Genomic DNA, 58632 nt, shown 5'->3' with positions numbered 1-58632 from the left:
TAATTTTCAGTCCAAGCCCAACTTAATCAAATTGACATAAGTTTTATCCAAATAGGTTATTCTTCCGTAGTGCCAATTCTACCATTCTAGGGAAATCGAATTGAAACTCGACAGCTCCTTTCTTAATTATTGTAAGCTCGCTAGCATTATTTTATTGTGATTTTAACAATCAAATCTATAAAGAACTCAGCAAAGAGAGACGTAAAAAACATATAAAATTAGACTACGTTATTTTGTAAGAGTTAAGATTGAATGTGTCATTAGTTGAATTAATGTAGTTTTGTAAATATTAAAAAAATAATTATAATACAGAATCTGGGAACTGAACCCGAACGGTTTCATAATTAAATTTGGACCCGACAATTTCACGTATTAAATACCCAAAAATTTCGGGTTTGATTCGTTTCTAATCGAACCATGCCCACCCCTAATTTCTTGGGACAACATTTTTCAATACAGTTGAGCTGTCATATCATCCATGAATTACTTATAAATTTGTCCTTTCTGAACCCCATTTTACAAAAATTCATTTTTTTCTTGAATTTATATTCAGTTACATTCTTTTAGTAAAATAGTTTTATATGTAAATTCAAAACTTTTTCTACTTTTAATCACATATTCTCCAAAAAATAACTATTACAAAATTTATTTTTTCAAATAATCTCAAAGCCTTTATTTTAAGGTAAATAACTGTTATGGACCAAAATAGAAAGTAATTCATTTATATTGATGATAGTTAAGAATTATTACTTTTAAAATAAGTAAAAAAATTTAAGATAGAATAAGTACATGTATCCAACAGCATGCATGGGGTATGTGGCAAGACACATTTAGAATGATGATGAAATAAGATAAAATAGTAATGTTATTTAGCACAAATTATATTTGATACCAGTCTAAGTGACAAAGAATGTAGCACTAATTAAATGACATTTTCTTAAATATAAGAATATAAGGTCATCTTAGTTGAACCTATTAGTCAATAACTTCTAAATTCATGTATAGTGTGTAAATTAAATAATATATTTATCAGAGTAGTGCTATTTAGTTTCATTAGACTTGCAACCCCAGATCATCTAACGTCACTAAGACTGAGTTTGCAATCCCAGCGAAGCTGCATAGTATTACTCTTTTCATCATTGCTAAAGTTGTGATGTGGCATTTTGGATAACTTTAATTAATTTGTCATCTTATTTATTATCCTAATATATGATTTAAGATAGACATCAATTAATATCACGTAGGTGCTGATCGGTAAACGCCGAATTACAATGCTTATGTCAACTATAGCGGCAATTATGTTCATCTAATGTATATTGATATAAATAAGTAGCGTATAATTAATAGAGACTTGTTAAATGAAGATAACAAGTGACATATATTATGACATTTATTTTTTATTTTCAAATAATCTCTTTACTCTTACTAAATAAGTAGCGTGTAAATAATAAAGACTTGTTAAATGGACAAAAAAGTGACATATATACATGACAAGTCACATTACAAACCAATATCTTAAGACTTTCACATATTTTTGACGTCAACGAGAGAATAATCCAAAAGTTTGTTAATAAAATCAACCATTTATTCTAAGATTCCCATTGGCTATAAGACAATTACTACTACCAAAAAACCAGACAAAAGATAGAAACAAATATATACTACATCTACATGGTGCCACGTCTGCAGGATCACACGCACGAGAAGAGAATATCTCGAACTAAATTTGTTCCATTAGCAAACTATAGATAAATCAATTAATTTATTAAAGACTCTTAATTAAATTAACTAAGGATTGAGCAGTTGATTCAATCAAACAATTGCATGATATTTGGATATCCACAGTTAATCTCCAAACTATTGTTGTAATTAATGAAAAGTTTGTCTTTCTAGATGGGGATTTAGATATGATCTATATTAAATATATGCTTGTCCAACCACTTTTATTGTAACAACACAAAATTCAAATATATAAAATTTTAAATATTAATTAAAGATTATAAACGAAATAATTTAACATAATATAGACAAGTGTATTTCACTATTACGTATTCATAAACACTATTTGTTGGTCACTAAAATAATTGTTTTCATCAAAGCACTATTTACATCTTCTTTGGTAAATTTGACATTTGATGAGATGGCATTACAAAGCTAAAAATGCCACTCCCTTATGATATTACAGCTCTCGTTGGAACTCTCATTTTCACATATTAGTTTATTTACTCAAAGTAGATTTCAATGCCGATTTAAATACTAGTTTGGTAGATCTTTCACCATTTTGCCATGGATAAATTTCACTCTAGGTCCCCAACCTTTTCATTTTGTAACAATTTTGCTCCCATTTCAATTTTTCCCCTTCTCTCGTCCCTAACATATCATTAATTCTTGCAGATGATCCCTCCTGATGATTTCCGACCATTTTTGTCGTTGATGTTCAATGAAAGGCAATCTACCCTTGAACTTTAACTAAACTTGAGTAAAAAGAAAAAATAGAAAATGCAATAAAAATAAACAAATAAATCATAAAAGACCAAAAAATGGAAAATAAAGAAAAATAAAATAACATTCCTCTTCTTCTTGATCCTAGCCCACTGCACCCACCCTAAACCCCCACTTCCAACGGCCGCCTAAACCTCAACCTCCAAAACATTTTATTAATGAGAAAAAATTCATGATTTCATCCATCACGAATCAATCGAGCTTGGATCGGATATATTGATGAAGTGATTTATGTCCAAAACCTAAGGATTTGGAGGAGAAGGGACATGAGAACCTAGAAGACGTTTCACTGAAGAAAAGCTCCACCACCACCTCCATTACCATATCTCAGTCACAACTTGTCAAAGCCACTATGTTTGTTAGGTCACAATTTTTTATTGTTATTTAAGGGAATGCCGGAATCCCACTTACTACTGAAGTCCACGCATGACATAGTTATACATGAATTTGAGGCACTATTGATACGCCTCGCCACACGTGGCTCTACATCGTCAAGGTCCTCTTGTCCATGTGGCCAATACATTGAGACTTTCTGGTCAATTATTGGATTAGTTGACGCACTCAAGTATTGGAATCACCTATAGCGAAGCTTCCCACACAAGTGACAAGGCCTTAGTCTGAGACTCATTCACGCCTCTTCTGTCAAAGCAGAGAATATCCTTCGATCGTTATCTCCTCATCTTCCTATTTATAAGCCACAACTCACTTCGACGTTTCCAATTTACCATATATCGTCTTTTTTTTTTTTTTTTTTATCTTATTTGTCTGAAAATAGGTTTGATTTGCTTGACCAATGAAAATGTCTGCACAAAGTCCGAAGCCCATTATAGGAAGTGACAATCCACACAAAGAAGATCCTGAACTTATGTAGGAAATCTTTTTGAAATGATTGATGGAACCTTGTAATAAGAATAAATGGCAAGTCTTGTCAATAGGATGACTGCTATGTGTAAGCATTACATGCACCACAGGCTAAACAGATCAAACTGATGCCGAGGATAAGATGCTTCGGTTAAAGAGATGAAGCCACACGGCTCTTCATCCAATGAATACCATTTCATATGTAACACTGTAAATACCCCATCTATGTATGGCAAGTCTTGTCAATAGGATGACTGCTATGTGTAAGCATTACATGCACCACAGGCTAAACAGATCAAACTGATGCCGAGGATAAGATGCTTCGGTTAAAGAGATGAAGCCACACGGCTCCTCATCCAATGAATACCATTTCATATGTAATACTGTAAATACCCCATCTATGTATCGTTTGAAGGCTACTGCAATTCTTAGTACTTAATGTTACTCTTTGTCTTCTCTTCAGTTGTTTGTACACTTGCTTAGCTTGAATTTGGAGTACTTTGATCTCTTAGAGTTGTTTGCCGATTGTTAATTATTGTACAATAGTTCTCGAAATATATTACCGAAGTCCGAATATATTTGTCTTGTATCATAAAGCTTCTTCCACATCTAAACTCGAAGTATTATTGACTAGCAACCCATCTATACATGTTAAAATTTGCTTACGTAAACACAAGCAGCCCCGGTATCTATTGTCCACATCGTCCTTACAAAAAATGGAGTCAACAATGTTGGCTCAGTGACTAAGCTCAATTCAAGAGCATTATCATTCACTTATCAGCTAAAAGGTTCCATAAAAGATACAGGTTACACTGTTTGAAGTGTTCAATGACTACGGTCTTGGACCTTTCGAGAACCGACAGTTCTGGTTCTGATGGTTGAGGTGGCGCTGATGGTGGTGTTTGGTTGGGTTGGGTAGGGATCGTTGGGTGAAAGAAGAATTAAAAGAAAGTCAGTTGGAGGGACCATCTGTGTGAACTAATGAAAGGCTGGGGACAGTAAGGGGATAAATATTAGATGAGGAACAAAGTGCTACAAAATGGAAAGATTGGAAACCCAGAGTGGAATAAACTCCACCGTCATTTCTGTTTACCACATAATTCTTAGCATTGGATACATCACTATATACATTAAATACCATTTAGTAGAATTTTTTTTTTAAATTCATTTTCAATCGTACATATTTCATACATGGATTCATAGCTTCTTCCTTTTTTTTTTTCTTTTTAACAAATAATTCTTCGAAAATATTATTTTCCACCAAATTTATTTTGAAAAATCTACGTCAAATAGGCTCCTAATCAACTAACATATATGTGGTCATTTGGTTGAAATGTTTTGCACATTAAGTCCTATTAGGGTCCACAATATTTTAATTACACGTTTCATTAACTTTTATCAAAATCTACTAAAATTTTAATTTTAATCTCCACCAAACAAAGGTTTAGGAGCAATCTATATGCTAGAGTAAGGGTTTGACGTAAAGTGACATGTTTTGGAAGTTAATAAAATATGTTGGGAACGATAATTCGAAATTTTTCAATGCACTTTATTATTTGTTTATTAACATCGTGCACTCGTAATTATAAAATGTGGATTCTACAAAATATGTGGATTTCTTTACTAATTATGAGTCCTACAAAATGTGTGAAAAATATTTGACAAACTTAAATTATAAAATTCGCCAAACATGTACTTAATGGATCATTAGTTGTACCTTAATGGGTAATTAGTAAAAACAATAGTAAAACATCCCTATTGTTTTTACTTACTGTGAAAATGGTCCCCATAATTTAAAACTTGGCATTTACCCCCTCATTTCAAACCTTTTTTTTTTTTTTTTTTTGCGGGATTGGTTCTTTCCGTCACGTTCAGTTAGATCCTTATATGAAATATAGGTAATTGACACAAAACGACCACTGTTGTTTACTTTCACTTCACAAATCGTCCCTATCGTTTTAAGTTTGATATTTGGGAACTGAAATAGACCTTTTTTTGTGCAAAAGTTACTTATTGTCTATTTTTTCTGTTAAAATATTGTAAAATGATTAGTTTACACTTATCTTTAGATAAATAAATAGAAAAGAAAGAAAGAATATAAAAAAAAAATTTGTATTTACAGTTCCAAATTTTTTAAAATGTACCAACGAGTCTCAAGTAAAATAATTTAAAATATTTGAACAAAAGAAAAGTATTTTATTTCCGCAATTAACACATCCATGCCTATCCCCATCCCCTATGCCCCTCCATTCCACAACCACCACCAAAATAATTAAAATATTCCTCATCCAAATTTCTTTTGCCTCATATATAGGAATTTACCTATTATTGAATAAGATAGAACAAAATTCAAAAGCTGATGCAGTGGAATGTATGAATATATGTGTGTGTAATCAACAAGAAGAATATCTAAACAAAAATTTGCTGAAAATAGCCGAATAGCTTAAAAAACTTATGTATTTAATTTCGCTGAAAATAATATATATATATATATATATATTGGAATACGAAACTTGATTATAGGAAAATGGTGGCACGGTGGGATGGGAAGAATTGGTGGTGGTGGTAGAGGTAAATGACAAGGTCCGATATTAAATGAGGAAGAAGCATCATTTTTTCTCTTACTTTTCTTAATCTTTTTAATTATTGTGGTGGTCGTGGTGGAGGGTAGGGGAAGGGTAGGCCGTAGGGATAGGGGTAGGGGTATGGGTAGGGGTAGGGGTAGGGGTAGGGGTAGAAAATAAAATATATTTCTTTTGTTAGAATTTTTTAAATTATTTTATGTGAGATTCATTTGTACATTTAGAAAAAAATGGAACTCTAGATATAATTTTTTATATTCTTTCTTCATTTTCTACTGTTTTATTTAAAAATGATGATAAATTAACCATTTTATAATATTTTGATGGAGAAAAATAGATAATAAAGAACTTATGCACAAAGAAAAGTTAATCTGAGTGTCCAAATGTCAAAATTAAAATAATATGGACGATTTGCGCAATAAAGGCAAACGATAGAGAGCCGATTTAACATAACATGACGGAAAGGACCAACTCCGCAATAAAGGTTTGAAATGGAGGTGTAAATATCAAGTTTGAAAAGATAGAAACTATTTTCGCAATTAGTGTAAACAATAATGATCTTTTTGCTAATTACCCTTAGTTCCATTTTTTCTAGTTGCAAAAATATTAACCCCCCCCCCCCCCCCCCCCCAAAAAAAAAAAATAGTAAGCACCTTGGCATCTTCATTATACAGTATACTAAAAAATTCCATTATATTATCATACTTTAAAATTCATATGTATCTATACGTGTTTTGTATTCATAGTTTTTTTCTTGAGACATTTGCCCGAGGCACTGAAGAGTGGTTTACATAATCTAGTTCATGCCCAAGTGCCTAGGGACAAAGGCACTAAGAGTAGGGCTGAATGTGATCCGATTCGGTTCGATTATAACGAGAATCGAATAAAATTCAAAATTTTTAAGTATTTAGTAAGTGAAACCGTCGAATCCAAATTTAATTACGGAACTGATCGAATTCAATTATATTCGATTCGGTTCGATTCCCATGTTCCTTATGTACTATAATTAATTTTTTTAATACTTACAAAGTTACATTAATTCAATTAATGATATGTTCAATTTAACTCTTAAAAATAACGTAATCAAATCTTATGTGTTTTTTGCGTCTCTCTTTACTGAATTCTTCATAGATTTGATTGTTAAAATCACAGGAAGAGAAAGATAGCTAGCTCACAATAATTAAGAAAGGCTCTGTGGAACTTTAATTCGATTTCTTCAAAACAGTAAAAAGGACATTACGGTAGAATAATAGATTTGGGTAAAACTTAGGTCAATTTGATTAAGTTGGGTTTGGACTGAAAATTAGAAATAGAAAAATCATATTTTTGGATTTGAACTAAATTATCAAGTTAGCAAATTTATTTAAAAAATAAAATAATTTAGTTTATTTAAAATAAATAAATTTAAAAAATTGAGGAGATTCGGTTATTATTGGGTTCGTCGGTTCTTAATCTAGAATAAAGGATTGAACTGAACTCGTTAGTTCTCGATTCAGATATTTTGTCCGAATATTGAACTTAAGAAGAATCGCTCAATTCAGTTCGGATCCGGTTCGAATTGTTTCAATTTTGAAATTTTGTCCGACCTTAACTAATAGCATCTCCAAAAGTACTCTCTATTTTAAAGAGTGTAGAAGCGCTCTATTTTAAAGAGTCAATCATTACAATCATGTTACAAGATACATTTTAAATTAACAATTTAGCTCCTGTTTGGCCTCCATTAAATTACATTTCATTACATTTTATTTTTATCTTTCATATTTTCAATCACACAATCTTCCATAAAATAATATTATACGTAAATCGAAAATTTTTCCTTCTTTTTCAACAACTCATTAAAAAAAAAAATATTCCATCCATTTTCATTTCTAGAAAATGGGGGTCAAACAAGGGCTTAATTTAGAGAGAGTGTTTGGCTTTTCAAATTTAAAGAGACAGGCTCACATTCTATAATTAAATGAATTCAAAGTATTTTAATTTTCAATATAAAAACATAATAAAATAATCTAAAGAAAAATAAAAAACAGAGAAAAATTATAAATATTTTTTGGAAGTAGTAAAATTAAGTATTAAATATAAAAGGTTTGTTGGAGTATTTCAAAATTTTAACTTTCTAAATTTATAAATGCTCTCCAAATAATAGAATACGCTCTTTAAAAATAGATAGTCTCTTGAAAATACCCTAACTTCTAATTTACATTGAGCTATTTTAATTTTCACCTGTAGTCCTGAAAATTATTAACTAAATGAGTAGAAGTTGCTTGTTCATGTCCTTGCAGATATTTCACAATGAGATGCAATACATCCAAGAAAGAAAAATATTTTCAATTAGTTGACTGTCCATGTAATTTTGCAGTTGTTCGGACCATTAAAATTAGATGTTTGAGAGTACTTTATTGTTTTGGTACTTAATTTTGGTTGTATGTGCAGGGGCGGACCTAAGAGGGTCCCATAGGGTCACTTAACCCTCCAATTTTTAAAATTTTTTTTCGGACTTACTATGGAATATCAAATGAAATTGAAATATTACATTCTTAATATCATTTTAAAATACTCACGGCCTAACATTTCACGTCTTTAATGGTGTGCGAAATAGTCAATCGTAGAAACGTTACAACGTGTCAAAGTAGGCCATTCCAAATTAATATTTCGAGAATTTCGATAACAAGTTAACTTTAACAATCCTTTGATGATTATACGCTAGCCGTATCCATAAATCTTCTATATCCTCTCGAAACTCATTTCGAGATCTATATCATAAACATATCGAATGATCTAAATGAATATAAAAAATAGTTAAACGTACGTCATACATGTATGTCAAAAGAGACTTATAACTCTTTTTTTTTTTTAAATCAATTATTTTATTAATATTTATTATTTTTGCTCAACAAATTTATCAATATAATTGACATCATTTATTAGAAAATTTTATATGTGGTATGAAGTCAATTTTTATTTTTATTTTTTGAAGTAAAAATTCTTGATGAAATTTTTATTACTTTATAGGGGTTATAAATTGTTATACTACTTTTTCATCTTAATTATTTTTATATTCGAAAAAAATTTATATATAAAAAAAATTCAATCATTTTTAGGATTTTTTTTATTATTGTTACATTTTCCTCTCGATCAATTAATTATTTTTTCAATTGAGGTCAAAAATTTTATTAGGAAATTTATTAGATTATTTTTAAAAAAATCAATTGATTGAGAAGAAAAAGTAACAATAATAAAAAAAAATCATAAAAATGATTGAATTTTTTTTTATATATATAAAAAAAATTTAGATGTAAAAATAATCTATATGAAAAAGTAATATAACAGTTTATAACCCATATAAAGTATTAAAAAAATTTCGTCACATTTTTTAAAAGTTTGATTGTGACCTCCTAAGTTAAAATGTTTGCGTCAACCCCTGTGTATATGTATTGTTTTAGGAAAAACATGATGTTGGATCATATATTAGGAGACAGAGGAAATCGAATGATTAGGGCCAAAAATAAACAAATTATGGAAGATGGAGCTAGAGTGTAAAGAATTGAAAGATGAAGGCCCATGTTGCAAATAAGACGGGACTTGAGCTGAACCAAATGGGAAATTCAGGGACCAACTAGAACGAAAAGCAAAAGGATATACATTGCGATCATAAGACTTTACCCATATGATCACAATGGTAGCATATTTTGATCAGCATATTTAGAGTGATAACCATTTGATCGCAATGTTGTCTGGTATGAAATTTTATTTCATTTTATTTTTAAAACTTAAGTCAATTCCTACGTGAAATATGCGTGGTGCATGAATTTAACCTAATTTTAGAGCCTACAAAGAGATTATTATTCATACTAGCGAGGAGGAGAGCTTGTGGAGGAAAAATACATTATATACATAATTTGAAGGCAAAACACGGTTTTCATTAGAGATTCTCCATCCGAATCAAAAGGATTGGGATTTCAAACCCCAGAGAGAGAGAGAGGGGGGGGGGGGGATTTCTAGAACACTCCACAGAAACATCAGGGGAACAAAAATTAATATTCAAATTTTTTCTTGTAATACATATTTTAGGGGATGAATTCTCAACTTAGTACATCTTTTTGTACTCAAAACATGATATGCTAAAATTTGTGTCGTTAGTTGTAGTTATAATTTAAGGATTCTTCTTCTAGTTCTTAATTATGTTGGATTGATTTGTATTAATTTTTTAATTGCCGTTTGATTGAATGATCAACTTTTATATGTGTTTGTGACTTACTTTATTTTCGAAAGGTCAACGTAGGTGTAGCTTATGATTTACAATCAGCTTAAAATTCTATAGACATTATGTTTTGTGCATTTTAATTGAATAATCTTGGTGGTGAATGAAGTTTTATATATTCGAATTCAGGATAGTAATCTTTAGGATTGTTGTGAAAATAGGTTCAATTTACTCGGGAGATATTGTTAGACAGCTTAGGATTATTGATTGTCAATTTAAGCGTAAATTGAATTTAAAGTGATAATTTGAGGATTTAAATGGATACTAATGGTGAAGTCGGATTCCTATTACAACTTTCTTACTTAATTTTTCTCCAAAACATTACATTGGCACTTATTTATACTTGCACTTAGTTAAAAGGTGTAGTTATAACTTAGATAGAATCATTGTTACTTAAGTTCAATCATCTATTGTGTGTATTCTATAATTTTGGATAGATCGAAGTTAAGCTAAATTCTAATCTTCATGCGAACGATATTCATTTATTTATCATTATTATTTCTTGTCAATGACCCCGTATGCTTAAAATTTCACTAAATGCAACATGCAAGAGGATATATTTAGTTAAAAAATTAATTATTGACTTTGATTTAAATATTTAACAAAAATATAAGCTACGTCAAACATGGCTATAATTCAATAGTGGGGAGGGAGAGAAAACTCAAATTAATATACCATTCCTCATCTTTAAATGCATGGGTATATTTATCCATAAATGATAAATCATAGATCGAATCGTCAAATAAAAAGAATTCAATGCTATCATACAACTTTATATCAACTAAGTTCATGAAATGGAGATAAGTTGATATCACAAGGACGAAGTTTGGAAGAATACTTAGCCAAATTTTCGCCTATGATGGCACTGAGGTTCTCGCTCAGTCAGCCCACGAGTTTGCACAATGCACACAAGAAAACAATAAAGACGGCAATGTAAAGGAACGAACACAAATTTTTGGAGGAAAATGGAGTCAACCTGAATGAAGTCGAGGTATGTCACCTCCATTTTCTGTTCCACAGACTATCACATACGAGATCCTTGACCATGGATCTTTCCCTCGTTCAGAAACTGATTTGATAAGTAGCAATGGAGAAGCAAAAGCGTTGAATTTATTTTCAGAGCATTTAGGCTGTTGCTCTTTTTTTGTTTTTTTTCTTCTGTTCATGTAATTGTGGTTCTGCGTTATTGTTAGAGATATGACGAAAAGTGAAAATTACCCCCACTGATTTGCAAATTCTGGCACGTCTCTGATTGAGCTTCATGAAAGGACAATGGATAAACCACAGGAACTAAGCATTGCTCCTGAAAATATGGTTTTTGTTAAATAAGCAAGCGATCTTGCTGTCACCAAGAGGAGGATAGTTTTGATATACTTAAATAGGTTTGCCGTTCTCATGTTGGTTCACACTTTGAGTTTCCTTTCTGATGTTAATTCTTTCTTTTTAACTTCTGATTTTTAGTAATTAAGCTGAGGGTGATGTCCTATGTCTTAATCTATCAGATATGAAAGGCAAATGATGACTACGAGAGTTATGAAAGCGGAAAACCTGCTAAAGATTGGTCTACAACTGAAGTTTCGTCAGTCTCAGATTCCATCCAACCTGATCTTCCCTTTGAAAACGAAAAAGACCCTTCTTCAGAAGCAACCGAAGCTTCTCAAGCTGAAACTAAAGTCGCGTACAAGAGGATGCTCTCTGGTGGTCTTCAGAGCCCTAAAGCAGATGTCCCGAAGAGGGAAATATTACAAAGGATTAATTCCAAGAAGGCCGCTAGTTCATATCAATTGGGTCAACAACTCTCCCTCAAATGGTCAACTGGTGCTGGCCCCAGAATCGGATGTATTGCTGACTACCCTGTTGAATTGAGATTACAGGCATTGGAACTTACTAACCTCTCGCCACGAACTTGTCAAGAATCGTCGACCCCAGGGAGGATTGCTGTTATTTCTTCACCTACAGTTTGCAGGCAAAACTTAGTAATGGAAATATAACAAGCTCGACTTTCACTCCCCTGTTTTTAGCTTCTCTCCTACCATTTCTCCTACAGTGTATTGTGTTGTGTATTCGCACATTCTGCTGACATTTATTTTACAATCTCAGCACTGTAGTCTGATCTGTCCCTGCCTGCATTTCTTCATAGTTAAGTAGCATTTGCTGTCAATAAATGAAGACGGGTTTTTCAAGCTCCACTTTGATCTTTATATGCACCATCCCTACCTAATAATAGTGTAAACTTTGAGCTCTAAGTCACGGATAGAACTAATTATCTGGTTCATTTTGCTCTTTCATACAGAATCTGTTGATTTTCAACGACGATAAAAGCTGAGTTATGATGGTTCTGTCCCGTTCTAGTGAAACCAAACTGTGCTACACCATGTCCAACCCCCGTGTCTATACTCGTGCATGATACTAGTGTCCCCAACTCATCTATTAGACGAAATTCATTTATTTTTGCCAAAATTTGATTTGCATATTATTTTCTGTATATCCATTTTCTAGGTGACGTGACTGACCTCACCAGCGGTGGAGGACAATCAACTTCTATCAACTTTTAAATGAAGAAAATCAGTATTCGACCTTTCATTAAAGTTGGACAATTATTCCATGTTGGAATTGTTGAAATCTTCATTAATTATCATGATAATGTCTTCTAAATTTTAGACGCCAACCTAGGTAAAGATTGAGAAGTAAATTCTAGTTTCATAAAGCTAAATAAGATGACTTATTTAATGGAAATTTGGTCAATTTTCACCATTGGGATTGGACAATTATTCCATGTTGAAATTGTCGAAATCATCATTAATTATCATGATAATGTCTTACTTTCAAATTTTTAGATGCCAACCTAGGTAAAGATTGAGAAGTAAATTCGAGTTTCATAAAGCTAAATAAGATGACTTATTTAATGGAAATTTGGTCAACTTTCGTCATTGGGGTTGATTGTGCAATTCAAACGAAAAATTGACAACTAATTTGTTCTTTTTTAGGAAGGGCGATAACTCACTTGGTACTTCAGTGATAGGGTTGAGACTAATTGTAATATTTTCCATACTATTTCAAGATACTTGGCCTTTTGGATGCGCAAATTAGGACTATGCTCTTTAGCTTTAGATTTGTTCAACAATCAATAGTCAAATATTATTTATTCGGGTTCTTGATATCATACTTGGAAAATTATTGAAAACTCTAGAAAGCAATGCTCTGTATAGTGAGAGATCGAGATAGTTTTGAATGATTTAAGTCAACGACAGGGCATGACCAAATTTATAGCTTGTGTAAACGTTGAAAATCTGTTCGATGGAAACAGATTTTTAATTGACATCAGGATTCAAGATTTCCTTTGCAATAAGAAAGCTTTAAAATGCTCGGCCATCAAAAAGAGTAAAGGGTGATGATATTTGCCGTTGTAGGAAAGAAAAAAGAATAAATTCATTTGCATCAAGTGTTGGCGTGGTGGTCCATATTTAATCACCATAATGAGTTACATCCTTTAAAATTCTTTTCAACTAGTTACTCTATAGGAATAGTTAAGACTACGCTCTACTGGGTGTGTATGGTCTAATGATTAGACTTTGAGTGGTTGATCTTCGCAACTTTGTTTACTGTCTTTACTAGTAATACATAGTCATTCTTGTTGAAAATTTTCTTAATCATACACAACAAAAAATAAAACAGATTTCAATTTCCTACCAAGAATCTGCTTTGTTTTTCTATATTGTATCAGAGCCTCTTTCTTGAAAATTTTCTCTCGTTTTCGTAATTGTTTTTTTTACTCAAACGTTCCTCCCATCCAGTCATTTCCTTCCACGTGTTGTTTGAACGGATTCTCCGTTTGTCGTCTTCCAATAAATAAAGTCTTCCTACCACAAATTCTGTTATTTTCCTAGGAACTTCAAAATCGTTAATTGTGCAGTATATATATACACCTATTCCTCAATAAGGTTACGCACATGGTTTGCATAAACAGAGCAAGTCAAATATGATCGACCGAGAGATTGAAAATGGTAAGACAGAAATTTTTTCGGTGCTTTCTCATGGGATTGAAAATTTGGTTTGGTGTTTGCCCAGTTCATGGGATCGAAAATTTGATTTGGTATGTGCCCAGTTCATGGGATTGAGAATTTGGTTTTGTATATGTCCAGTTCATCTGGAATTTGATTTGGTGTTGGTTCGATGTATCTTGTATTTGAAATTTGCATCCATTTGCATTTGGCTTGTAGATTGAATTGCAATTTAGATTTCTCACGATTGTGTATTTCATGAGCATACAAATCATATTGATATTGATTGCCCTTTAGTTTTACATCATTTCCCTACCATTCATTGTTCATCGTTGCAACTTGTTGACTTCACGAAGTCACACTCAATTCATCGTTTTTGTTTCTTGGTTGACAAACTCCCGTTGCTTCTTGCTATAGCATCGTGAGTTTGAGGGGAGATATTAATGTAATCAATATATTAGGTTAAGGGTAGTTTAGTATTTTATATTTCCTTTGTTTTGTAGTATTTAAAGTCATTGTAATCTCATATATTTGCCCTAAGTTTGGATGATGCAACAAGAGTTTCTCCATTCTTCACATCTGTTTGTTCTTCTCCTTTGTTTGATTATCAATTCGGTTTGTTATTTTCTACACATTTGTCCAACCTCAAATAAAAATCCACATAGAAAACATGATTGAGAGAACTAGGTATAATTTTTCTTGTGCTAACAAGAATATATCATATAATTGTATTGTATTATTGATTTCTCAAACCCTAGCAATCTATTAATAGAATTCCCTTGGTCCATCTCTTAAACTTACTCATTCCAATATTTAATTAATTCAATTAATTAAATTTGGCCCATGAATTAATTAATCCAAGTAAAAATTACATCCCACCGAAGTTTTAAACTATCAAATTCAAAACTAAGATTTAATTTTATTTTTTTTTTCAAAAATCAGATGATAATTTAAATTTTAAAGATTAATAATATTATTAAAAAAATTATTCTACATTGCCCAATTTAATTTCCATACTCTAATTACTTCTCTCTCCCTCTCTCTCTCTCTCTCTCTCTCTCTCTCTCTCTCTCCCCTTTGTATTTTCTCTTTCCCACCCTCTCTCTATTCTCTATATTGGAGCCGAAGCCTCTGCACAAAGCGGTACACATGGGGGTGCTTTAAAGTAGTAGCATAATGTCGAATCAAAGAGAGAACGCTCTGCCCAACCGTTGTTTCACTGAGATGTGCACAACAGCTTCAGAGCGATATCGATCGACACTGCATGCAGATTGACAGATTTGATGGTGTGGCATCGTGGCTTTAGAGCATTGCAATTACCAGACGGTAATAGGGTGATGGTCTGTGTGATTTTTTGTTGAGGTACGGCTGCGAGATGAGGTATTCTATCTCGTCTATTTTCTTATGTTGATTGCTGCAGTGGCGGTGATTCTGATAGTTCTAATGAATTTGGGAATATTTTTGGTGGGATTTGTGTCTGTGGTGTGGTACAAATGGGGACTATATATTGGTAGTGTGGTGGCGGAGATGGTAGTGGTGGGGTTGAATCGATGATTTTTTGTTCAGGTGATGGTGGTGTGGTGGTCGCGGCTGTGATGGAGATGTTAATGGTGGGATGGTGGTGACGATGGCGACAACAGCTATAGTTGTGGTTGTGGATTGGTTGCGATATTGGTAGGGGTCGTGGTGGTGGCAATGACGACGGTGATAGTATATTTGGGAATTTTTTGGTTGGTCGTGGTGGTGTTGTGTAGTGGAGATGGTGGTTCTGGTGGTGGTAATGGGGCTATGTTTGGTTGGAGTTATATAAAAATGTATTGGGACCAATTATTTAGTTATTTTAACCAATAAAATTGATTAATTTTTTATTCAATAAATAATATGGTCAACTATTTTAAATTGTGACCAATAAATTGGATATTTTGTTATCAATAAATAATATATAAATGATAAATTGTGACGAATAAATAATATGCGGCCTAAAAATTTGAGTCGTGACTTATACAATTTGTGATTTGTGACCAATAAATAAATTGCGACCTATAATTTTTTTCATTTGTGATCGATGAATAAATTGTGGCTTATAAAATATTTGGTTTGTGATCGTGAAAAAATTTGTGACCTCTAAAAGTTCATATTCGTGATCGAGAAATAATTTGTCGTCGGTTAATTCGATAATTTGTGATCAAAAAATATAGAATTGTGACATTAATACACTGAATTAATAAAATATATTTTTAATTAATTTTTTCATAAATAAATATTAATTAATATCTGATTTTTGAAATGTGAAACATTGTTTCTTAGTTTTGAAACGGATCATACTTAATCTCTTAGATATGAAATTTTTCCTTAATCCAACTAATTAATTAGGGCTTTTTACAAGCAACCTAATTAATTAATTGTCAATATTTATCAATTAATTAATTGGTAAATCTCACTCGTCTTAGGTTTCTGATCATGATGCTTAACGATATGAATTATAATTTTTATCTAATTAAAGTAGATAACTAATTTATCACCAATTCACACCCATTATCCCAGATTAATATCTAGCAATGTGTTAAGATAATACATGTGATAGGAAATATTACGTGGTATGACAAAATCAAACTTGTTTGTAAACCTATAAGTAGGCTCGCATTAGTTGTCTACAATAAGATGGCTAGTTTTGAGACTTTCGACATAAAAAAGCTTATCCGGCTTATCTTCGCTTTCGCTCATGACGTGTATTGTAGTCATAGTCTTTTAGTCGCTCGCTCGCTCGTTCTAATGCTCATTAGTTGACGGTAAGCGAAGTGCCTCTCATCCCAGATTGATATTTACCAATGTGTCAGAGCAATACATGTGACGAAAAATATCACGTGGTAAAATAAAACCAAATTTTCGCATTTACTGTGAAACTCTAATCCATTGGTCAATATGATTCGATCAGTTACAAGATATAAAAGAGTGTCAATCTTAATTATTAATTGTGTCTTTCATCTTACTAATTAGTCAATGTAAGTCGAAAACTCTTTTCGACTTATGAGTAAACCTTGGCAAAATATTTTGTTATCAATTTAACTGAATGAAATATAAATCATAATCTCTTTCTATATATTAGTGACAAATCCTCTATTGATCATTCACAATTTTCAAATGATTTTTGACATACCTGAACGATGTCGTATCATTGACTCTTGACAGAGCAGCATCTAGCATCATCAAAGTATGACCGTCCCCATATAAGGCATTATGATAACCTTAAGTTGAAAGATCAATTTCACTATTGAATGTTAGAGATTAACCACTGACACTCAAATAGTTATTCATGTGAAATTTCTCAGTGGGTCTCCAATTTTTTGTTCTATAACAAAATATTCCTATGTTCTTTAAGTGTCAATATACTTTAACTTGTAAGATCAGCTACTTACTTCACAAGTAAGAAATACCATTCATGATTGTCTATCCGTAATAACAATATACGTATCTCGTTATTGCCTACGACTACGGATGATTTAATATTCCTTCATAAGTAATTTGTATCTTATAATCACAACTCTTTGTGATTAACAAATTACCAAGACTTGAATTTATGGATTCTATTATTTAATTTATTAAAATATTAATTCAATTAAATGATAGGTTTGCCATAAATGAAACGTATCAGTTGTATGTTACAAGTGTTTATGTTTGAAGTTGATTGGACCTGAAGCACAACACTTATAATTTTTAGATTTAGGGATCACTTAGTTTGACTTTTTTCAAATGTTGCATTTGTTGTATATTGAATTTAGAGTTATTATCCTAAATGTACAACTTAGACTAGAAAGGGAATGATTCAATTGTTATATAAATGCTTAATTACTTGTCAATGAATATTGCGAAAGATAATTATCAATTCATAATTTTATAAGGTAACAGAGCTTTCTATCCAAAGTGATAGTCTATCAGCTTCATCTCTCATTCCATTTCTTTGCTGATCAAACTGTCTCATCCAATTTATTATGTTAAAATCTTGTTTCTCCTCCAACTGATTTACTCATGTTCATTTTCCAGGCATCCTAATAACTAATGTTCGTTTGGCAGGTTTTTTTTGCTTTTGCTTATTGTAAAAGACCACCATAATAAAGTTACCTTAATTAATGTTTGAAACCTTTAGAGAAAGCTATATTGAACCAACTTTCTCTAAATGCTTTCTAATTAGAAAAAAATACTTTTATAAAATTAAATAAATGAGTTCAAAAGGAGGTTTTGAATCTCATAAGCTCTTTTTGACTTCTCAAAATTAATACCAAAAGGACTATAACTCCACTTCCACTACTTTCATCTAGGTTCCACAAGCTTTGACTACCATTTACTACATTAATGAAACCCCACAATATCCTTATCAACATCAATGTGGTAGCACGTACTCCTTTTAAACTCGCAACCAACAACTACATAGCTTGGAAGTTATAATTTTAGATTGTTCATTGGCTATGACCAAGTTTGTTGTGTTGATGGATCAAAACCATCCCCACCACCCACTCTCACTTAAAATGGCACACTTCCAAATCGTTCTCTCATCATGAGGACCCCTCAGGATCAACTAATCCTCAATGCCATCATTAGCTTGATTTTACCCGCCATAATACCCTTCATTCAAGCTAAAACATCTCATCAAGCATGGACCATTTTATCTACCACATATACCACATCCTCTTAAGGCCGCATTTAGGAAATTGAAAGGCCAACTTAAACAAATTACCAAAGTTCATGCAGTGTGATCCAGTTTTTGTAAAATATCAAAGCATGACTAATGCGTTGTTTTTTCTTGGAGCCCCAATTGACGTTGATGACCTCATAAATAAAATTCTAGATGGCCTCGATGATGAGTATAAAAACTAGTATGTGCAACCAAGCTAGAGGCATCTCATCACCTTTGAAGAACTTGAAAAATTACTCAACTTTGAAGCAACTATGCTAACATCCCAGTGTGAGAATCTTTATTTTCAACTACAGCTAATCTTACCTATTAAACCTCACTATACTGAAGCCCATTCCCTCACTTTGGAACAATAACACTAATTGACACCCTTATCTAATACAAATATGTCCCTTGCAGTACTCAATCCCTCTCATCCACACCTTAGATAATGTCAATTATGCAGATTCTAAGACCATATGGTAAGTGATATCCCTTATATTGAATTGTTTCAATTCACTTAAACCCCAACTCATCTCATGATTCATTGCCCAGCACTCCATCACCGTAGTAACCCTGAACCCATTATGCAAGATGAGTTGAAAATTGTCTTTCACATGTTGCATTGATCAGTGATTGAGTATTTATACAATAATTGAAAGTTTCTAAAAACCAATATTTGTAATAACTGATTTCCTAGGTTTAAGTTGTATAGTTGGGATAATAACTTGAAATCCAAAATATGACAAATATAACATTTGGAAAAAGACAGCTATGCAATCCTTAGATGAGGATGGCTATCCATTGTTATGCCCCCTCAAGATTGGGCTCAAGAATATAGTCCAATCTTGAATTTAAGCATAAGAAAGCACAATGAAGCAATTTTGCCAAAGCATCAGCTAATTGATTAATAGAGAACACTGAGCAATATATAGAGCGCTGTTTTGAACTTAATCCCAATTGAAATGAAAATCAAGTGTAACATACTTCACTCTTGAATGGAAAGATGGCTATCCATTGTTATGCCCCCTCAAGATTGGGCTCAAGAGTAGAGTCCAATCTTGAATTTAAGCATAAGAAAGCACAGTGAATCAATTTTTCAAAGCATCAGCTAATTGATTAACAGAGAACACCTGAGCAACATATAGAGCACTGTTTTGAACTTAGTCCCAATTGAAATGAAAATCAAGGGTAACATACTTCACTCTTGAATGTAATTTTTTTTAAGAAATGTTATCACAGTGAATCACGAGGAAAAAAGATAGATTAATGGTAAGATCAAATAAGTGATAGCAAATCCAATTTTGGTAGGAATATTGGCAACAATATAATATTTAGTTTCAATTGAGGATTGAGTTATGCTTTTCAGAACTCTAGGATAGATGATTTAAACCAAGAAAAACAATATAACCACCCCTTGGAGGAAAATTCATGTTTGTTTCCTACCCAATCAGCATTAGATAAGGCATATAGTTTGAGAGAAGAATCATGATATAGTTGATATCCATCATGAAGAGTGCTAACAAGTACCATAAAAAGCTGCATAACGTATGTATAATGGTCAGTGGTTAGGTAAATGCTAGGATATTGATAAAGTCTTTAGCCTCCATGTGAGCTCTGAATATGTCAACAGAGCTATCAAATTTACGTTGAGTTCAAAAATCACTTACAACAAACAAGATGTTGGAACTAGGTGGAATCGGCTCCCATGTTCCATTCCGAACTAGCACATCATACTCCTTAGACATAGACCGACACTATCTGGGATCTTTTAGAGTTTGGGCCATAGTGGTGTGTTCAATAATATAAAATGGGTAGAATTGGATATGAAGGTTCATTTTTATAAAAGGTTGTTGATATTGTTCTTAGCCAGGTCATGCAGTGAGTATTATGGGATGGTTCACAGGTAGATTAAGGGATGGAGGTGGCATTGAGGAAATGTTGGGAGATAAGTGGGTGAATGGTAAAGGTGAAAGTAAAGTTGAGGGAGAAGAGATGTTATCGAGAGAATTTTGATGAGTTGTAACTTCAGATGGTGTATAGAGTAGCATCAGATGAAAAGTTGGCTTTAGAGTGGTAGAGAAAACCAAGTGGCAATTTTTCTATTCATTACTTAGAATGCGATTGTACAATGGTTTATATAGGGATGAATCCTCCAACTAGTTTCCTTTAATTTGACAATGCAATCTCCTACAATTAGGTAATACTATCAATCTATGATTTGCACACACTTAGCAATAAATAAGAATGGACAGGTAATTACAAGAAATCTTTGACCAAATCTTATCATTCCCCCTTATCACACATGCCCAACTTGTCTAAAATTTTTGAGAACACTCTGTCTGAAATTGCTTTGTTGAAGATATCAGCTAACCGATCTTCTGAGTTGATCTTAAACAACTCCACAATCTTTCTATCAAACTTTTCCTTGATGAAAAATCAGCATTCCTCAACATGCTTTGTTCAATCATGTTGAACTGGGTTACGAGCTATATTATATGCTGTTTTATTATCACAATATATTCAAATTGATTGTCTTGATGAATAGCCCAAATCTTCCAAGAGAAATCTTAGCCATATATATATATATATATATATATATATATATGTAACAAGATTTCCACACACAAATGTAAAGTATCCAGAAGTAGACCACCTATCATCTTTTGCTCCAGCCTAATCAGCATCGGTATATATGTCTATGCTTTGCTCTCCTATGTTTTTAGAGAACAAAATTCCTTTTCCTGTAGCATATTTCAGATACCTCAAAATATGCATAACTGCATTCATGTGTTTCTTGCTAGGATTATGCACAAACTAATTCACAATACTTAGTGCATAGGTAAGATCCGATCTTTTATGCACCAAATACATCAATCATCCCACAAGTCTCTGGTACTTTCCTTTGTCAACTGGTACCTGATCAACTTCAATACATAACTTCAACCCTTCTTCTACCGGTGTGTTAGCTGGTTGACACGCTAACGTTCTAGTCTCATGTAATAAATCTAAGGCATATTTTCTCTGAGAAAGAAAGTTTCCTTTATTATATCGAGACACTTCAATCTCTGGAAAATACTTCAAAAGACCTAGGTCTTTTATTTCAAACTCTCTGAACAAGTACTCTTGTAACGCCTTCATTTCTTCCATATCATTTCTTATAACGACCATATCATCTACACAAAAGATGAGTGCAGTAATCCTTCGTTGTTGTTTCTTCAAGAATAGAGTATGGTTGATAACCAAAGGATGTCATGGACTTTGTAAATTGTCCAAAACAGCTTCTTGGGGTTTGTTATAACCCATATAATGATTTTTTTTTAATCTGCATACTTTATAATTGTGTCATTCTGTCATCATACATCCTGGTGGGAGATCTATGTAGACTTCTTCTGATACCTCACCGTGTAAAAAATCATTCTTCACATTAAACTGTCGTAATAGCCAATCAAAGTTTGCAACTAAAGACAATAAAACTCGAACAGTATTAATTTTAGCTACAGGGGTAAATGTTTCTATATAATCAATCCCATAGATTTGTGTGTAGTCTTTCGCCACGAGTCTTGCTTTGAAATGATCAATTGTGCCATTTGCTTTATACTTTACTGTGTAAATCCGTTGACATCCAACTTTTTCTTTCCTGGTGGGAGATTAACAAGTTCCCAGGTTTGATTTTTTGCAAAATTTTATTCTTCATTCTTGGATACTTTTCACCTTATGTCAGCTAAGGCTTCCTGCACACTATTAGGAATAGATACAACAGATAATTGATTTATAAATGACTGATTTGAGTCTAACAAATGATGGTTAGACACATAATGACTCATAGGATACTTGACTCTATTAGATAGTTCGAGTTCATATGTAGGTCTAGGAATACCTCTGCTTACACGATATTTCTTGGATGATGCAAGCACTTAATCAAGAACATCCTCTACAAACGATTGGTTTGGTGTATCACTTGTTTGTATTTCAAATTCATACTCGGATTGAGGCACAACCATTGCTTCAGTTTCTAGGAGTTCATCACCACTTGGATCTAGATTTATTCCCTTCAAATCTAAGGATCCTACTTCTTGATTGTTTGTTTCAGTTTGTGACTCATTGCCACTAGAATCCAAGTTTAGACATTCATATCCAAGTTGCCAACATTTTGTTTATCAATTTCAGAGACTTCATCTTCCATAGAGAATTCGCCTTGCTCATATTCATATGCTAGAGACTGAATTTCCTTCCTATTCTCCCCCTAAAATTCTGGCTCAGAGGAAAAATACATTGAATTTTCATGGAAAACAACATCCATCGTGATAAACATTCTTTAAGCTGGAGAGTGATAGCAATCATAATCTTTTTATGAGTAGCATATCTTATAAAGATATATCGCAATGCTCAAGGAGTCAACTTATTGCATTGATCTTTATAAAGGTGTACAAATACTACATAACCAAAGACATGATGGGTAAATTTGGGACTGCTGGTGCAATGATTACTTCTGTGAAGGTTTGAAAGTTGATAGAACTGGAAAGCACATAATTGATCAAATATGCTGTAGAATTAATGACTTCTCTCCAATAACTCAATGGCATATGAGCTTCGATCAATGAGGCACGTACGACCTCCAACAAGTATCGGCTTTTTCGCTCAACTATCCTATTTTGTTGGGGTGTTTTGGAACAAGTAGTTTGATGAATAATTCCATGGGCTTCTATTAAAGTTTGTTACTCTTGTATTCTCTTCCATTATCACTTCGCAATAATCAAATCTGTGTGTTGTATTGAGTACGAGCCATTTTGTGAAATTTTTGAAAAAACGGGTTTACCTCACTTTTGGTTTTCATCAAACACAACCAAATCATCCTAGTACAATCATCAATAAAAGTAACAAACCAACGTGATTCACCCAAAGTAGCGATTTTGGACAATCCCCATACATTAGAATGTATAACCATTAAAAAAAAGGACTTTAATCTAATAGCAAAGGAAATGAAGTACGATGTCCTTTTACTAGTTCACAAACATCACATTGAAAACTAAAAGTTATAGTCTTTGTAAATAAACTAGGAAATAACCTTTTTAAATAACCAAATGAAGTGTGCCTTAAATGCCAATGCCATAACCAAATTTGTGATCTCTTCCTTTTTTCCTCACGAGTGTCCACAGTCAAAGCATGTTGTAATCTTTTTGAAGTTGATGACACCTAGTCTAGATAGTACAACTTACCTCTCTCAATACCACAACCAATCGTCTGCCTTGTTCAGAAGTCCTTAAAAACACAAAATTCAGGCCAAAAAAATTATAATGCAAGATAAAGATTAGATTATTTGAGAAACTGACAAAAGATTGTAATTTAATCATGGAACAAATAAAACATAATCTAAATTTAAAGTATCAGTAAGAGATCCTTCCCCAATTACTGGGATCGGTGTATCATTGGCGGTAGACACAAATTGTTGTGGACAAACAGGGCTCGAGATAGGGTTTTTAAACAGAAGGACACGTGTTAAACATCGATTGGACAGCTTGAAAAACAAATTAAAAAAAACACCAACTAGCTACTAACGCGCAGTTCCTATCCCTAAATCCTGTCATCTTCCCCTGCTTGACTAGCATAATTGAAGAGATATGCTACACAAACTGGGCTGGGGATAGGATTTTTAAACAGGGGGACAGGTGTCAAATATCGATTTGACAGTTAGAAAAAATAAATAAATAAGCATTAACCAGTTGCTGACACGCAATCCTTGTCTCTAAACCTTGTCACCTCTCCCTATTTAACTAGCATAATTGTTATAAAAGAGAGATGCTACACAAATAGGGCTGTGGACAGGGTTTTTAAGCAAGGAGATGCGTGTCCAATACTGATTGAACAGTTTGAAAAAAAAAAGTACCAACTAGCTACTGACACGCAGTCTCCATCCCTAAATCCTGTCACCTCCCCCTATTTGACTAGCACAACTATTATAAAAGAGATATGCTGGACAAACAAGGCTGGGGATAGGGCTTTTAGATAGGAGGACACATGTTAAATATCGATTGGACAGTTTGAAAAAAAAAAAAACACCAATCAGCTGCTGACACATAATCCCTTTCACTAAACCTTATCATCTCCCACTATTTGACTAGCATAATTTTTATAAAAGAGATATGCTACACAAACATGGTTGGGGATAGGGTTTTTAAACAGAATGACACGTTCAAATACCGATTGGACAGTTTAAAAAAAAAAAAAAAAAAGTGCACCAACTAGTTGCTAAGCCCCAACCAATTGCCGACACGCCATAAATCCTATCACCTCTCCCTGTTTAACTTGCATAATTGTTATAAAAGAGATATGCTACACAAATAAGCAGTCTTATGGTGGTCTAATGAGAGGTTTGGGAAGACACATGGCCGGTTTCTTTTCACTTTAGGTTTGGGACGGGGAAAAAATTTCCAATGATAATGATTCACTAGACAAATAGATTATGAAGAATTTTGAATTTCAATGGTGACTATATTGTCGGTCGGTGGTGATGTAGAGAGCCGAATTTGGTGAAGTCTGAAAAAATTGATGCTGTAATGGGTCTGTTTCAGTTGGAGACGGCGGATGATTCTCTCTATTTTTATTTATCCTTCACAATTAAAGAGAAGGCTTTTAGGGGCTTTGATTCAAGATTTCAAGGATCAGAGGTAATGGCTCGGATACCAACTTGGATTAGATAGACAGAGTTTTTTTAATACGTTATTTAGAATGAGATTGTACAGTGGTTAATATAGGGACGAACCGTCCAATTGGTTTCCTTCAATTTGACTGCGTAATCTCCTACAATTAGGTAATACTGTCAATCTATAATTTGTGTACACCTAGCAATCTCTAAGAATGGAAAGGTAATTACAACAAATCTTTGACAAAATCTAATCGGTGGTGATGGTACGCGATTGAGGGTGAGGGTGAGGACAACTCGATGAGATAGATGAGTGAATGGGAACATATACTCGACAAACTTTACATGGAGAGAGATAAATTTTGGATGTTGAAAGGATCAAAACAGTAGTATGCAGTTTGCGTTAAAGAATAACCAAAGAAAACACAAGTTTAGAGTGGTAGTCAAACTTATGGTATATATATAGTCATCGCCAAAGGTAACATAGACGACCAAAAATTCGTAGTTTGGCGTAATGAAGAGTAGTTTATATATGCTTTCATATGTAGAGGAGTTGTGTAATGTTGATGTTGGCATGTGATTGATTAAGTAAATCGCAGCGGCAAAGGCAAGACCAGCAAACTAAAGAGAGCGAGGCATGAGATAATAGTGCTACGCTAATTTCAACAATGTAAAGGAGTCATCGTTCAGAGACCATTGTGATCGAGGGTGTGAGATAGTGTGGTTAAACAGGATATACCACTGATTCATAGAAAATAAGGAAGAGAGAGGTACTCGTCACGATTGTTTGAATGTAGATTTTAATATGACCGTCAAAGCGTTTTTCACAATAGCTTTAAATCGAATAAAAATATCTTTAATGTCATATTTTTGTTTGATAGGATAAATCCATATCTATCGTGTACAATGATCAATAAAGATGACACAGTGTTTAAAGCCATAATGTGAAATAATCGTGAAGTCCGCACATCATTGAATATAGTTTTAAATGGGTGAGATGAGACCTAATGTTGAGTTGAAAAAGATAAGTTGTGTCTTTTATTACTTAGACAACCATTACACGAAAAATCAGATGACAAAGATGTAAAAGTTCCAAAGTTATTCGACGAAAAATGCGCTTTGGAATGGAAATTGTCGAATGCCCTTACCTATATAGTCACTTGAAAATGAAAGTTTCTGAAAGTTTCAATTTTTGGAAATTAAAGTTTCTGAAAGCTTCAATTTTTGGAAAGGCAAGCAGTGGGGTGAACGTTGACCACTCAGACTCCATCGTCAGTTTTGTCTGTTTGAAGGGGAGCCCCTTACAGAGTTCTTTTCAAAAAAATGCAGATGGTAAGAGCTCAATTGAAATATTATGATGTTGTCCCTCTACTTTAATTTTGGCATTCCCACCAAAATTTTTGTACCTAAAACAAAATTTTAGTGGAGAACATCATATATGTGGGTTTGTTGAGTTGGCTATCTGACACTTTATCGACTTAATGAGTTTACATTTTAAATTATAATTTGAACTGATCAAATATGCTTTTTATTTATATATTCATATGATTCCCAACTATTGAACACTTATTATTCACACATTCTGTATAATTCAAAATTTATAAATCACTCCTAAGCATGTGTATATACGTACGACAAAGATTTAATAAATTAAACGTGAGAAATGAGAGAACATAGTCGCCTTAATTTTTGTACTACTTATCGAAATCCTCAATCTGTGTCTCATTTTAATCTTGGTGAATGGTGATGATAATTCTTCTTTTCATTCCAGGAATGACTTCCAATTCCCCAAAAGTGTAGTTTTCCACCTACCAACACACGAGTTCTATATATTACTAATATTATTATCATGCCAACTTCTATCTATCTGTACCCTAACCAATTTTTAACTTCTTTTACTGGATACAAATCTCCACACGTGGATTTGCTAGCACGTATAAAAGTACAGATATTTCAGTTACTCCTAGTCAGCTTTCAGAATTTGCATTTCATTCACAGCATACACTAACAAACATTGATCATATGTTTATAGAAAAGCCACGCCATTATATGTAGGGATGGATACAGTTCGATTCGATTCGTTGAAATAATATTTTTTTGAGATCTACTCGAATATCACTACAAGATAAATGACAACAACGAGATTTGAATTGGTTTGAAACTCAAAATTTGGTTGAGACCCACAAGTGCGTCTTCCCACAATGACACATGATGATCCTGTTAATCAAAGAAGTCATTCGCGATTAAACCAAAATTTACACAAACCATTCAAAACAGAAATTTAAATGCAGAAAGTAAAGTGTAAACACAAGGATTTTTCGGCCGAAACCCCAGAGGTTCAGCTTAAAGCCTAATCCCCTGTTGAGCATCCATTATAAAACGGATCTAGCTCGGTTGCACTAAAAACTCAAAATATGGAAGTCAAAAAACAGAAATACAGATCACGAGATAGTCACAGAGACTTATCTTTCTACACGAAGATGATTGAACTATTCTTCTCACAGGAATTACTCAGATCACTCAGATCTGTTACAAACCACTACCGAACTCAAGAATCACTCAGATTCTTGATACTAATCACTCAGAAAAGTTAAGCATTCATACAATCAGTAGTATTACAGTGAGATTACTGTATTTCCTCACTATTATCTCTCAAGGAACCATATCACAGAAGAGAAAACTTGAAGGGTTTTCAAGAAGGAGCGTATAAACTCAAAACCGGCAGAGAGAAACCCTTGAAGAAAAAGTGACGATTCAGCTGAGTGAGAATGAGTCCAATCAGAGTAAATAATATCAGAAGCATCCAGAAGCCTGATCCAACGGCCACCAACATCACACGTGTCATGATCCAGTATAGTGTTGTTATTTAAAAAGGAAAGAAGTGTCAAACTTATTGAACACGCTTTTTGCTTTTAAAAAAACTGTGGAAGCAATATGACCAAAGGTCCAGGGTTCGAACCCAACAGATCCACTTGTTATAAAATAGTACCGCTATATTTAGGGTCCATTTAGTAGGATTGTTATTTTTGCTTTTGTTTCTTGTAGAAAAACTTCATAAAAAAATTATCTTCCAGTTCGTTTCCATTAAATCATCGAAACTCCTTTTTTTTCTCAAATTTGTTTTCAACCACACATTTACACAATAGGATATTTTGCACGTAACTCCAAATTTTTTTCGTACTTTCTAATCTCACATTCTTTATGAAATCACCATTCTAAAACTCATTATCTTAAAATCTCTTTTTAATGAAAGACAAACGAAGGATTAGATCAACTTTCTTTAAAAGCTTTTCTAACTAAACAAAGTACTATAAAAAAATATTCATATGTTCAAAGACAACCTCTTTAATCTTAAAAGAAAGTTTTGATTTTTCAAAGATTCTATCAAACGGCCTGAAATATGTATCAGATTTGCCTAACAATATGCCGACGTACGGAAGTTCCAATATTCCTAGTGAATTTCTTGATAAAATCCACATGGTAAAGTCTGTTGGCAATTGTTAGGTTCTAAACTTCCAACTTCGACCTTTAATTTTTAGACCAATTAAATTCAGATTCAATCAAAATACCTGCAACATTAACATTGTCATATCAACGTTGCAGCCTTGTTTTTATGTTAAGAGTAATTGTGAACAAACATTTCACTTGCAACTTTTTTTCCTTTTTATCATGTACAAACCAACCTTGTTGGGTTTTTGATAAAATCTATCCTAAAGTCGAGATGCTATTGTGCAGCAAATCGAGGGCAATTTGGCTATTTTTTTGGACATCGGCTAGTTCTATTGTACTTCTAACATTAAGGTAAATGGTTATGTAAATATAAACTAAATGAACCTATTTCTTTTTTTGTCGGTTTAAAGTTTCTGCTTTACGTGATTTGACATATGGTACTTGTTCATACATATATTCTAAGTACAACGCTAATCGGTGTCACCATTTATAAAAAAATTTAGAAGTAAAACTTTTGATAGAAATTTAATAGCCCTGATGATGAATTGAAGATATAAAAATGAACAAAAAAATTAGAAGATTCTTATAAAATGCATATATAGCCACAAGAGAAATATCAGGATTAATTAAAACCCTAAATTGCAGATACAATGAATACTTATTTCCATATGATTTAATAAGCATTAATGCTAGTATATACATTCAAACAGCAGCTGCAGCTGCAGCTGCAGCTACAGGCCAATCAATCTGTACTACATAAAGAACCCAGGGTATTAACTTGAGATACAGGCTAAACGACGATGCCCTGTACACAACTGGCAATCTTAACCAGTCTTGATTTCTGCCCTATTTGACGGCGGAGTCGCCATTTTTCAGGGTGCTTGGGCCTCTTTGAGCTCGAACCAGAACCCGTAAACCGCCGTGAAAGGTGGCTGTCAATCCCGGGGAGAACCGGGGAGTAGTGGTTTGCGGAGGTTCTAATTCAATATGGAAACGTTTCAACAATGAAAGTGCAACACTTTTGAGTTCTACAAGTGCGATTTCTTTCCCCAAACACACCCTAATTCCTGCTTGAAAAACTGGGAATTTAAAAGGGTTTTCTTGAAAGAAAACCCCATCTTTTAGCCATCTTTCTGGCTTGAATTCTAAGCAATCTGTGCCCCATAGCTCCTCACTTCTGCCCATTGCATATGGATGATAAGTAACCCTCCTCCCCTTCTTCACCGGCGTCCCATCAGGTAAAACATCGTCCTCTAAGCAGAATTTTGAATCGAATTGTATAGGTGGATACAATCTCATGCTCTCATACATTGCTGCATGCAAATAATGAAGTTCTTTCATTTGTTCATAGCTAGTAATCCCCTTGTTTTGCCCAATAACTCGATCAGCCTCGACTAGAATGGTGGCCTCCACCTCTGGGTGGTTTGCCATTAGCCAGAAAAAGCTCGTCAAGACAGATGCCACTGTGTCCCGGCCGGCCAAGAGGAAGCTAACCACAATATCCCTGAGAAATATTTCATCACTAACAGAAGTCATGAATCTTGAAAGGAGATCTTCTTGATTAGAAAATCCGAATTTTCGCCTTTGATTTATGACCTCTTGGGCTAATTTGTTGATCGTCTTGATTGATTTTCGAAGCTTTTTCTCATTTCCAATGTTTAAAAGCCGTCTAATCTTCCAAATAAGTGGAGAGACAGTCATGGCTCTTTCAGCCGACAGTTTTGATGCTAGGTCGAAAGAAACAGCAAATTTTGATATAGGTAAGGTCAATTCCAAACATTTAGGGTCTAAACCAAATGAAAATCTGCAAATACTATCAAAACAAAATCGTCGAAAAACATCTTGTAAATCTATAAATATATCTTTTTTCCCTTTTACAGATTCTAAAAGAGGTACCAGCCGTTGATCAATCTCATGATGAACAACTTCGAAAGCATATGATCTTATTGATGTTCGACCAAGCTCAAGACTTGCCATTTTTCTCTGAAACCTCCATAAATCTCCATCCACGTTGAATATGCCCCGGCCGAGAAAGTCACCCAAGATTGCAGAAAAGGGTTTCCCTTTTGGAAAATTATCAAACCTTGTTTTGAGCATATATTCAACATTAACAGGATTTGCAGTAATAGTATTATCAAGAACATGAATATGAATAGTCTGAGTAGGAGATTTTTTAAGAAGATAAGTATACCAATCACACAGATTATCAAACTGGCTTTTCCAGCTTGATTTCATGTAAGATTGACAAGTTTCACACTTGCACCAGACCCTCTGTCTTGCAAAGTAGAGGATCAAAAAGATTAACAAAATCGTGATGATCAAGAACCAGCAAAATTCTTCAAAAGACCAAAAAATCCCAGAAACTGCCGACTCCATGGAGGATAAAATAAGATAAAAGATGAAGAACAAAAGAAAATATCAGTCACCAATGGGTGATAAAGAACTTTAATGGTATAAAAAAGAGTGCACGTTAGAAACATGTATGCAAATATAACAGCATTACCATATAAATCAGTAGCCACACAATAAATTATTTTATATTAAATCGAAAAAAAGTACTGATAAAGGATAAAGAAAAGAAAAGAATAGAAACGCATAAGGCGTGGGTAAAGAAGGGAGTTCAGGTAGAAGACGCATATACTGTTGAGTTGAGTAGAGTAGAGTAATACCTGATGCAAATTGTCCTATTATTCTTTACTATGCCAACTACTGTTTGGATAATAGGACCGACACACTTAGCTCTGGTGGGACTACATTTTTCATGCTCAATAAACTTTCTTTCACTAATTAATATATATTTTTTTAGATAAAGAAGTGCTAAAATTGACACAATCTCGAGTCACAAACAAAGATGAACCTAACAAGCCTACTTTCTCACTTTAAATTTTGTGTACTATTAACATGCTCTTTGTCATCACGTTGTGTAAGATTTTTTTGACCCATGATCACTTTTATACTTAGCCCTTGTTTGAGCCCCATTTTGGAAGAACATACATTTTGAAACAATATTTTTTTCTTTAGAACGTGTGGTTAAAAAATAAGAATTTTTTTGATTTAGATACAAAATTATTTCATTGAAAATGTGATTGAAAATAAGTTTTTAATAAAATGAGATTCAAACAAAGGTTTAAAGGACACCAGTAAAGGTCCAAAGCTCACGATATCCTATCCCGCTCAAACTCTCCTTGATCCATACATATACACATCTTGAAGTTCTCTTGTAAGGAAGGATAGTGATCTATTGCATAAGTCTCGGGCAATCAAATGTGAACAAATTCGTAATTGCTTCTTGAATGATTTGTATGAAAATTTGCTTTATTAGAACCTTAACAAATAATGGGTGGCAATATTCTTATTTTACACCATATTATAATGGGTGAATTAAATAAAGAAAACATATTTTTCTCAACTTTCACTACTACACATAACATGATGCACCAATTGAGTGAGAGAGAACACAAAGGTAACTGACTGTTGGTACCCTACTTAGCCCATGTAAGAGAAAAAAAACAAAGGTTAATATTAACTTTATTTTTGTATTCCCAGACATTTGTATAAATCAAGTAAAAAAAGTAATATGGTTGATGAGTTAAATAAAAAAAAAAAAAAAAGATAATCGGCACAGAATATTCTTATCATTTACATATTTTTTTTAAATTATTATATCCATTTATTTTGGTGCTATACACCCTCAAATCAAGCAAATCTTGTGCAAAATAACAGTGTCATCTATTTTTGAGTTAATTGTTCCAATGGTAGCAACTTATATCTATATCTTTAATTATTCACTAAAATTTAAGATGTCAAATTTTGGTCACTAAACTTTAAAAAACATTGAACGTTACTTACTTGTATAATATCCATTTAAAATCTCTAAATGAATTCGTGACGTAGCTAACGGAATGCTCACGTGGTACTTTGTCATGCTGTTAAACTTTGATATGATCAAATTTTGATCACTAAATTTTGGGAAACATTTTCGATTGCTCACTATACTTTGAAAAAAAAAAGGTTTTTATTGCTCACTAAACTTTAAAGTAGTCGAATTTTGGCTACTAAACTTTGAGATGGTCTAATTTTGAACACTAATATTTGAAAAAGGTTTTTTATTGCTCACTGAACTTTTAGATGGTAGAATTTTGACTACTAAACTTTGAGATAGTCGAATTTAATCCACTACACTTTGAATAATGTCTTTTATTGCTCACAATAAATTTGAATTTAATTAAAATTCGTTGTTAAATTTCGGATTAAAATTTGAATTTAATTTAATTTTAACAATAAATTGTGTGTTTGAGCCATACTCTTTTTGAAGAATGTATTTTGAAATAAGAGATTGATGGGGAATGTGTTGTTAAAAAATAAAAAAAATTGATTTGCGTATAATTTTATTTTAATAAAGAATATGTGGTTGAAAATAAGATAGTAAAAAATATATTTTAGAAAAAAAATGAGACCCACAACTTTTCAACCGCACATTTTATTAACTTTTATCTAATTTGCTTAAAATCTTAAACAAGGATTCATTGTGTGTTTCATTGTAAACTTCAAATATTAAAATTTAGATCTAATTTAATTTTAATAACAAAATTATTGTATACTTCGTTGTAGAATTTAAATATTAAAATAGACAACATTTGCAAAACTGTACAAAGAAAGTGACTACCAAATACACAATAATTTTGTTATTAAAATTAAATTAAATCTAAACTTTAATATTTGAATTTTATAACAAAACGCACAATAGTTTAAAGTAAATTCAAATTTTAATAACGAAATTTAATTAAATCCAAAATTATTGTGAGGAATAGAGAACGTTTTCCAAAGTTTAATGCCCAAAATACGACCATCTTAAAGTTTAGTGAGAAATAAAAAAATATTTTTCAAAGTTTAGTGAGCAATTGAAGGCTTTTTTCAAGTTAAGTGACCAAAATTCGACTATCTCAAAGTTTAACGAGTGATGGGGCGCTACGTGTACAGTTCGTCTATCATGTTATCAATTCTATTAGAGGTTTTAAACGAATGTTGTACTAGTGAGTAACGTCCAATATTTTACAAAGTTTAGTGACCAATACTTGACAGCTTAAACTTTAGTGAGCAATTAAAGATATAAATATAAGTTCAGTGACAATTGAAACAATTAACTCTCTATTTTCATCATTAAAGCCATATAAAATGACGAGTACAATTCGAAAGTGGTTTTTCTGTTCTACATATTTTTCATTTTTGAGTCAAATTCAAACATTTTTACTTTTTTTTGAGTCAATTTAATGGGTATTTTCGTTGATTCTTCCATTTTTTTAAAATTTTATTCCGATTTATAAATAGAATTAGGATTCGTTTTGATTCTTTTAATGTGTTATGGGCTTGAAAGTCCTACATTCATTTTTTGATTAATAATAATTTAGTTTTTCTATTATTCAGTGAATTTTAATATTTCTCGTGTTTGTTCGTAAGAAATTCGAGAAACACTCATTTATGCGTTATAAACAAGATGCTTTTATTTAATTCATGCTTTCTTGCGTACACTGAAATTTTCATAGAGAAGGCGGAAAATTTTTGGAGAACCCAATTGTGGGATGGTTGGAAAGATTTTATTTCAACAAAATATGTTTTAAATTATTTTATTTATAATTCATTTTTACTTTTAAAAAAAAATGAGATTATGATTTTATGTAATTATTTATTTATTTATTTCATTTTAAGTTCCTACTTGATAGAAATTAAAATTCAGATTTTAATCTAAGTCAATAATTAATTTTAACTATACATTTTATGGAATCAACAACCTTTCAACCATGCATTGATTAATTTTTATCAAGATTTACTAAAAATTTAACTTTAATCCCCCACCAAGCAAGGGATTAATTAATATAGAAGAGAAATTCATCATTTTAAAAGATTTTAATGGAGAAAATGTACGGCGATGTTTTTTGCACAATTTTTGCTTCGCTTGAGGGTGTATTCCGCCAAAATAAAAAAATTACATATATTTTGTTTAAAACGTGCAAAGCAGATATGACATTTTGTGCCAACTACCCTAAATGGAAATTCCAAACATGTTTAGCTCATGTTTGGTTTAATTAAAAAATTGATAAAAATTTAAGTCAAAATCAATCATTAATATTAATTGCACATTTCATTTCTTATTAAATTTTGAATTTTAAAATTTAATAAGTTTTACACATTCTTATTTATATTAATATTGCATCGCTTTACAAATATATAAACTAATAATTGCTTAAGACATAGTTTTGAGCCTCGACCCAAGGATTTATATGGACAAAGAGATAGGTCGTTAGGTCAATGGTTTAACCACTAACTTGATTGTTGAACGAGTCAACTTCCGTCAAATATTATAATTTTTTAATTATATAACAAAATAGTTATAGTAATTATTATTCACCAAATTAATCTTACATTTTTTTCAACCTTTACTCCAAAAGTCAAGGAGATGTTTCACCAAAAAAAAAAAAAAAAAAAAAAATAATAATAATAATAATAATAATAATAATAAAACTTAGATTTGTTTTTTCTATTTTTTGTACAGTTTTGAACACATTAGCTCAACATTTCAATTTCGTAATATGAAAATGTAATGTGTTCCATATTTACATTTTTGTTATATATGGATTACATGGAAGAATATAATTTAGTAGGGGTGAACAAAAAATTTGTCAATTCATCAAATCAAATCGAAATTACAATTTTGTCAACATTTCAGTTCATAAACTTACAAAACCAATTATAAACTATTCAATTTAGGTTTCAATAATTAAAAAGCATTTGAAACCAAAATAAAATGTTCGCCCAATTTTAAAAAATAACTACTTATTTTGCCTAAAATATATGATTTATTAGTTCAATTTATATTTTAATAAATTAATTTGCTAATCGGCTTCTATTGGCTCTTTAGGGAAATAATTATTTATGACAATATTTTTGAAAGAAATGATTTTAGAAGCTTACCTTTTATTTTGAAGCTCTGTATTATTTTATTTCTTTAAGTTTGTATTGTGATAAATATATTAAAATTATAATATTTATGTTTAGAAGGTTTCAATTTAAATGTTATATGAAAATCTTAGATCAATATATTTATTTTTCACTTGTTTCAAAGATTTTTTTTTTGTTAATAAAATCATGGTTTAAAATAAACAAGAACCACAAAAATGGCGTAGTTCAATTTAGTTTAGAAATGAAATGATATTCGGTTTGATTTTAAAGAAATGGTTTGATTTGGTTTAAAAAAATTCAAAATTTTTTCAATTTTTTGGAATGAAAATAGTTCAAAATTATGTAAACTGAAACTTGTAATCCCTTCAATTTAGAAAGGAAAAAAATGGAGGGTAAAATTTAAAAGAGAAAATTGATGCCCAAAGAGGTAAGCGATTGTTAAAATCCTAAATAAAATTTGAAAAGTTTAGATAATCAATGACCCGTCGGGGCAATGATTTTTTTATGAAAACTCTACAAATTTTTCGATTTTTTACGAGGTTGATCACAAACCAATCTGGTAGATTGACCTTCGCCTGATTGACGGTCAGTTCACGAGTTTTCTAATTAAGCTACCTAGCCGATTTGGAGTTAAAACACTGCCTTAATGTGTATTATATTCAACATATTTGGTTTATACTTGAGCATTGGGACTATTTAACAATTTTTTTCGGCTATTGATCTTTAAATCTACACGATCCAAATGTCAATACATATGTGCCACCTTATTCTTCGTTTACCTATGGTCATATGTACATGTGTAACCTGCACACTAAGACACTATTAGAATCCATGGTCAATGTACCGAGATGGTTCGATAACTGCTTGGAAGCTAAATGTCGAAAAATGGATGCATAGAAAATAAATAGAGTTTTGGTTGAGTTTTCAAATATTTCATACATTAGGTATGTGCAAATATGGGGTATTAGCAGGAAAATTGAATTTCAATATTACTAATCTTTGGCCACCAATGGGCTCATTTGGATTCTTATTGATGGGTAATCAATTTTGTCACTATTATATCTTTGATTCTATTACTGTTACTGTGTAGTTGAAGGTGGTCTTCTCGCTTAGCTGTTTTAGAGCATTTTTAAGAAACTCTTTAAATTCTATTCTAAAGAGTTAAACCTTAAAATTATGTTTCAAAAAACTTTTTAAATTAAAATTTTAAAATAAAGAGTGAGTTTGACACTTCAAATTTCGAGAGTTAAACTCACTCTATATAATTAAATGCATTGAAAATATTTCAAATTTCAATAAAAAATAATATAATAATTTGAAAGTAAGCTAGTGAAAATAAAACACAGGAAAAATAATAAATATTTTTTAGGAGTAGTAAAATTAAATGTTAAATATTAAGAGCTTGTTGGATCACTTAAAGAATTTTACTATCTAAATTTATAGATACTCTTTAATTTACAAAATGTGCTCTTTAAAAATAGAGTATCTTAGAGATGCTCTTAAAAAAGATCAAAATATCTAATCATCGCTATCATCTTTAATTATAGGATTCTGCCATTTTATTTGAAATGGTTGACAAATTCCTTGATATAATTAGTGTTGACAAGATATAGCCCTTTTTTGAGCCACATTATTTTGGAAAAAAATACATTTTTGAATAGTGTATTGATGGAAATGTGTGGTTTAAAAATAAAGAAAAGTTTTGGATTTGCTTTATAATATTATTATCTCGAAAAATGTGTGGTTGAAATGATGTCAAATCAATGTTTAAAAATGTATTTTTTTCAAAAGAACATGGATCAAACATGGCCATAATGTGTGTTTGAGCAACATTATTTTGAAAGAATGTATTTTGGAATAGTAGATTGATGGAAAATGTGTGGTTAAAAAATGAAGAAAAGTTTTGGATTTACATGTAATATTAATTTATTGAAAAATATGCGGTTAAAATTATATCAAATTGCTGTTTAATAATATATTTTTTTGAAAGAATGCAACTCAAATAGAGTCTATTTAAATGGAAAAGTTGATTGTGTTTTAGACAGTTCAACGATAGAATGTTATGTGCCATTATGTTAACCCCTTTGTCAAACTCTTTTGGTAATGTCGTATGATTGTTGATTATAGGCCTTTTTACAGTCATTATTATGTACATAAAGGTGGTCTACCCCGTAGATAAGAAGTGGCTACAACGAAGTACAATAGTGTTAGAAATTTTTTTTTTGCCTATTATGAAGGATTTTAAGGAACCCTGCTACTACAACGACGGTTGTTAGGAAACACATGGCTTAGGATTGTTTAACTGTATTATAGCATCTGCAATGCAATTACGTGGATTATTGTACAAGTAGTAAGCAGAGTGGGGAATGGAGAGAACATCTCCAAGGGGGTTGTGAATCAAGAAATTTGTGGACCACATATACAAAAGAAAGAATGTATTGAGAGATGAAGATAAATTACAAAAATATTAAATGAAGAATATCTAGCACATCATCCAATAAATATAAATTATAAAAAATTAAATGAACGATATTTTTAGCACATCCATCCAAATGTGGAGGGTATGCTAAACATTCTTCAATTTTTCCTTGTCATGTAATTATTTTGAGGTGATGTGACACACTTTTTTAGTGCAATCCACAACTCCATAGTTCTTGATCCCCATGTGGATTTGGTTGTGGACTTGGACATCGTACCCTTTGGTGAGAATAGGGTAGTCACTTGGGTAGCCGTCTTGACGAATCTATCTGTACATTTAATTAGTCAGGTAGTTGGTCCATCTAAGTGATACATTTTACGATAAGCTGCATGGTTCTTGAGCCCCATGTGGCATCCAGTGTCCCAGGTAATAAGGTCCTATGCGGCACTCCGCATGAGGAGCATGCATAACAACAGTCATCTAAGTTTCAAATCTAACATTTGGCTTAGGATTGGACTTTGACTATGGTAGTAGTAGAGGAGTTAAGTGTTCGTGCGACCCTAGTAAACTCGCTCGCTGTCTTCGGGAGAACCTCTTCATAAGGCATGACAATTTCAACAAATTATATAAAGATTCAATAATTATATTTATATGTTTGATGCACGACCTTGAACAGTACAAGACAATTGACAATTAGTTTCACACGGTTTCATACTCAGATCCTATCGATTCTTACCTAATCCAGTACTCTTCTATACATGTAAAAATTCCCTTTCATTCGTTCTTTTTCACAAGGTTTCTCCACGAGTTTTTCGCTAATGTTTTGGGGCCCATACAGGTACGCAGGAAACACAGCCACAACCACAGACATATAGAAACAAAATCGAAGTTCCTGCAATTGTGGTCTGATTATAAGCCAATTGTCAAAGAAATATTTCATTCGTTTTCTATGTCCAAATACGATGAACAACTTTTTAATACCAAACAAGCACAGCCATGGCATTTTCATGTTTGGAAAAGCTGGCTACTGTCACTACAGAAATGTTACCTTGGGGACAAACTTGTGGGGTTCTTTCCCAAAAATAAATTCGACCTGCATGGGAGACTACTCGTAAAAGTTAGATTTAAATACACGGATTCAACGGAAAATATATATACTCGATGATGCTACGCTTGTGGTCCTAAAATTGCAGTCTGTATAATCATGAAATGATAAAACCAAACTGCATAAATGGATTGCTATTGAGAATCCGGTCCAAATAAATGTCCCTACATCTGATACGGAAGAACATTTTATGAATATCTACCCGATTTATAGGAATCTATTTGTCTTTAAAACTTTTCATTTGGACCACATGAATTAGTGTTGAATTAGTAACACTAATTCATTTGTATTTTTACTGGTGTTTGGTCTCTCTTATCGCGTGTATAACACACTTGTGTTGATATTGTAGGTGTTAAAAAGTATAATGATCTCAAAATAACAGATTGGCTAGTGAGAGTTGCCTAGCTGCACCATGGTTACTTCATATATTCCATTCGACGCAGTTTGAAGTAGGTCTTAGTTGATAAAGTTCCGCTCTTGTAATTAGATGCTCTCGAATATGGTTGAATGTTTAATTTTCTAAGACGAAGTAGTATGTACCTCGACAAAATAATTGAAAGCAACATTGGAAAATGCAACATATAACAACCAGAAATTGGAACTTGTGTGTAATAGATTCAAAATTAACAACATAGATATTTTTTCACCATTTGGTAGAACCTACCACAATTTGTTTCCATATATTTCATTTTCTCTTGTGGGGATCCATGAAGTACAACCACAATATAATCGGTGCTAGAAACCGTCGGCAATGGTAGCTTCTTTTTGGTCTGGGCAAAACGTCCAAACCAAACTAAATCGAACTGAGCGGTTGTTTTTAAATTAAATACCCGAACGGATATTTAAATCGAGAACAAATGGGTTCGATTCGATTCTTAGTTCTAGATTAAGAATCGAAGAGCCGAATAAGAATTGAATCTTCTTAAATTTTTTAATTTATTTATTTTAAATAAGCCAAATCATTTTTTTCTGTAAATAAATTTGCTAACTAGTTAATTTAGCTCAAACCCAAAAATATGATTTTTCCTATTTCTAATTTTCAGTCCAAGCCCAACTTAAAGTTTTATCCAAATAGGTTATTCTTCCGTAGTGCCAATTCTACCGTTCTAGGGTATCGAATTGAAACTCGACAGCTCCTTTCTTAATTATTGTAAGCTCGCTAGCATTATTTTATTGTGATTTTAACAATCAAATCTATAAAGAACTCAGCAAAGAGAGACGTAAAAAACATATAAAATTAGACTACGTTATTTTATAAGAGTTAAGATTGAACGTGTCATTAGTTGAATTAATGTAGTTTTGTAAATATTAAAAAAATAATTATAATACAGAATCTGGGAACCGAACCCGAACGGTTTCATAATTAAATTTGGACCCGACAATTTCACGTATTAAATACCCAAAAATTTCGGGTTTGATTCGTTTCTAATCGAACCATGCCCACCCCTAATTTCTTGGGACAACATTTTTCAATACAGTTGAGCTGTCATATCATCCATGAATTACTTATAAATTTGTCCTTTCTGAACCCCATTTTACAAAAATTCATTTTTTTCTTGAATTTATATTCAGTTACATTCTTTTAGTAAAATAGTTTTATATGTAAATTCAAAACTTTTTCTACTTTTAATCACATATTCTCCAAAAAATAACTATTACAAAATTTATTTTTTCAAATAATCTCAAAGCCTTTATTTTAAGGTAAATAACTGTTATTGACCAAAATAGAAAGTTATTCATTTATACTGATGATAGTTAAGAATTATTACTTTTAAAATAAGTAAAAAATTTTAAGATAGAATAAGTACATGTATCCAACAGCATGCATGGGGTATGTGGCAAGACACATTTAGAATGATGATGAAATAAGATAAAATAGTAATGTTATTTAGCACAAATTATATTTGATACCAGTCTAAGTGACAAAGAATGTAGCACTAATTAAATGACATTTTCTTAAATATAAGAATATAAGGTCATTTTAGTTGAACCTATTAGTCAATAACTTCTAAATTCATGTATAGTGTCTAAATTAAATAATATATTTATCAGAGTAGTGCTATTTAGTTTCATTAGAGTTGCAACCCCGGATCATCTAACGTCGCTGAGACTGAGTTTGCAATCCCAGCGAAGCTGCATAGTATTACTCTTTTCATCATTGCTAAAGTTGTGATGTGGCATTTTGGATAACTTTAATTAATTTGTCATCTTATTTATTATCCTAATATATGATTTAAGATAGACATCAATTAATATCACGTAGGTGCTGATCGGTAAACGCCGAATTACAATGCTTATGTCAACTATAGCGGCAATTATGTTCATCTAATGTATATTGATATAAATAAGTAGCGTATAATTAATAGAGACTTGTTAAATGAACATAACAAGTGACATATATTATGACATTAATTTTTTATTTTCAAATAATTTCTTTACTCTTACTAAATAAGTAGCGTGTAAATAATAAAGACATGTTAAATGGACATAACAAGTGACATATATACATGACAAGTCACATTACAAACCTCAATATCTTAAGACTTTCACATATTTTTGACGTTAACGAGAGAATAATCCAAAAGTTTGTTAATAAAATCAACCATTTATCCTAAGATTCCCATTGGCTATAAGACAATTACTACTACCAAAAAACCAGACAAAAGAAAGAAACAAATATATACTACATCTACATGGTGCCACGTCTGCAGGATCACACGCACGAGAAGAGAATATCTCGAACTAAATTTGTTCCATTATCAAACTATAGATAAATCAATTAATTTAGTAAAGACTCTTAATTAAATTAATTAAGGATTGAGCAGTTGATTCAATCAAATAATTGCATGATATTTGGATATCCACAGTTAATCTCCAAACTATTGTTGTAATTAATGAAAAGTTCGTCTTTCTAGATGGGGGATTTAGATATGATTTATATGAAATATATTCTTGTCCAACCACTTTTGTCGTGACAACGCAAAATATATATATATATATATATATATATATATATATATATATATTAAAGATTATAAACAAAATAATTTAACATAATATCGACCAAGTGTATTTCACTATTACGTATTCATAAAGAGAAAACACTATGTGTTTGTCACTAAAATAATTGTTTTCATCAACACACTATTTAAATCTTCTTTAGTAAATTTGACATTTGATGAGATGGCATTACAAAGCTAAAGAAGAGGAGGAGGGACATGAGAACCTAGAAGATGTTTCGTTGAAGAAAAGCTCCACCACCACCTCCATTATCATATCTCAGTCACAACTTGTCAAAGCCACTATGTTTGTTAGGTCACAAATTTTTTTTTTTAATTTAATGGAATGCCGAAATCCCACTTACTATTGAAGTCCACGCATGATATGAATAGACTATACATGAATTTGGCAGACTATTGTTACGCCTCGCCACACATGGCTCCACGTCACTGAACTCCTCTTATTCATGTGGCCAATACATCGAGACTTTCTGGTCAATTATTGGATTAGTTGACCCACTCAAGTATTGGAATCACCTCCAATGAAGCCTCCCACACAAATGACGAGGCCTAAGTTCGAGACACATTCATGCCTCTTCTATCGAAGCAGAGGCATTAAGACGAGGAAGCTCTACAAAGTCCGAAGCCCGTTATAGCAAGTGACGGTCCAAATGAAGAAGATCTTGAACTTATGCAGGAAATCTTTTTGAAATGATTGATGGGACCTTGTAATAAGAATAATGTCAAATCTTGTCAATAAGATGATTGCTCTGTGTAAGCAGTAAATGCAACACAGCTTAAACAGATCAAACCGATGCCCAGGATAAGATGTTTCGGTTAGAGAGATGAAGCAACATGGCTCTTCATCCAATGGATACCATTTCATATGTAACACTATATATGCCCCATCTATGTATCATTTGAAGGCTAATGAAATTCTTAATACTTAAAGTTACTCTGTCTTCTCTCTAGTTGGTTATACACTTGCTTGGCTTGAATTTGGAGTACTTTGATCTTTCAGAGTTGAAATTTGCTTACGTGTACACGAGTGGGCCTAATATTTGTTGTCCACGTTGCCCTTACAAAAAATGAGGTCAACAATGTTGGCTCGACAACTAAGCTTAATTCAAGAACATTATCATTTATCGCTTATCAACTAAAAGGTTCCATAAAAGATACAGGTTACACTATTTGAAGTGTTTAATGACTACGGTCTTGGACCTTTCAACTGATGGTGGTGTTTGGCTGGGTTGGAAGAATTAAAAGGAAGTCGACTGAAGTGACCATCTGTGTGAACCAATGAAAGGCTGGGGATAGTAAGGGGACAAATATTAAATGATGACCAAAGTTCTACAAAATAGAAAGATTGGAAACCCAGACTGAAATAAACTCTGCTGTCATCTCTGTTTACCACATGATTCTTAGCATTGGATACATCACTATATGCATTAAGTACCCGTTTAGTAGAGTTATTTTAAAACTCATTTTCAAACGTACGTTTTTTTCAATAAAATTACTTTGTACGTGGATTCATAGCTTTTTCTACTTTTTAACAAATAATTTTTCAAAAAAATTATTTTCCACCAAATTTATGTGGTCGTTTCAAAGAGGCTCCAAATCAACTAACATTTATGTGGTAATTTGAAATATTTTGCACATTGAGTCCCTATTAGGTTTAAGTTAAAGTCAATAATTAATTTTAACCACATATTTTATAGGATCCACAATATTTCAATTACACGTTTTATCAAAAAAATCTACTAATTTTAATTTTAATCTCCGTCAAACGAGGGCTTAGGAACAATCCATATGCTAGAATTAGGGTTTGACGTGAAGTGACATATTTTGTAAGTTAATAACCAACCGAGTTTTAACCCTTTTTTATAAATACTGTGTAAGTGCTCTAATATTTATCCTAAATCTATTGAATGAAATAAAATAGTACAAATAATTCATACAAGTTATTCTATATTTATTAAATTTTTTATTATAGTTGTGAGCCACGTTTGAATTAAAAAAATAAATTTAATAAAAGACAGGAGTCTACAGTGCATAAATTATATGGGTCAAGATACCGACATGATAATAACTTTTCCTCTTTCCCATCTTTATAAGAAAGCGACCATTCCTACATAATGAGTTTGAAAATTAAACGAGTATGGTAGGAAAGATAGAAATATTTTTAAAAAATTAGTAATTTAAATCGAGCAAACAATTTTATAATAAATTTTATTAATTTGCACTATTTTTTATGGTTACTAGTTGAAAATCTGTAAGAGATAAAACACATTTTGATAATAAAATAATAAAACAACGTGAGAAAGCAAACATGTTGGGCATATGAATTTCAATATTAGTGTTTTCAAATGCGTTATCATATTGCTTTTAATTATTTTCAATAGAATATAAATTATTCAGAGTAAAATCAAAAGTTAGTTAGATAATCATCGTGGGAACAATAATTTGAAATTTTTCAATCCACTTTATTATTTGTTTATTAACATCGTGCACTCGTAATTATAAAATGTGGATCCTACAAAATATGTGGATATCTTTACTAATTATGAGTCCTATAAAATGTGTGAAAAATATTTGACAAACTTAAATTATAATTTGAAATTCGCCAAACATGTACTTAATGGATAATTAGTTGTACCTTAATAGGTAATTAGTAAAAACAATAGTAAAACATCCCTATTGTTTTTACTTACTGTGAAAATAGTCCCCATCATTTAAAATTTGGCATTTACACCCTCATTTCAAACCTTTTTTTTTTGCGGGGTTGGTTCTTTCCGTCACGTTTAGTTAGATCCTTATATGACATATAGGTAATTGGCACAAAATGACCCCTATTGTTTACTTTCACTTCGCAAATCGTCCCTATCGTTTTAAATTTGAAATTTGGGCACTGAAATCGACATTTCTTTGTGCAAAAGTTACTTACTGTCTATTTTTTCCATTAAAACATTGTAAAATGATTAGTTTACACTTATCTTTAAATAAATAAATAGAAAAGAAAGAAAGAATAGAAATAAAAAAATTGTATTTACAGTTCCAAATTTTTTAAAATGTACAAACGAGTTTCAAGTAAAATAATTTAAAATATTCGAACAAAAGAAAAGTATTTTATTCTCGCAATTAACATATCCATGCCTATCCCCATCCCCTATCCCCCTCGATCCCACAACCACCACCAAAATAATTAAAATATTCCTCATCCAAATTTCGTTTGCCTCATATATAGAAATTTATCTATTATTGAATAAAATAGAACAAAATTCAAAAGCTGACGCAGTGGAATATATGAATATATGTGCGTAATCGCCCCTGGGACATAACTCAGTGGTGCAAAGGATAGGAGTGAGGTTATCTCACGCCTTGCTAGCAGTCGCAGTGTGAGGGTTCGATTCCTGAGACATGGAATTGGACTCCTTGTAGGTGCAGTATACAGACAACTCTTATTCCTTGACCTCTTGGGGTACATCTCGCAATTTACCTCCCTCACAAAACTCTAAGGACAGGGCGTGGGGGCCCTCAAGGTTGAGATTCTACCTTTATATGTGTGCGTAATCAACAAGAAGAATATAGAAACAAAAATTTGCTGAAAATAGCTGAATAGCTTTAAAAACTTATGCAATTTCGCAATAAATAATACACACACACACACACACGAAACTTGATTATAGGAAAATGGTGGCATGGGAAGAATGGGTGGTGGTCGTAGAGGTAAATTGCAAGGTCCAAAATTGAATGAGGAAGAAGCATCATTTTTCTCTTACTTTTTTAAATATTTTTAATTACCTTTTTAATTATTGTGGTGGTCGTGGTGGAGGGTAGGGTAGGGTCATAGGGGTAGGGTAGGGGTAGGTGTAGAAAGATTAATTGAGAAAATAAAATATATTTCTTTTGTTAGAATGTTTTAAATTATTTTATGTGAGATTCATTTGTACGTTTAAAAAAAATGGAACTCTAGATATAATTTTTTTTATATTCTTTCTTTATTTTCTACTGTTTTACTTAAAGATGATGATAAATTAACCATTTTATAATATTTTGATGGAGAAAAATAGATAATAAAGACCTTATCCACAAAGAAAGGTCAATCTGAGTGTTCAAATGTCAAAATTAAAATAATATGGACAATTTACGGATTTAACATAACATGACGGAAAGGACCAACTCTGCAATAAAGATTTGAAATGAGGGTGTAAATATCAAATTTAAAAAGATAGAAACTATTTTCGCAATTAGAGTAAACGATAGTGGTTTTTTTGCTAATTACCCTTAGTTCCTTTTTTTCTAGTTGCAAAAATATTAAACCCCCTTAAAAGTAGTAAGCACCTTGGCATCTTCATTATACAGTATACTTAAAAATTCCATTGCATTATTATACTTTATAATTCTTATGTATCTATCCGTGTTTTGTATTCATAGTTTTTTTTCTTGAGAATTGAAGAGTGGTTTACATAATATAGTGAATGCCCAAGTGCCTAGGGACAAAGGTACTAAGAGTAGGGCTAGATGTGATCAGATTTGATTCGATTATAATGAGAATTGAATAAAATCCAAAATTTTTTGGTATTTAATAAATGGAACCGTCGGGTCCAAATTTAATTACGGAACCGTTCGAATTCAATTCCATTCAATTCGGTTCGATTCTCAGGTTCCGTACGTACTATAATTAATTTTTTTAATATTTACAAAATTACATTAATTCAATTAATGATATGTTCAATTTTAACTCTTAAAAATAACATAATCAAATCTTATGTGTTCTTTGTGTTTCTCTTTACTGAGTTATTCATAGATTTGATTGTTAAAATCACAGGAAGTGAAAGATAGCTAGCTCACAATAATTAAGAAATGCTCTATGGAACTTCAATTCGATTTCTTCAAAACAGTAAAAATGACATTATGGTAAATTAATATATTTGGGTAAAACTTAGACCAATTTGATTAAGATGAGTTTGGACTGAAAATTAGAAATGGAAAAATCAGATTTTTGGGTTTAAACTAAATTAACAAGTTAGAAAATTTATTTAAAAAAATAAAATAATTTAGCTTATTTAAAATAAATAAATTTAAAAAATTGGGGAGATTCGTTTTTTATTGGGTTCTTCGGTTCTTAATCTAGAACAGAGGATTGAATTGAACTCGTTAGTTCTCGATTCAGATACTCCGTCCGGATATTTAAGTTAAGAAGAATCGCTCAATTCAGTTCTGATCCGATTCGATCGGTTTCGATTTTAGAATTTTGTCCAACCCTAACTAATAGCATCTCTAAGAGTACTCTCTATTTTAAAGAGTGTAGAAGCGATCTATTTTAAAGAGTCAATCATTAAAATCATGTTACAAGATACTTTTTAAATTAACAATTTAGCCCCTGTTTGACCTCCATTAAATGACATTCCATTACATTCTAGTTTTCTCTCTTATAATTTCAACCACACAATCTTCCATAAAATAATATTACACGTAAATAAAAAAAATTCCTTCTTTTTCAACCACTCTTTTTTTTTTTAATTATTCAATCCATTTTCATTTCTAGAAAATGGGAGTCAAACAAGGGCTTAATTTAGAGAGTGGGTTTGGTTTTTCAAATTTGAAGAGACGGACTCACACTCTATAATTAAATGAATTCAAAATATTTCAATTTTCAATGTAAAAAAATAATAAAATAATCTGAAGAAAAATTAGTTAAAATAAAAAATAGAGAAAAATTATAAATATTTTTTGGGAGTAGTAAAATTAAATATTAAATATAAAAGGTTTGTTGGAGTATTTCAAAATTTTAACTCTCTAAATTTATAAATACTCTCCAGATAATAGAATACGTTCTTTAAAAATAGGTAATTTCTTGGAGATACTCTAACTCCTAATTTACATTGAGCTATTTTAATTTTCACCTGTAGTCCTGAAAATTATTAACTAAATGAGTAAAAGTTGCTTGTTCATGTCCTTGCAGATATTTCACAATGAGATGCAATACATCCAAGAATGAAAAATATTTTCAATTAGTTGATTGTACATGTAATTTTACCCTTGTTCGGACCATTAAAATTGGACGTTTGAGAGTACTTTATTGTTTTGGTACTTAATTTTGGTCGTATATGCAGGGTGGACCCAAGGGAGTCCCATATGATCACTTGACCCTCCAATTTTAAATTTTTTTTTTTGGGGCTCATTATAAAGTATCAAACGAAGTTGAAATATTACATTCTTAATATCATTTTGAAATACTCACGGCCTAGAATTTCACATCGTTAATGGTGTGCAAAATGGTAAATCGTAGAAAATATTACGACGCGTCAAAGTAGGTCGTTCCAAATTAATATTTCGAGAATTTCGATAACAAGCTAACTTTAAAAAATTTTCGACGATTATACACTAACCGTATCCATACATCTTCTATATCCTCTCGAAACTCATTTCGAGATCTATATCATAAACATATTGAATGATCTAAATAAATATCGAAAATAATTAAACGTACTTCAAACGTGTATGTCAAAAGAGATGTATAACTCGTCTTTTTTGAAAAAAAAAAATTAATTATTTTATTAATATTTATTATTTTTGCTCAAGTAATTTCTCAATATAATTTACATCATTTTATTAGAAAAGTTTATATGTGGTATGAAGTCAAAAAAAAAAAAAATTTGACATAAATATTCTTAATGAAATTTTTATTATTTTATATGGGTTATAAATTGTTATACTACTTTTTCATCTTAATTATTTTTATATCCGAAAAAAATTTATATAAAAAAATTAATCATTTTTAGGGATTTTTTTTATTATTGTTACATTTTCCTCTCAATCGATTAATTATTTTTTCAAATGACATCAAAAATTTTATTAGGAAATTTATTAGATTATTTTAAAAAAAAAATAATTGATTGAGAGGAAAAGGTAACAAAAAAAAAATTCTAAAAATGATTGAATTTTTTTTATATATAAAAAAAATTTTAAATGTAAAAATAATCAAGATGAAAAGTAATATAACAGTTTATAACCCATATAAAGTAATAAAAAAATTTCGTCACTTTTTTTAAAAGTTTGATTATAACCCCCTAAAGTAAAATGTCTGCGTTCGCTCCTATGTATATGTATTGTTTTAGGAAAAAACATGATGTTGTATGATACATTAGGAGACAGGGGAAATCGAATTGTTAGGACCAAAAATAAACAAATTATGGAAGATGGAGCCAGAGTGTAAAGAATTGAAAGATGAAGGCCCACGTTGCAAATAAGACGGGACTTGAGCTGAACCAAATGGGAAATTCAGGGACGAACTAGAACGAAAAGCAAAAGGATATACATTGCGATCGCAAGACTTTACCCGTATGATCACAATGATAGCATATTTCGATCAACATAGTTAGAGCAATGACCATTTGATCGCAATGTTGTCTGGTACGGAATTTTATATTTATTTTAAAAAAAAAATTAAGTCAATTCCTATGTGAAATATGAGTGGTGCATGAATTTAACCTAATTTTAGAGGCTACAAAGAGATTATTATTCATTCTAGCAAGGAGGAGAGCTTGGAGAGGAAAAATGCATTATATACACAATTTGAAGGCAAAACACGGTTTTCATTAGAGATTCTCCATCCGAATCAAGAGGATTGGGATTTCAAACCCCAGAGAGAGAGAGAGAGAGAGAGAGAGAGGGTTTCTAGAACACTCCATTGAAACATCAAGGGAACAAAAATTAATATTCAAATTTCTTCTTGTAATACATATTTTAGGGGGATGAATTCTCAACTTAGTACATCTTTTTGTACTCAAAACATGATATGCTAAAATTCGTGTCGTTAGTTGTAGTTATAATTTAAGGATTCTTCTTCTAGTTCTTAATTATGTTGGATTGATTTGTATTAATTTTTTTAATTGCCATTTGATTGAATGATCAACTTTTAAATGTGTTTGTGACTTAATTTATTTTCGAAAGGTGCAAAGTAGGTGTAGCTTATGATTTACGATCAACTTAAAATTCTATAGACGTTAGAGATAATTGTTTATGTTTTGTGAATTTTAATTGAATAATCTTGGTGTTGAATGCATTTTTATATATTTGAATTCACGATAGTAATAATTAGGATTGGTGTGAAAATAGGTTTAATTTACTCAAGAGATATTGTTAGACAGCTTAGAATTATTGATAGTCAATTTAAGCATAAATTGGATTTAAAGTAATAATTTGTGGATTAAAAGTGATACTAATGGGGAGATGAAGTCGGATTCCTATCACAACTCTCTTACTTGATTTTTCTCCAAAAATTTACATTGGCACTTATTTTATACTTGCACTTAGTCAAAAGGCGTAGTTATAACTTAGATAGAATCATTGTTACTTAAGTTCACTCATCTATCATGTGTATTCTATAAATTTAGATAGATCGAAGTTAAGATAAATTCTAATCTTCGTGCGAATGATATTCTTTTATTTATCATTATTATTTCTTGTCATTGACCCTATATGCTTAAAATTTCACTAAATACAACATGCAAGAGGACTTATTTAGTTAAAAAAATTAATTATTGACTTTGATTTAAATATTTAACAAAAATTTAAGCGACGTCAAACATGGCTATAATTCAATAGTGTGGAGAGAGAGAGAGAGAGAGAGAGAAATTAATATACCATTTCTCATCTTTAAATGCATGGGTATGTATATCCAAAAAGGGTAAATCATAGATCGAATCGTCAAATAAAAAGAATTCAATACCATCATATAGTTTTATATCAACTACGTTCATGAATTGGAGATAAGTTGATATCACGAGGACGAAGTTTGGGAGATTACTTAGCCAAATTTTCGCCTATGACGACACTAAGGTTCTCACTCAGTCAGCCCATGAGTTTGCAAAATGCACACAAGAAAACAATAAAGGCAGCAATGTAAAAGAATGAGCACATATTTTTACGATAAACACCCAACTCGTTTATTACTGCACAATAATACAAGAAACAAAGGGAACACCGAAGGAACACAACAAGTCTGTTTCTCATCAACCCGAACCTTCGTATTTATAAGCCAAAATTCATGTGCAATTAACACCCTTAACTGCCAAAGGGATAAACTTACCCACTAAGGCCAAAACTGCTAGAAACCACCTTGCTCAACAACTGCCCATACTTTTTAAGAATTAATCTACTTGTACCAAATGTCTTACCTAATTTTTGACCTAATTGACAAGTGGCGCTCCTCTATTGGAGGGGCGCCTGTCCACTCCAATAAGAGCTTGACACTTGTCAATTCGGTCATACATTTGATAAATGATTTGATACATATAGCATCTCCCACTTTTCAATAGTATGGACCACGAAAACTGTCCAAAACACATATTAAACATGTGCTTGACCCAGACACCTGAATTTGTGGATTAAAGCACACTGAACAGCAAGCTAGATCCATCCATGCCTTACTAAATTCCGCTACCTCGCAATGCTTTGACACCGGCCAAACTGAAGCAAAATGCCCACAATTTGAAAACCCCCACGTTTGCCTTGCTCTCGAGATCCAAAGTGTGCACCATCAACTCACTTATCCGCGATATTCCAGCAGAAGGGCAAGACATGCCCATGTGTCAAGGACTGCAGCTTTACTTAGCCCTTTGACACTATCACAGTTGCAGTTCACCCAACTTTGACCGCACATTGTAAATATTACTTTAAGTTTGAGTTGTAATTTTCTTTTCATTGTAATAGTTATTTCAGTTGTAAAATAGCTCTGATATTGGTAAACGTTTAGTATGATTCCTCGTCTTTTAAACATCTACTCCTGTCACTTGGATTTTTGTTCAGAATACTATTATATGGGGTATTAGTCATTCAAAAATCTTTCAAACTCACTGGTGTCCGCCCCCTGCACCAGCATTTGTAATTTTCTACTTTCATCAATTGTAATGTTCAGTTTTCATTAATCAATGTTCAATTTACTTTCAATGTATTCAAATTCTCTATTATAAGCTTTCTACAAAATTGTAATCAAATTTTCTTTCGTCCCGACGCGACAGAGAAAAGGCGGAAGGTAGTCTAGCGGAGTAGACTACTGTCGCACGGTGTCCCTTTCTGTGCTAAGAAGAAAGGCACCCCGTGAAAGTTGGTATCAGAGCTGCGGCTCACGACTCTCAATAAGAAAGCTATGGATCCAATTACATCCCACACCACTGAAGTGGTAGAGCTTCAAAAGAAGGGTACTACAAAACAGCGTGTAGATACGCTTGATGAGACAACTACTAGGTTGTGCTATGCTATGAAAGGTCTCGAGGAAAAAGTCGAGATGGCCGAATCTGAGATTCGTGGATTACACATCCAATTGGATGAAAGCTAAAGAGCTTGTGCAGCAATGACTGAAACTGCTGCAATCATTCCTGATCTGCAGGATGAAATGGAAACGTTGAGAGCTCAATTGCGGGCACTCCAACGTGCGGTGGGCAATGGGTAAGCTCCCGTACCTGAGTATGCTTCTAAGCTCAGAATTCCTGAACCGTGTACCTACGGAGGGGCACGTGATGCAAAAGAAGTCGAAAACTTCTTGTTTGATATGAAACAGTACTTTCTAGCAGCTTCGATCGAAGACGAAGTTAGAAAGGTAACCACAGCTACCATGTATTTGGGTGGAGATGCAAAACTATGGTGGCGAGCCAAATATGCTGACATTCAGGCCCATAGGATTCAAATTGATTCTTGGGATCTCTTCAAGGAAGCGATCAGATCGTAGTTTTTCCCGAAAAATGTCGAGTATCAGGCTCGACGGGCGCTTTGAGACCTAAAACACACGAGCTCTATCAGGGAGTATGTGAAATCCTTCTCAAGGCACATACTGAATATTAGAGATATGTCAAAAAAGGATAAGCTCTTCACCTTTATGGAATGGTTGAAACCGTGGACACGTACGGAACTTCAAAGATAGAAGGTTACTGATTTGAGCACGACCATGGGAGCCGCTGAATGCTTGAGCGACTACCAAACAGAATCTAGAAAAGATCGACCTTTGGAGAGTAATCAAGCAATTGGAGGTGGTAACAGATCTTTCAGACCCAGCTCGAACCCAAATGGGGGAGAGCGTTACTCTTAGAATAGAGAAGGAGCCTATCAAAGCACCCTTGGCTTTCACGGAAACTATCCCAATAGCCGTCAAGGAAATTTTAACGGCAGCAACAATAACAACTGGAACAAAGGAAAAGTAACAGAGGGCCGAACTGATGCCCCTCCCAAATTGAAGTGCTTTTTATGTGATGGACCTCATCAGGTGTCGGAGTGTCCTCAAAAGCGGATGGTGAGTGCATATTGTCAGTTGGCAAGTGGCGGGTCAAGTTCAAAGCAAGAGGCCCTGCAGGCTAATTGTCATAATGAGACTGACTCTGAAGAGGATGAGGAAGTAGTTGGGGCATTTTCACATCGATGCAACACACTATCGCATCGGGTTGCTGAAAATGATGATGTCCCATTGAAAGAGGCAAAGATGGAAGAAACGAAGGCTCGAATTTGTAGGGTCAAAGGCTTAATGTACATTGATGTAACAATCAATGGAAAGCCAATCAAGGCTATGGTGGATACTGGTGCTACCCACAACTACCTTGTATGTACCGAAGTAGAGCGACTCGAACTTGTTCTAGAAAAGGGTAGTAGAAAAGTCAAAGCAATCAACTCCGCTGCTCAACCAATAGCTAGAGTGGCGAAATCGGTGTTGATCAAAGCAGGTCCTTTCGAGGGAAGGACAAATTTATCTGCAGTTCAGATAGATAATTTCAAGCTTATTCTAGGATTGAAATTTCTTCGGGATACTAAGACAGCAGTGTTCCCATATTTCGATTCATTAATGATGATGGGTAATAAGCCGTGTGTCATCCCTACACAGGTTGGGAGGATGGGCGAGATGCAATTTAGTAAGGGTTTCAAGAGAAATAAACCCTCTTTTTTGTGCACTCTTCGATTAGAGGAGATCGAAGAAGCAAATGGTCCTATTCCAAAACCCGTTGAAAGGCTTATTCGAGAATTTGAGGATATCATGCCGGAAGAATTACCAAAGAAATTACCACCAAGAAGGACGACTGATCATGAGATTGAACTTATTCCAGGCGCCAAACCTCCTGCCAGGGCACCATACCGTATGTCTCAGCCTGAATTTGAAGAGCTTAGGAAGCAATTAGGGGAAATGTTGGAGAGTGGAATCATTGTGCCTACGAAGTCGCCATACGGAGCTCCTGTATTGTTTTAGAAAAAGCCGATGGTTCTCTTAGGATGTGTTGCGACTGTCGAGCATTGAACAAGATTACTGTAAAGAGTAGCTATCATATCCCACTGGTTGCGGATTGCTTCGATCGAATGAGTCGAGCAAAGTATTACACAAAAATTGATCTTAGGTCCGGATACTGGCAAGATCGAATCAAGGAGGGAAACGAAGCAAAAACTACGGTGGTAACCAGATATGGAGCCTTTGAATTTAAAGTGATGCCTTTTGGTTTGACAAACGCTCCAGCAATATTTTGTACTATGATGAATCAGGTACTTCACGGGTTCTTAGATGATTTTGTCGTGGTGTACTTGGATGACATAGTAATCTACAGCGAGACATTGGAGGAACATGTCCAGCATATGAGGCAAGTTTTTAATCGGCTACGAGAAAATGAACTTTGTGCTAAGCCTTCTAAATGCTCATTTGCTCAGACATTTATCAGTTTCTTGGGTCAAATCATTGAACAAGGTAAAATCCGCATGGATCCGAAGAAGGTTACAACCATCAAAGATTGGCAACCACCAAAAATCGTATATGATGTACGTTCATTTCTTGGGTTATGCAATTACTATCGAAGATTTGTGAAAAGCTACTCAAAAATTGCACTGCCACTTACTGAATTGACAAAGAAGGATAAAGATTGGGATTGGTCATCCCAATGCCAAGCTGCTTTTGAAAGGTTGAAGAAGTCCATGTGGACGAACCCGGTTTTAGCCTTACCGGATATGGCTAAACCATTCGAAGGTCATACAGATGCTTCAGATTTTGCCCTTGGTGGAGTCCTCATGTAAGAAGGACATCCGGTAGCATATGAGAGTTGAAAGTTAAACTAGACAGAACGTCGTTACTCGGCACATGAAAAGGAATTGTTAGCAGTTGTCCATTGTCTCAGAGGATGGCGTCACTATCTGCTTGGTTCTCCATTTATTGTGAAGACAGATAACACTACAGTTAGTCACTTCATGTCCCAACCAAAACTATCGAGCAAACAAGCTCGTTAGCAGGAATTCCTTTCAAAGTTCAATTTTATGTTAGAGTATCGTCCCGGCTCTAGTAATCATGTTGCTGATGCTCTTAGTCGACAGGCTGATTTAGCTGCCATCTGCTCTGTAGCTGCTATTTCAGGGAGTGCAGTCTCCACGAACACTAGAGATCAAATTCGGGCACTTATGGAGAAGGACCCGGCTACCCAATATTTGGTTGACCTAATCAAGCAGGGTAAAACTCGACAGTTCTGACTCGATGGGGAACTAATGAAGACAAAGGGAGATCGCTTATATGTTCCTAAGGGTGGAAATCTGCGGAAATCACTAATTACAGAATGCCATGACACAATTTGGGTAGAGCATCCCAAAGAGGAACGCACTTGTGCACTATTGCAACGTGCATACTACTTGCCTCAAATGCGGGACGACATTGCAACATATGTAAAAATATATCTTATTTGTCAGCAAGATAAGGCAGATCATCAGAAAAAGGCGAGCTTGCTGGAGCCCTTTTCTGTCCCAACCCGGTCATTTGAAAGTGTATCGATGGACTACATTATTGGGTTGCCAAAAGTTGAGGATTTTGGCATTATCATTGTCGTGGTGGACCGTCTATCAAAATATGCAACTTTCATTGCAGCGCCTAAGTATGTATCTGCGGAAGAGACAGCTCAGCTCTTCTTCAAACATATTGTCAAATACTGGGGGTTGCCTAAGGGCATCGTCAGTGATCGAGATCCTCGTTTCACTGGCATATTTTGGAATGAGTTGTTCAAACTTCTTGGTTCAACTTTGAGCATGAGTTCTAGTTTTCACCCACAATCTGACGGACAGACGGAGCGCTTCAATTCTATGCTAGAAGAATATTTTCGGCACTTTATCTCTACTTCGCAGAAAAATTAGGTAAAACTTTTGGATTCGGCCCAAATTTGCTTCAATGCCCAAAAGAGCTCTTCTACCAATAAGAGTCCTTTTGAGATTGTTACTGGCCAGCAACCGCTACTCCCTCATGCAATGGATATCGAACGAAGTACCAAGTCCTCTTAAGCAAAGAACTTTTCTCAAGAGTGGAAACGAAATATTGAAATTGCTCAGAGTTATCTTGAGAAAGCTCAAAAATAGTATAAAAAGGCTGCAGACCTTAAGAGCCGTTTCATTGAATTCAATGTTGGAGATCTGGTAATAGTTAAGCTTCCCGACAGAAATGTTTACAAACCAACAAGAGGGAAGGACTCAAGATTGTCGCCAAAATACATCGGACCATTACCCATCGTGAAGAGGATTGGAAGAGTTGCATACAGAGTTGAACTCCCTTTATGGTGTAAAATCTACAAGGCCCTTCATGTTAGTGTGGTGAAGCCATACTTTGCGGATAAGGAGGACGCATCTAGAAATGAGCCAAAGCGACCTGTGTTTGAACTGAAGAAAGCTGGAAAGAAGGTTGTTGAAACTATTCTTGACCATCGAATCACTTGAACTTCTAGAAAAGATCATCATGAGTACTTGGTCAAATGGATAGGATGCAACAGCGAGGAGAATACTTGGGAAAGAAAAAAGATCTCGGAGCCTTCAAACCACTAATTAAAGAATATCATGCATTGATGGCACCGAGGATATCACCAAAACAAATGGGGGAGAATGTTAAGGACTGCAACTTTACTTATCCCCTTGACACTATCGCAGCCGCAGTTTGCCCAACTTCTACCGCACATTGTAAATATTACTTCAAGTTTGAGTTGTAATTTTCTTTTCATTATAATAGTTATTTCAGTTGTAAAATAACTCTGATATTGGTAAACGTTTAGTATGATTCCTCGTCTTTTAAACGTCTACTCTTGTCACTTAGTTTTTTGTTCAGAATGCTATTATAGGGGATATTAGTCATTCAAAAATCTTTCAAACTCACTGGTGTTCGCCCCCTGCACCAGCATTTGTAATTTTCTACTTTCATCAATTGTAATGTTCAGTTTTTATTAATCAATGTTTAATTTATTTTTAATGTATTCAAATTCTCTATTGTAAGTTTTCTACAAAATTACAATCAAATTTTCTTTCGTCCCGACGCGACCGAGAAAAGGTGGAAAGTAATATAGTAGAGCAGACTACTGCCGCACGATGTTCCTTTCTGTGCCAAGAAGCAAGGCACCCCGTGAAACCATGTCATCGCCCCTGTCAACCTTTAAGGGGCTGACAATTGATTTGAACCGCTGACGCTCACTACAGGGTAAACAACGGCTTCTCAACTCTGTAATTGATTCTACCAATTAACAATAGACAATTTCCCTCGTAAAACAACCTATAACTCTTATCCTAGGGTTGTTGGAAGCATTGATTGCATTATCCTTGGAACCCGAGATTTAAGTTTAGTTTCGATTCATCTGAGGACACATAGAATGACGCAAACATGAAGATTGGTGTAATTTGTAAGAAATTTTAAGTAAAGCCAACCAAAGCCTGAGTATATTTTGAGGGTCTCGTAGCTACAACTTTTAAGAGATTTAGTTGCATTACCTTACCTCAATTAATAAACATATATAGCTCAGTTTAGTTTAGCAATGAAAGTTGATAAATTTAAGTTAAAATTAATAATTAATTTTAATCATACATTTTATGGTACCTACAATTTTTATCAACTTTTCAATCACACATTTTCATCAACTCTTATCTAAATCTACTATAAAAAATAATAATAATAAAATAAAATAAAATAAAAATTTTTTTTTTCACAAAATCAAACAGGGACATACTGAATAATCGATGATCTTAATTGGAAATGTTATTATATTCACGAGTTACTTTTAATAAGGAGACGAGACACTTTGTCCCTGATGAATTTCTTGAGGTGACAAGTAACTCTAAAGCAATTCAATAAAAAACTATATATATATATATATATATATATATATTTTTTTTTTTTTTTTTTTTTTTTTTTTTTTTTTTTTTTTTTTTA

The 58632-nt window shown here is 32.7% G+C and overlaps 2 protein-coding genes across 2 annotated transcripts; one reads left to right on the top strand and one right to left on the bottom strand.

Annotated features, from left to right (window-relative positions):
* The first annotated feature begins 11152 nt into the window (after positions 1–11152).
* Positions 11153–12392, top strand: LOC111365802. Its single transcript, XM_022986320.1, has 2 exons — positions 11153–11194; positions 11706–12392. Exons 1-2 carry the CDS (start codon positions 11184–11186, stop codon positions 12067–12069), a joined length of 375 nt encoding a protein of 124 aa, XP_022842088.1. The 5' UTR covers positions 11153–11183; the 3' UTR covers positions 12070–12392.
* A 17146-nt stretch (positions 12393–29538) lies between these two features.
* Positions 29539–31597, bottom strand: LOC111366249 (cytochrome P450 94C1-like). Its single transcript, XM_022986970.1, has one exon. It carries the CDS (start codon positions 31340–31342, stop codon positions 29813–29815), a length of 1530 nt encoding a protein of 509 aa, XP_022842738.1. The 5' UTR covers positions 31343–31597; the 3' UTR covers positions 29539–29812.
* Between the last annotated feature and the right edge of the window lie 27035 nt (positions 31598–58632).

This window comes from Olea europaea, chromosome 17 (genome assembly GCF_002742605.1).
Source record: "Olea europaea var. sylvestris chromosome 17, O_europaea_v1, whole genome shotgun sequence".
NCBI lineage: Eukaryota > Viridiplantae > Streptophyta > Magnoliopsida > Lamiales > Oleaceae > Olea > Olea europaea.
This window is presented reverse-complemented; position numbering and strand designations above follow the sequence as displayed.

Excerpts from the sequence above, each read along its gene's own strand:
- LOC111366249 (XM_022986970.1), bottom strand. The coding sequence starts at position 31,342 with ATGGAGTCGGCAGTTTCTGGGATTTTTTGGTCTTTTGAAGAATTTTGC.